Source organism: Mytilus edulis, chromosome 5 (assembly GCF_963676685.1).
Source record: "Mytilus edulis chromosome 5, xbMytEdul2.2, whole genome shotgun sequence".
Taxonomy (NCBI): Eukaryota; Metazoa; Mollusca; class Bivalvia; order Mytilida; family Mytilidae; genus Mytilus; species Mytilus edulis.
The window spans coordinates 36,875,761-36,946,004 of NC_092348.1; the positions used below are offsets into that span (position 1 = coordinate 36,875,761).

The following is a 70,244-nucleotide window of genomic DNA, read 5'->3' on the forward strand; positions in this document are numbered from 1 at the left end:
ACGAGAGTAGGTGCTTTGTTTAATTTCTAGACAATGTTGTTACAAGGAATTAAAAGAGATGTTGTACAAAATGTACATTACTCAGGCGACGACCCAAATTTGAATCACTGTAAAGATTTATGTTCATTGATGCTTACGCTTTTTCGCCATTTTCTAAAAAGTCCTCCCTAATAGAGGAAGCCTTGGATAACAAATACATATTTTTTTCAATCTATAATTAATTTACTTCGGTTTACATTAAAATTTCTTTTCCAAAACATGTTTAATCTAATTTTACCAAACATCAATTCAATAAATAAACACTCAACTTGCAATGGCGTGCAGCGTGCGTCATGTATTGTCGATATGTTTTTTCATTCTTTTTCGGGAACACAATTTTGTCAACCTCGATAAAAAGAATAATCTTACTTGCTCAACGGAAGACAGCAACGAGGGTAGGAATCCCCCCCCCTTTTTTCACATCATCATAAAAAACATTATCATTACAGAGGACCATCCTTATTTATTATAATCATTCTAACAAAGTATTTATTTAATCTGCTTACAAGATGTTTGTATTTTTCCAATTGTATATATAAAAAAGAAGATGTGGTATGATTGCCAATGAGACAACTCCCCACAAGAGACTAATGACACAGAAGTAAAACAACTATTATATGTCAACGTAAGGCTCTCAATAATGTTCAAAGCCTATACCGCATGGTCAACTATAAAAGGCCCCGTAATGACAAATGTAAAAGCAATTCAAAAGAGAAATTGCAGTTGTATCATTCTATGAATTCTAATTTGCTTCAAATAACAAATAAGAACAGGCCAATGATACACATGCAACAATTATGTATATAATGAATTACATATCACTACCAATTTAAAAAGAAAAGGAATTATTTGTGTTTATTTCCCATTAAGTCCTTTACTATATTATATAACTATTTCCCAAAATGGCGGTGTTTTGGAATCCCAATCGGCTCAAATTTATCGATAGCCGTGTTGAATATTCGATCGATACTTGAAGAAATTCTATTGAGATCATTCCCATGAACATTTCTGTTAAGTGTGAAAGGGTAAAATTTAATTTGATTTGGTTACATAGTTTTAGAAGAGTAGATTAAAAGAGCAAAACTGCACGGCTTCTGAGCAAAATATCAAATAATCACAATTTTATAATTTAGAAAGTCTATGATCACTTACGTGAAATATTAAAGTTTTATAAAATTCCGTTAATGTTCCAAACACAATTTTAATTTAAGTATACCCACTGAGGTCTCATACATTGATATATCATAATACCGGAAAAATGAAGTTCAACTTTGACATTCATATTATATATTCTTTATCTCATATATGACTGATTGAATGTTAACTGGTATCCCTAAGGTGCTTGTTTTTTTATCAGGAAGTTTTCTTGGGAAAAAATTCCCTCGGATTCATATAAATGTTTAATTTTAAAATCAACTTGTAATAATTTTATAGAACCTATTAAGCTACAATACATTGTTTCTTATTATGAAGAATATCCGTTAAATATTTAAACATATATACTATACTTACAGTTCAAAAGGAGAAAATTTTAGAAGTCCCGCATCACCAGCTTCTATAAAAAGGGTCCGCGTGTTATCGTATTATAAATGTATTTGTTTATCAGTCAAAACAACAACAAGCTTTGTTTCAACCGTAAGCATGATAAGATTTGATACGTACAAATACAGTATTGATATCGTCGGACTTTGACGTTAATAAAACTAGTGTATATTTGACCCCTGACGATTCAAACATGTTGACAGTTAACATAACTAGTTCCGATGTCATGTAGTTACTTGAAAGACTTCTAAATTTATGTAACATGTTCTTGGTCATAAAGTTGAACTCTACAGCATAGAAATAAAAAATCTTACTTAAATAAGGTGGTCTATACTAACATTTCGGTAGAATTATTGATGGAATGTACCAAAATTACCATAAAATTAGTCTCTTAACTATGTACGTCGTAGCTACCATCCCCTTCCCTTTCATGAATGTGACCTACCGAATTAGACAATTTACCGGATTTTTTTATTACATAAGGAACACGACGGGTGCCACATGTGGCGCAGGACCTGATTACCCTTCCGGAGGACCTGAGATCACCCCTAGTTTTGGTGGGATTCGTGTTGTTTATTCTTTAGTTTTCTATGTTGTGTCATGTGTACTACTGTTTGTCTGTTTGTCTTTGTCATTTTAGCCATGGCGTTGTCAGTTTATTTTCGATTTATGAGACTGTTCCTGTGGTATATTTCGTCCCTCTTTAACATTCATTTTTGAACTTGCACCAACAATTATCAGTTTAACTTACAGTTAAACTTTGCATTTTAAATACTTAAAGGGGGTTTTATCTGATTTTTCAGCGACATCAGTTTTATTCTACAATCAAAAACATCTGTCAGAAAACTTATCTGTACGTGTTTGATATAAATATAAACAATATTTTCGATTCAATTTTTTTTTAAATGCGTTGGACTAATAATTTGTAGTAAACTTATCACTTTATTATGATAAAAGGTTAGTTAGTTCAAACAATATTGTATATTTAAAAGTGCACAAAATACTATCATCCAATAGAAAAATAAGGATTCGGAAACAAGAAGAACTTTTATAAATCAGTATCCCTAAGAAAAACGAAGTTTAACTGAAATTAGTAGATAAGAAACTAACTATCTTAGATGTTAGCATATATTTATTCTCGTACAGCACTCAATAATGAACAAAAAACCAAGCTATAAAAATTCACCAAAGATACCATACCTAGTATAGTTTTGTACGCATATATAATCATTAATACATCGATTTTGATTTTACTGTAATTATTCAAACTGTGCGTAATTTTGTCTGTTTGTTTTTTCTACATTGGCTAGAGGTACATGTATAGGGGAGGGTTGAGATAATAAAAAAAGACATGTTTAACCCCGCTGCATTTTTGCGCCTGTCCCAAGTCAGGAGCCTCTGGACTTTGTTAGTCTTGTATGCTTTTTAATTGTAGTTTTTTGTGTATAATTCGGAGTTTAGTATGCCGTCCATTTTCACTGAACTAGTCTACGTATTTGTTCAGGGGCAAGTTGAAGGACTCCTCCGAGTGCGGTATTTTCTCGCTGCATTGAAGACCCATTGTTGGCCTTCGGCTGTTGTCTGCTCGATGGTCGGGTTGTTGCCTCTTTGACATATTCCCCATTTTCATTCTCAATTGTATAATATAGTTAAATCAGCTATAAAAGGACGTAGTGATTTGACACAAGATATTTTTTGTTTCATTGTTGAAAGCCGTACGGTAACATATAATTGCTTAAATTCACACGTTGTTTTTGACTCTGTTGGAATTTTTTCTTTGACAATTATACCACAACTCCTTATTTTAAATTAAAGAACAATATTTGAAGTTCCAGTGATTAGGAAAAGTTCGATCTTAAAAAATATCGTGGGTCAAAAGATTAAAATTTAGAGGACAAATTGTATGTCGTACATGCGTATGCATACCTTTACATGCAACATAATCAATTCTTTCATGTGGTAACTGAATGTTACTACTCTTTATAACATGCATTTTACATGTTATATGACATCACCTAGACATGTTTTACATGTACGCCCTACACGACAACATCATTCGAAAATATATTTATCAGATGAAATTATTTTTCTAGATTGATCTTAAGTTTACCAAATGTAAGAGCTGTTCATTAATATTTATACATACTAAAACACACCCGCGAAATCGCGGGGAAATAGAGCGTATGTAAACTGTAAAACAATTATAACTTGAGAATTCCAGGAGAGGTATCATAGTCAAAAGTACTTGGGGGCTGGGCACATTTTTTTTGTCCTCCCCCTTTTTTCCAAATACCGATTTTTATTCTTTTTGTCTTTCTGTATACTATGAACATACATATATATATATATATATATACTACTACTAGAACACACCCGTGATATCACGGGTCCGTGGCTGAATTAAAGTATATAACTATGCGCAAGCCTTATTTTAGTATTAGTATTGTCATCTGATAAAGTCATGCCGATTATAAGATATATACAGTTTTTCTCTGCTTTCAAGTCTTTCTGTTTGAACCCGTCGAACTGAAACAATATTATTAATTATTTGGAAAACAAAAGGTCCTGGAATGGAGTATTTTATTAATCAACAGCATTGTCCTATATAAGTTATAAATAAAGTTGAATTCTTTGCTTCGCTGTTTTACGTGTTCCTTCATATGCCTCTGAAGGTGTAGGCCAACTGTTTGCATCATCTTTACTTGGCCTTTTACTCATGATTAATCCTAAATACACAATCTGAAAAACACAATAAAAGCTAGTTATAACATATGCTAAATATATACATCATACTACTGGTATATTGCCTTAATATGTAAAGTTACCTTGCGGTGCCAGAGTTCTGACACCGTGGACATCTAAATTTTACCATAGTGTCCGCCAGCTCTGGTGTCAAATCTACACATGCTCCATGGTACCACTCATGACAAAAATCACACTGTATCATAAACAGTCCATTATCTGGTTTTCTGCACAAACAGTACAAATCTGGGTTAGTCGCCTTAGTCACATCTTCACCGTCCTGTAACCGGTGCTGGCACTGTTTTAACCAGGGTGGTACTTCTCTGTCCTTACAGGGCTTTAAACGGTCATGATTTATTGTCAGTACAGATTTTTGTAGTTTTATCTTGTAAACATACGAAGATAATTTTTCACATACAAGTCCTGGACCTTTCCAAGGTGGGTCCAATTTCTTCGCTCTACCTTTAATTTTTGCTGTGTCTAAAACATAAACTAAATCTCCTATTTTGTATTCTCTTTCTAGAATACGTACATCATAATCACGTTTCATGGTATTCTGAGTAGTTTTTAGCGTATTGCGCGCTATTTCGTGTGCAGATGTTATGGCATCTCGGAGTCTCATCACATACTCATCTTGTGACTCATCTGTTTTAGCACCAGGTACACTGTACAATAAATCAACAGGCTGGTTAACCTCTCTCCCAAGCATCAGCATGTTTGGCGTAAAACCAGTACTTCTGTTGACTGACGATCGAACAGATCCTGCCAACTGTGCCAAATGTTCATCCCAATTGTCTTGTTGTTTAGACACAAAACAACGGACTACGTCCATTAAGGTTCTGTTGCAACGTTCTGCTTCTCCGTTTGATGATGGTCTGTACGGAGTAGTTTTTGCTTTGTGCATTTGCAAGATTTCACAGATGGATTTGAAAAGCTTGCTTTCAAAATTGCGTCCTTGGTCTGTAAAAACCTGAAATGGGAATCCAAAACGAGAGAAAAACTTGTTCACTGCAGCTCTTGCCGTATGCTCTGCGGTTTGTGCTGGTAACGGAATGCATTCCATCCATTTGGAAAACTGGTCAACCATAACTAGTACATGAGCATTCCCAAATTTCGTCTCTGGCAGTGGTCCTAGAAAATCTAAGTGGACACGCTCCATTGGTGCACCTGCATGAAACTGGGTAAGCGGACATTTCGCCTTTCTGTTTGGCTTCTTGTGTAAATTGCATGTACTGCATGTCTTCACAAAGTCTCTTATTTTTTTGTGTCATACCATACCATTGATATTTTGCCTTAATTCTCAATGTGGTCCTATTCATACCTTGATGACCTGCAGCAGGAATATCATGACATAATGATATCACTTGTTCAACAAGATCTCTAGGTACCACAAGTCTTGGTGTTCTGTCTTTTTTGTCCAAATTTCTCAATATTTCATTATCGTCTAGGTAAAAACATATCTTTGTTAATCCAATATTTCTTAGCTATTGGACTGCATCTGAATATTGTAGCTTCTGATGGTTCTGTGTTGTCCCTGAACCATACCAGTATTAACTCCAAGTCTGGGTCTTTAGACTGATAATCTCGTAATTGTTCTGGTGAATAAGTACTAGCTTCTATACCAGTCTCAGTAATGGCATTTACATTTAGAAGGTCCAAATATGTCGCGTAAACTGACATACCAAGTGGTGTAGTGACTATTTCAACTGAACTGTGGCAAACATTTTGGTTCTGACTCACTGTATATTGATTTGTACTGTCAAATACTTGTTGCTGGACCCGAGATGTACCTAAATTCTCGTTCACGTGACTAGTCACGTTCTGGTCCTCATCTTGTGATATTGAACTGTCTGGTCTAGTAATGTCCTCTGTAATTACATGTATATGTTGGGTATTGTCCTGTTTCAGTAAATTGTCATCAGAAATCAAAGAACTCGGTAGTACTGTGTGTGGTCCTATAGGTTCAAAACTTTTACAGTCCTGATGTGAAGCTAAAGGAATAACATTATCTACGTCTTCTTGAAAACCAAGCCAACTTTTGTGAGCACGAGTACAGTATTCGCATGCTCCACAGGGTAGGTTGTGCTTTAGCACGTTCCCAGCGGCTAATCTATTCTGTGGACAGGCTAAATCTGGCAGACGTGATAATGCGTCCACGTTTTGGTGTCTTTTACCTGGCCTGTGTTTTACCGTCATGTGATACTGGCTTAGCTCCTCTAGCCATCGAGCTAGTTGTCCTTGTGGCTCTTTAAAGTTTCATGCTATGGTCTGTACGGACTATAAACTCTCGTCCTAAAAGGTAATGTCTGTAATGTCTGGTGAATTTCACTACAGCAAGCAATTCTTTTCTTGTATTGCAATACCGCTTTTGCTCATGGGTCAAAGAAAAACTTCCGTATGCAACGGGACGCTCTACTCCATCTTGGACTTGTATCAATTCTGCTCCAATTGCGAAATTGGAAGCATCTGTGTCCAAAATAAACGGGTCTTTATTGTTGGGTAATGCCAATAAAGGAGTAGTTGTCAATACCTCTACAAGTTTGTCAAAAGCCTCTTGCTCTGAGTCTCTCCATTTGTACGGTTTCTTACCGGTCAATTGATACAAAGGGTAAGACAGATCTGCAAAATTCTTTATGAAAGTTCTATGGTAATTGGCAAAGCCTAGAAATTGTTCAACCTCTCTGGTTGTCGTAGGTACTTTCCATTTCTTGACAACTTCAACATACTCACTGCCAATAGCCATACCATCTCTATTGATTGTTCTGCCTAAAAAGTCTATTTCCTTTTTAAAGAAATCACATTTCCTGGGTTTCAATTTCAGCCCATACTCTCTGAAACGTTCAAAAACTGATCTTAAATTCCGTAAGTGGTCTTCAAATGTCTTTCCCATTACTAGGATATCGTCTGGGAAGGCAAGTACAACATTCCATGTTAAGCCTCGGAGAACGAGATTCATTACTCTTGAATATGTCCCTGGGGCATTGCAAAGGCCAAAACTCATGCGGACAAAGTGGAATAATCCGTATTTAGTGATGAAGGCGGTCTTTTCTTTGTCTGAGTCCTTCACTTTTACCTGATAATACGCACTATTTGCGTCCAATTTTGAAAACCATTCATTTTCTGCCAAAGTGTCCAAACATTCGTCTATCAGAGGTAGCGGGTAGACATCTTTTTTCGTCACGGAATTCAATTTCCTGTAATCTATACACCAGCGCACGTTGCCATCGCGCTTGCGCACAAGTACTGGCGCAGATGCCCATTCTGATATAGATGGTTCTATTATACCTGCATCTAACATTTTCTTTAAATGGCTTTCTTCTTCGTGTGCAAAACACATGGGTGTTCGTCTTATTCGTTGTTTGATAGGGCGCGCATCACCTGTATCAATCTCATGTTCAATGTGGCTAAATGTTCCCAAGTCAAAATCATCTAGTGCGAAAACATCAACAAATTCATGAAGTAAATTCGCAACTTTGGACTGTTGGTCTTTAGTGAGTGTACTGGATTTATCCAATATGTTCTGTAACTGTTCCGGTAGTGGGTTGTTATCTCTGGCTATTCCCGTTGTTGCTACTGACGGGGCTGGCCCCGTTTCAACTACATCAGCTTCAATTGCTTCGCCTAAAAGAGTTCCCTTTTGCAAAACTATCTTGTTATTTGTTACATTCAGTAAACTGACACATGGCAAAACACTAGCATTGTAATAACCACGTGGGATTAACAAATCTATCTCTTTATTAGGTTCAATTATGAAATCTGTTAACTCTGCCGACAAATCTGACTCTAATTGTACAACTGAATTAGGAGGTATGACTGTTCTATGTGGAACGGTAATTTTGGCAACTCTTGCTATGGCGTTCACCGGTGGTACCAGTCCAACATCTCCATGAACCATAGGTAATGCTTCTCCATTGATGAAAAGTACCAATTTTCTGCAATCTAGAATCACTTTTGCTCTAACAAGAAAATCAAGTCCTAATAGCATGTCATTATCAATTGGCGCAACATAAATATCTGTCCTGTATGATCTTTCACCAATTTTCAATTCGACTGGTCCCACTACAAATGCATCCATGTGCATACCACGCCCTGCTGCCTGCATTGTCGTTTTTCTTTTGATGGGTGGTTTCTTAATGAAAAATTCGAAAACTTTGTCGGAAATTATTGTAACTTCCGCTGCGGTATCTACATGTTCTACCGAAATTACTGACTGTGCCTGTACTTTTAGAGTGAATCGAAGCATAGATGATGAACCTAACTGGCAAATAGTTCCTCCTAAATGTACAGGATCTTGCATCTGAAGGTCAATTACTTCCTGTAAATGGTTCTTAGGCTGCTTTTTGTGCAATGGTGAATTAGACAAAGTATCTGTAGATGTTGAATTGTCACTTGTTTTTAACGGGGTAATCCCCGAAACAGGTGTCTTGTTAATATCGTTTGAAATAGTGTTCAATGTTAGGCGGTTAGGTTTGGACTGAGTCAGGGTTCCGCCCTCTAGCCCGACTCTTTCTGGTTTAAAGAATCTGGATTACTATTTCCTGTCGGCGACTGTAATTCAGGACAGTCCCGTTGTATGTGTCCAAACTAATGACAGAAATAGCAAGCCATATTTGCTAATTTCTCAGGTGGTATGGGTCCCCAGCGCCTTCTAAATGGTGATTGACGCTGGTTATCTTGCCTATTATCCCTGTTACGCCATTGTTGGCGACTACCTTGCTTGTTGGTTTGCTGGCTAAATGGTTGGGCTGCTGGCTGGACTTCATTCTGTGCAGGGAACTGTTTTGCCTGCTGTTGTTTTTGAAACTGCTGTTTAAGGTCTCCTATTTCCTGTTTATGCAATGCTTCCATAGCAGTCATCTTTTCTAGCAATGTTTCCATTTGTTTAGACAATTCAGACTTTGTGTCCGTCTTATCAATAGCATGAACAGCTAAGTCGCTATCATAATCATAACTATGTTCATCCTGATTAGGTGTTGGGTCACGTCTACCTGTTGGTTTACCAAATATAGCTGTGTGGGTATGTTGGAACCATTTTATCTGATCGATTGCTGCTTCAACAGATGTTGGTCTGGCTGTGGCTCCATGTTGACCAGCTTCTTTATCTGAGCATCCCTGGCATATTTTCCAGATAGCTTGTGTGTACATATAATTGTCGGGAAGATCTCTAAATGCTTTACAGGCTAACGAGAGAACTCGATCTGCCCAATCTTCCAATTTTTCATTTGCATTTTGACGTGCACTCATGAACTGCACTTGCAACGTCTCAGGCAAGTCTTGAAAGTTAAACCTTTTCTCAAGTTTGTGAATAACATCAAAATAATCCACACCCTGGTCCCTGTCGAATAAATTTGCATAGTAATCACCTGCTTTGCCATGTAAACACCAACACAATCGGTCTTTTCGTTCCGTGGTAGTCCACGATAAACGATCAGCACACCTCTGAAACTTTGTGTAAAAAGTTTTCCAACTTGATGAACCATCATACTTTAGTCCTTTTGGTATTTCTTAGTTCTTTGATTTTGCTTTAGCTGGTAACATTAATTGTGGTGACTCATGATAACTTAAAAATGGTCTAGGTGTATACATATTTCTGTTCATTGTAGAGGAGTATGCTGGGTTTGGTGTTCTCAAGGAATATACTGGTTCCCTAAAAATTTCTGGTGAAGGTATTCTGCGTTGAATTTCAGGTAAAGGTATTCTGCGTCTGATTTCTGGTGAAGGTATACGTATTCTGTGTTGAATTTCAGGTGACGGTATCCTACGAGGAATTATAGTTGATGGTGTATGTGATTCTAACCGTTGATGACGTCTTGGGACTGGAACAGGCCTTTCTGTTCTAGGTTTGTGTTCATTGGGTCCTTGTTGCCTTCCCACCTGTGATGTCTGCTGATGTGGATTATGGTCTCGTGAATAATCACGTTTTTCAATGTTTTCATTGGGACCTTGCTGCCATCCCAACTGTGATGTCTCCTGATTTGGATTATGGTTACGTGAATAATCACGGTTTTCACTATTTTCATTGGGACCTTGCTGCCATCCCAACTGTGGGTTCTGATGCTGGGTAGCTTGGTGACGTGAATAATCACGACTGTCAATATTTTCCTCAACATTTAATCTGATACTTGGTTTCGTGTACCCTAATTTATCTGTTCTATGGATGTTTTCTGGCGCAAATTGTCGATCACTAGCAAAATCTTGAACTTTATCTTGATCGTCACACTCAGTTTGAAATAAGGACTTCTTTTCATCTGGTCTGGAGGTTTTTGATGAGTACCGATGGTCTCCATGCTGCATTGTATAATCTAAAATTTTGCTCATTGCTGAACTGGGACGTGATAAATCACGCTTGACTTCCTCATGCTCAGGTTTAAGCAAATATTCATCAGAAGGTGTGTCTGAATCTGAAAAGTCACGAGTTTCTGCATCTTGTTTAGCATGTCCTGAATGAAATGCAGTTGTTTTCACCTCACCCATGTCAACATAATCTTGTAACTCATAACTGAATTGTGGCTGGGAAGTGTATTCAGGTTGCTGGGTAACCGGTGAAAAATCTATCAAATCTATCAATGCTTCAGTAATTTTTAGTCTTGGTATTTCCACAAGATGCTCAGGCTGAATATTACCAAGTGTCTCTCTCATAGACAAAATCTTGTCAGCTATACCATTTCCCACACCAGGCAACAACCTTAATTCTTCATAAGAACAGCTGTTGATTTTAATGCATTGCTGCTGAAAAGCTAATGTTGCCATAATGTTATATTAACACAAATACAATTTAATTAAATCACTGGTTGCTGAACCAGAAAAAAAAAATTCAATGTGTATGTGCTATGTGGCTATCCACACAAAAAACGGCTATTTTTTCGGAAAATTGCTAAATTTATCTGTTGCCGGTTAATTTCGCCATTTTCCGGGCAAAGTTGACAATTTTATAAAACTTGTAAGAATTATGCAACAACAATTTGTAAACACTGTAATTAACGCAAGTTTTTATGCTTATTGTATATCCGTGTTCAAACACTTCATAAATATACTACATGTAGCAATACGAACTCCGCAATTACACGTGACTACTCACTTCTGTGTCTCGCTCCAAATTCTTCTTTTCCACAGGAAACCCTGCTCGCCAAGCGCCAGTGATGTGATTTCCGAGTATTATAACTTAATACTGATATAACTCACCGAATATCTTCTACTATAGCTCTGGTTAAGTCTTAGTACTTGTACTATACTCCCGCCAACACGCCAACTCTCGTTACCTGGTAACTATCCGAGATCTTATCCTGAGTTGGGTAGTTATCAATGGATCATCCCGGGAACCGGACTACGCGGTTTGTCTAACTACCGTACTGTCTACATAGTAATGTCACGTCAATCATACTATATTACACAACAGTGCTCTCGATTTTCTCTTTTCGATCGATACAATTGTTCGAATTTAACTGGGTTTCCGCCTGTACTTGGTGATCCTGAGTATCAATCATAATTATGATAAGTATTTAAATTTTGAACTTGACCATGATAAGTCATGTAATCTTGAATTAAAAGAGTTCATAAACATTTTATTTTGTAACCTTGATTGATACTAGTGCAAATAGATTACACATTGTTAAAGCAGTCGGAAACACGGTTGAAATAGAACAAAAGAATCGAAGCTCTTTGCTAGAGAAGGCGAGAAATGTTTACTGTAATGTTTACTATAGCGACACAAAATTTAAAAGTTAATAGATACAAACAAAATTACAATTTTCTTCTCAATTACGAAGTATTTTATTTTAAAAACGCCATTTGCATAAGTTTTCAATTTATTTAGTACATAGTTAAGCAGAACAATTAGATATCAAGTTGACGACATGGGTATCTTTCAAGTTGGATTTAGAAAATGCATAACCTCCGATTTGCAAAAAAATACCACGGACGGAAAACATATCAATCTATTAGTTCAGTAATTTTCGTGTCTGCCCTTCCATTTTGTGATTCAAGAAAAAATCCTAAAAATGGGTAACAATTGTATCGAAAAGAGAAAATAGAGCGCACCTTTTTATGTTAGGGCGTGTTTGAGTTGAATATTTTGTCTTGATATCGTACAAAGCAAGAATATTTCATACATCGTCTCGCTTCAGATTCTATCATTTTTATATATCAAAGCTACAGGTTGACTTTATTACATAAAAAAATCACAGTACTAAAAGATGAAATACATGGGTCAAGTGAAATACCTATCTAATGAATCACAAAAACAGAGTAGGTGTGTTCGAACAGCTATTTTGTTTACTGAAAGTACTTGACGACAGTCTTTCAAGTTGGATGATGAAAATGCATTTCTTCGAAAATTATAATTTGTTGTGTGTGATAACTAGGGTTTATAGTCATCAACCACTAAAAAAATCTAGTCTGCCCTTCCACGAAATATTTAATTAGATTTTTTTTTAAATGTTTATGAATTTTCGAAAATTCCACCTGACAACCGATCAGACAATAGTTCTAAGTTGAATCAATGCAGACAAGATCGTTAACTGATGCTCATTATATATAATTAGCTAGTTGATACATTTGTCTTTTAAAATACAACTGACATACAAGGATTGTGTGTGGATAAATTTATCGGCTTCCAAGAGCAAAATTGGTAGTGCGTCATCCCCACAATGGCTTCCATTTCTACGATTGTGAAAATGAACTGGAGTAATGGGGAGATAATTTTGACGAAGTAGAATCCTGACTGAAAGGCCGTACGGTGACCTATAGTTGTTAATTTGTGCCATTTGGTGTCTTGTGGAGAGTTGTCTCATTGGCAATCATACAACTTCTCCTTTTTTATATACTAGTATATAGTACCTATATTTTATTTTGTTGTAGACCATGAAGTTTGTGATCTTAAAAAAACTGTCAAAGCAAAAGGAGAAATACTTAGAAGAAAACCATTTAATGTTGGCTATATCTTATTTCTTTCAAACATGCTAAAAAAACTTTTGCGCTTGATCTGACTTTACATTTATAAAATATAGCAGCATTGTCACAGTTACAGCCGTAGTTACAATGTACACTTTTTCATCTTATTTTATCATCTGGTATGTAACCCACCAGCTGGAGAGGAAAGCTTTTGTTGTTTTAATTCACAAGTCTAGAGATAAAGAAGACAGGTATAACTATAGAGGTATTTCTATTTTAAACTGTCTAGCAAAATTATAAAGCTCTATTTTATATAAAAGACTAATGAAGAATTATGAAAACATGTTCTCCAATCATCCATTTTGACTTAGTCAAACCATAGAACATCTGATAGCATATTTATTTTAAAAACTCTTGTCACTAAATATTTAAAAAAATAAAATAAGACAAAGCTGTTTGCTTGTTTTGTAGATTTTCGTGGTGCTTTTGACTCTGTTTGGCATAATGGCCTGTTTTATAAACTGATAAGTGATGGTGTTGGTGTAAAATATACTACTTTGAAAAATATGTATAGCTAATGTCGGTCTGTACTGCAGATTGGTAATGAACACTCTTTGTTGTTCCCCATTATTAGAGGTGTAAGACAAGGAGACAGTTTGAGTCCTACTTTGTTTAATTATAATATATTAATGATTTACATTCAATTTTTGATGAAACTCGTTATCCTCCAGTTCTTGATACTTCAAGTATCCAAACTCCAGTTATGCAGATGATTTGCTGTTACTGTCTGACACACTCCAGGGGCTTCAACATGTAAGTAGTAATGGGTAGATAAACGCATTTGGTTTACATTTGATCCAAACATTTTTTTTTCATAAGCCAAATTATATATTAAAATAACAGGGTTCCAGTGTCTCCAGCGTTGTACTTGTAATAAAACTATTTTCAAAGGGCATAACTCTTTAATAAAAAGTGGATCCTCCACCATTTTAGAACTTGTACGAGATATTGCTTATATTAACCACCTTATAGTAAAAGTTTTTTTTAATCTATCAAGAACGAAAGCGCCAACGAGGCCAATTTCTGTAAATGTAATATTTCCAAAGGACTTAACTCTTTTAAAGAATGTGGATCCTCCCAAATTTAAGAACTTGTCCGAGATATTGCTGATATTATACAATTATGGCATTTGTGTGATGTCGATACAAGGATATACTACTTTGGGTCGATATATCCCGTATTGACCTCAAACAAAGGCTATAATAATTATGTCTTTCCACTTTTCTGTGGAAAGACCTATTGTAATTGTTCTGATTATTATTATTTTCTCCAGCCAAAGTTTCTTCTCGCGTAACATTTTTGTTTCGTAATATGTCCGTCGCTAAGACATTTCTTATATGGGATCATACAGTTTAATATGCGCTTTTTATTTTTGCTCATTCTAAGCGGAACAATTTTCTTTGTAGGAGTTATCTCCTCAAACACTGTTTTCCTTGTGACCGCATCTCCTCCGTAACCGTACAAGAAGCCACAAATTTGTTTTATACAATTGCTCGTTATAATTATCCTTCTCATGATTTGCTCTGTTTTGACCGAAGCGATATGAACACTCTATATGAGAGTTATTTCCCCTTATGCATTTGATATAAGTGATATGCATTTCTATCTTGTAAACCATAAGTGATAGAGACCTAAGATTTGAGATCTGAGGTCCTTGGTCCATGAAAATGAAAATTAGGTCAAGGTCAAAGGTCAAGGTCCTATTCTAAATTTTTATTTTTGGCTTATTTTCTCTTATTTCCAAAAACCGTATAATTTATCGACAATTTATTTTTACTAATTTGTTAGTTGCGACATGTCGTACAACACGTAAATTTTTATTCCAAGGGTACGTTGAACGTAAAAGGGAGTTTTCTCCCCTATTGTATCTAAAAATACGCGTATGGTGATATAACTCATTAACCAAATATAATTAAGACCTATGGTCTTTTGATTTGAGGTGCTTGGTTTTACTTTGAAATTGATCTCAAGGTCATAGCCTAATTTGACATTCTAAATTTTGACCTTTGCTTTTACCTCATATGTATACATGATAAAGCCATGAGACTTTTTGCAATAGGTTTCAAACCATTTAACCTTGAAAAAAACTGGAAGTTACTTTGTGAAAAACAGGAAGTAGCTATTTTTGTACTTTATTAATATAAAAGTATATAGAACCAGATATTTTTAGAATCAGTGTCAAGTTAATATTCAAACAGTATCGGAAGTAACATTTTTCAAACCGGAAGTAACAAATTATCTCTCTTATTTACGAAAAACAAAAACAATGTAAAAAATATTGTATAGAAACCATATATTTTTGGAATCGGCGTACACTAAGCTATCATTTGACGATTGAAATGACATTTTAAACCTAATTTTACTACTTTCATATTAAAATACATGGTTTTTGGTGGAAAGACCTTCAATTAGAACAATTTTTTTGTAATTGTTATATTATTAGTTTCCGACCATACATGTATTTGTATCAAAATTTTCAGTTTAATATAGTCGATTATTTGATATTGTTGGAATTTAAGAGATATCATATTGTCTCCTAGCCAATAACAACATATTAGTAGTTATTTCATTTATGTTTTCTGAGTTTTATTTGCACTATTTATATACTTTTTTCAAATGATCGAAAAGAACCATAATTTTGCTTAAAAATATTTAAAACAATATCATAAAATTCATTACATGACGTCATCAAATATATCGGTTTTTAGAAATTCTAAAAATAACCGTGCAACCTTTATGATAATCTGTTAAATAATTGGACCCACGAGAGCGATAGAGAGGCTATTTTAACTAAATCTAATCTTTTCAAGGGGCATAACTCTTTTAAAATAAGTCGATCGTCCCCCATTTTAGAACTTGTCCGAGAAATAGCTACTATTAACCTATAGTATATATTTTATCACAACTTGGCAGAAATTGTACTTGTGAGAGCGCAAGAGTGGACAGACGAATGGAAAGACGCCAGGTATTTCCATGTCCCACGCAATGCATTACGCGGGGACAAAAAAAGCACAAATTTACTTTACAATAATATTTGTGCTACTACATGTAGCAATACGATGCTATATAAAAGAAAAGGTCAAAATTCACATGCTATGGGAAAAAAGCCGGAGCTCCTTTTGTCAAAACACACTGTCTAATTAAACATCCAAACATACAATCCACACTGGTCTGTGTCCACACTTGTATACTAACAATATATATATTGATCCTAGAAATATAAAGGATGGAAATAAAACATGACAACTGTCACTGGGGTAAAGCTGATGACCGTAACTGCATTCACGGTCATCCCAAGATGTCGGATGAAAAATTAGGTCAGTTTCTGTATTGTCTGTTAAAGTGTTTCTATATCATTTTCTTTACAAGTCATACATTGAAACGATGTAAATTTATAAAAGAATCACTCGAAAATCACTAATTACTTCCGAGAAATGTGCACGAAACGGGAAATTCGATTTGAAAAAATCGGTAAGTAAGATGACCGTAAATCATAATCAAAATATTTTCAAGATGACCGTAACATAAAACAAGGATGACCGTGATTGGTAAAAAGATGACCGTAACTTGTAAAGGATGACCGTAATTTGTAAAGACTGACTGTAATTTGTATTGGACGATCGTAACTTTTATAGGATGACCATCAATTCTAAGAAATATCCGTATTGTATTCAAAGCTTTTTTGTTGAGTTAGTCGATCTCAATAGGGGCTCGGTTAGCGGATATAAATATGTTTCATAAATTTCTTTTTTTAAACTATAATATAATGGCCATATTTAGGATTTATAACAATGATAGTAAATTGCATATTTCTCGTAAACAATGAAATATTTATTGAAATCGACGTTAAAATTTTAACACAAATTGACAGCGATACGACGAAAATTTGAAGAAACATGAATGTGTCCCTAGTACACGGATGCCTCATCTACACTATCATTTTCTATGTTTAGTGGACTATGAAATGGGATAAAACTGTAATTTGGCATTAGAATTAAAAAGGTCCTACCATATATATATGGGGAAAATGTGTACTAAGTTTCAATTTTATTTAACTTGAAGCTGGACAAACGGACAAACAAACAGACGAACCAGAAAAACATAATGCCAATAAATGGAGCATTAAAACATTAATAATACATACGAATATTTGGTAATCGAGCCCATGTGTATGGTTCCAGAGGAAGCAGATTAAAATTTTAATTTGTCTTGATATATGCAGGCGGAAACACTTTTGAAATAGAACAAAGGAATCGAAGCTCTGTGTTTATCGAGAAAGCGATAAATATTAAATGTAATGTTTGAAATAGTAACAAAATTTTAAAAAGTTAATAGAAACAAATAAAACGACAATTTTCTTATTTTAAAAACACCATTTGCATAAGTTTTCAATATATCTATTAGATAGTAATGAAAAACAATAAGATATCAAGTCGACGAAATGGTTCTTATCGGGCCCTTATAAATAGCTGACTACGCGGTATGGGCTTTGCTCATTGTTGAAGGCCTTACGGTTACCTATAGTTGTTAATGTTTGTGTCATTTTGGTCTTTTCTGGATAGTTGTCTCATTGGCAATAATACCACATTTTCTTTTTTATATATAGTATCTATAAGTTTGATGTAGAAAATGCATAAGTTAACCTCCGATTTTGTTTTTATCACGGACGGAGAACATATCAATCTTTTAGTTCAGAAATTTTCGTGTCTGCCCTTCCATTATGTGAATCAAGAAAAAATTCCCCAAAACAGGTAACGATTGTATCGAAAAGAGAAAAATCGAGTGCACCTTTTTATGTTAGGGCATGTTTGGGGTGTATATTTTGTCTTTAAAACGTACAAAGCAAGAGTATTCTATATAGCATCTCGCTTCAGATTCTATCATTATTATATATCAAAGCTACAGGTTGACTTTATAACGTAAAAAAATGACAGTACGTAAAGATGAAATATATGGGTCAAGTGAGATACCTATCTAATGAATCACAAAAACAGAGTAGGTGTGTTCGAATAGTTTTTTTTTTCTAAAAGTACTTGACGACAGTCTTTTAATTTGGATGATGAAAATGGATATCTTCGAAAAAATATGATTTTCTTGTGTGTGATAACTAGGGTTTATAATCTTCAACCACTGAAAATGTTTAGTCTGCCCTTCCACGAAATATTTAATTAGAAATTTTTTTAAAATTCCATCTGACATCCGAACAGACAATATTTTTAAGTTGAATCAATGAAGACAAGATCATTAACTAATGCTCATTAGCTAGAAGATACATTTGTCTTTTAAAATATAACAGACATATATAACGATCGATCGTAATGGTCCTATGTGGATAAATTTATCAGTTTTCAAGAGAAAAATTGGCAGAGCGTCAGCCCTACAATGGCTTCCATTTCTACGATTGTGAGCATGAACTGGCGTAATGGGGAGATAATTTTGAAGAAGTAGAATCCTGACTGTATGAATAACATTTCTGTATATATACAAATTGACAACGTTCCGCCATGTGATACGCTTTTCGTACAATACTATTTTAAGGATCTACTTTGCTGGAGCTCACCTTCACTAGTTTATTCGAATGATATTTTCAAAATATTTCTGTTATTTTATTTGCACGACAAAATAAAAGACGATATAATATCAATGGGTGTACATGCAATTTTTTGGCATTTTTAAAAATGTGTATTTATTATATGTCATTAAAAGGAATCCCAGAAACAAAAACAAAATCTTTTGTCGAGCAGTTGAAGGCTGTGCACCGCATTTTTTTCATTATGCTTGTAAGGTGTCATTTTATCGCGCTTTTGTAGCATGTTTTCCCTTCCTGTTCATTTGCATGTCTTTTGGCAAATTCATTTTAAAAATTAAACCCTCGACTGTAAAAAAGATACATATGGTAATCTTTGCATTTGAAGCACGTCTTATTTTCTTCTACCTATAGGATAAAAGTCTCATATTAATATGTGTATACCAACACGATTAATCATTTGATACAAAAAGATAGTTATATAAATACGGATATTTCTTAGAATTGAGGGTCATCCTTTAAAAGTTACGGTCATCATTTACAAATTACGGTCATCTTAAAAGCAGTTACGGTCACCCTTGTTATGAATCGCTGATTCTGTTACGGTCATCTCGATTGTGATTTACGGTCATCTTGGCGATTTTTTCAAATCGAATTTCCCGTTTCATGCTTATTTCTCAGAAGTAATTAGTGATTTCCGAGTGATTCTTTTATAAATTTACATAGTTTCAATGTATGATTTGTAAAGAAAATGATATAGAAACACTTTAACAGACAATACAGAAACTGACCTAATTTTTCATCCGACATCTTGGGATGACCGTGAATGCAGTTACGGTCATCAGCTTTACCCCAGTGAACTGTTCCACTTAGCTGGGTAAAACGCTGGTTCGACTTTTTAAAATTAAAAAGACATATTTTGCACCTCATAATATTAACTCCCTCGATGGAAAGGTGGAAGATAACATTCCCGGGAGTAGAACCAGGCTGGAAATGAACACGTGTTGTTAATATAAAAGAAAAATAGACAAAATTAAAAACCAATTCTTCAGAGAACAATTGAAGGTCTTTCCACGTCGATAATAAGAATGAAATTTAAAACACGATGTTAGAAAATGTCACTCCGTGTTGATGTAATGTGGTAAATCAAACTGATATAAAAAAAAAAAAAGATTTAATAAGTTTATGCAGTAGACCTAATGTTAAATAATGAACTAGAAAGAATTTTTAGCAACGGTCAAAATTGACCTTTGACCTTGACCTCAAGTTTGAGGTCATAGGTCAGTGATCTCAAATCAAAAGACCCCAGGTCAATCACTTGTATGGTTGTGGAGAAATACTCATTTCAAATACATAAGGGGAGAAAACTCCTATAAGGGTTAACCAAAACTCTTCGACTTAAATAGGTTGAAGTTGCGCCTTGTTGTAAACAGTAGTTTGGCAAACACATCATATCATTAACTGTAACAGTTTCTTTTGAATAACGATAACAAGCAAATTCAAAATTTATAACATGACCTTCACTTTGACCTTGACCTCAAATTTCAAGGTCATAGGTCAGTGATCACTAATCGGAAGGCCCGAGGTCAATCACTTGTATGGTTGTGGAGAAAGACAGATTTCAAATACGAAAGGGGAGAAAACTCCTATAAGGGTTAACCAAAACTCTTCGACTTAAATAGGTTGAAGTTGCACCTTTTTGTAAACAGTTATTTGGCAAACACATCATATCATTTACTGTCACAGTTTCTTTGGAATAACGATAACAAAAAACATTCAAAATTTATTTCATGACCTTGACCTTTGACCTTGACCTCAATTTTCTTCAAATGAATCAAGGACTTCATATCAAAAGACTGTAGGCCTCTATGACTTATAACGTATGAATTTATCCAACAAATCGCCTATCTTAAATTTGCAAAGGGAAATAACTCCCATTAGATGTATTCCGATCAATCAAGTCAAAATTAACCAAATCATTCTTAAGAGTAGACAAACAATTTGGTGAAAATAGCTTGTAAAAATCTTTTACGGTTTTAGAGATATAGCGATAACAAGAAAAAGATAACTCCTATTAGAATAAGTGTTCGGTCACACAGGGTGAGTTTTGAAACCTCCATTACTGTACAATATCATTGTTCAAAAATCCATTCGATATGTTGTAAGACAAAAAAGCATCTCAGACGACAGAAGAAACAAAAATAATCAGAAGAAATACAAAAGGTCTTTCCACGAAAAGTGGAGTGGAAAGACCTAAATAGACAAAAACCATTGATGGCAATTGTAATAGTCAAAGGATAATTATGCATTATGCCACAAAAATACAAATATGAGAAAAACATGACTCCCAAATGTTTAACTACATACTAGATATTTTGTGAAAAAGAAAGCATCGGGAAATGATAAAAACATAGAAATGTATGAATACGCAAACATATGCAATAAAAGGAGTATGTATAAATACGCAAAAAATGGGGAGTATGAATTCAATATCTAATTAATTTATGTTTAAAAAAATCTGTTTAAAGGAGTAGCTAGGTCCGATAAGGTCCGATTTTGGCCTTAAATTTAAGGTTCATCTGACGAAAGATTTTGTCAACTTTTTAAACACTTAAGTGTCTATTTTATTTGAATTAATTAGTTTATGTGAAAGATTTTAACAGATTTAGTCATTAAAAACGATCCGATTCAAGCTCAAATATGAAAAATCTATCTAATATGCCGAAAAATGTCATTTTTTAGATGGTTTTTGGTAAAAATGAAAGTGGCCGCATCCGTGTTCATCCTCAACCTTTATATATGTTATGTATTATCATAAAATGAAACTTATATTTAAATATTAAGGATGAACACGAATGGCGCCACTTTCGTTTTACACGAAAACCATCTAAAATTTAACTAAAATGCTAGAATTATGAGGATTTCAGTAATTTAGCATGAATTAATGGTGCTAGTACCGGATATGTGTGCATTGTATTGTCAAAAACAGCCCATATTTATGTAGCAGAAGCATTCTTCTGTCCAATAAATAACTAAAGGTTTACATTTTAACAATTTTGTAAAACTGCTATATTTTGGGGCCAAAAAGGGGTCTTACTGAACCTACTCCTTTGAAGTTAATGTATGCATTCGTGAATGAGAACCGCTGCCAAATCCTGTAAATTAATATTGATTTAAAAAAATATGTATACGACCACTTTATGTTTCAATTATAAAATTATATATTTTTCGACAAACAGAAATCTGGTTTAAAAATTTACAACAATTAATTGACCTCATCAATTATAAACTTTAACGGTTTGAAACGTTTTTTTGAAATCTTACAAATTGCCTTATTATAAGGAACGTTGTGTAGACCACTAATATTGGGGAACCAATGCCAGCTGATTTATTTCGGTGTATTGTCACGAAGATTCCACACTATTATACCTATTTTAATAATAATAAAATGTACACTTGTCTCTGCAAGTGGCGTCTCCCATGTGAGAGTTTGGGATTATTTAACTTATAAATGTTTTATTTTCGTTTAGTTTACGAATAAGAATTTAATTATATAGTTATCATTTTGATACAATATGCGCATGCTCAATAATGACTAGGACATGTGACAATATCAAACTGTATTTATTTACCTTTTATATAGAGTCTCATATACAGTGTAAAATTACAATACAGTTTTGATCGTTTCAGGTTAAGAAATGTGTATATTAAGGTACAATGTATGTGACCTCTTAAGACTGGCGAATTGTTGACAGCCTCATTTACCAACAAACTATTTCTGGTACATATTGATTTAAGGTGGTATGAATGCTTTCGCAATCTTTGATTGTGAAAAACAGAGAATCTGAGGTCAATCATTCAAGTTAGTGAATTTGATGCAGAAATGTAGATAACTAATGTGAACTTGCATTTAAAAGAACAAATTTATTAGGTTTTAATTCATAAATACGAAAAGTGTAGATTTATTTTTTTCATTTTTAATGTTTTAAATTTAAATTGGTATTTTAAGTGGAGTTAACTCTGATAAAGTGCATTTTCTGAAGGAATCTGCATGGAACTTTGCTATTTGTATTTTAGTAAAAAAAAACGTACGGTGATCATATTTTTTTTTCTTGATATTCTCAAAGCATTTTCTAGATAAAATTGAGATTGGAAATGGGGATTGTGTCACAGAGACTAAAACCCGAGCAAAGAGCAGACAACAGCCGAAGGCCACCAATGGGTCTTCAATGCAGCAAGAAACTCCCGCACCTAGATGCGTGCTTCAGATGGTCACTAAACATAAATGTATACTAGTTCAATGATAATGGACGTCATACTAAACTCCGAAATATACACAAGAAACTAAAATTAAAATCAAACAAGACTATAAAAAAAAGGCCAGAGGCTCCTGACTTGGGACAGGCGACAAATTAGGGCAGGGTTAAACTTATTTGCGTTATAACCTTTTGCAAAAGGTTTGCGTTATAACGCAAACATAGGAAGAAGAAAAAATGTGTGGCGCTAATACGCTTCCGTACTCCATTAAGTTAATTTTATAGTTTTTATTTTATAAATATGTAATATTATATACCATAAAGGGTGTTCTCTAAATGTTCTCCATAAGGAACATAGAGAGCCCCCTTCGATCACCCCTATAATCTTCGACCAGGCCACTAATTTTCCCGCCAAACGTCTAAATCTGTGTAACTCTTTCTCAAGCGTAACCCATGCATAAATTCTCAAAAATTACAAAGTCATTGAAGAGAAGAAGAGATGGGACACTAAAATCTCCTTGTTAATGTTGTTCATATGTGTTTCTAGTTACTCGCTTTTTGTATAAATTAGACAGATAGTTTTCCTGTTTAAATGGTTTTACGCTTGAAATTTTGTATGCCCGTTATAGCATGCTGTTCAGTGTGAGCTAAGGCTCCGTGTTGAAGACCATACTTTGACCTATAATGGTTTACTTTTACAAATTGTGACGGCGAGTCGTCTCATTGGCACTCATACCACATCGTCTTATATCTATCATCGCGCTATAGGATTTTTTTCAACAGTCAAATTTTAATTAATTAAATCATAAAACGATCGTTTTACTAACTTTTAAAATTATATTTGAAAAACAAAACCAAAATTGATTTGAAATATGCTTTTATTGATAGACGTCAGGATAACGACAACATCTCTTTTTCTGGATCAAATTCTTTTTTGTTCAAACGATACAACAGCAGAAGTTGGGTCCACAGTTAGTTCGGAAACACCCTCTGACGCCATATTTCCACGAGACTACATATGGTTGGTATGATACGTTCTCCAGGCCACGTTTTGAGTAGATGTGAAAAGCATCAACACAACGAGCTATGCTGAAAAAGATACAAAAGAAACTTTTGCAGTTACTTATAATTCTAAGATTGCAAAAAGTAAATACTGAACTTCAAGGAAAATTAAAAACGGAAAGTTTCTAATCAAATTGCAAAATCAAAAGCTCTTACACATCAAACAAATGCATAACAACTGTCATATACTTGGTACAGGATTTAACTTATGTAACAAGTGGTGGAATAAACATGGTTTTATAGCTAGCTAAACCTCTCACTTGTACGACAGTTGTTTCAAATTCCGTTATATTATCAACGATGTGTGAACACATATATATAAAAAAGCACAAAATGGCATACAGACAAAACACAGTAGCAAAAATGAAAGACCAGAATACATATATTTATAATAGCATGATGACGGGATGTAAACATCGTACTGTAAAGATTATTAATATATGAAAATATCAGAAATTGTTTATATGTTATAAAATATATAAAAATACTCATCATAGATACCTCCCGTTACATTTTATACGCCAGACGCTCGTTTTTCGTGCTCAAAAGACTCATCAGTGACGCTCGATTGCAAAACAAAATCTAACTAAAGTACAAAGTAAATATCAGAAATGAAATAATTTACATACTCCGTATTACTTTACACTTTAAAATACCTTAAACACTCTTCAGTAATATGTTCTCTCAAATCAATGATAACACATTAAATAATGTAAAATACCTTAAGGGGCCTCCAGCAGATGAACCTTGATTCATAGTAGATGTGGCATCTGCACAAATACTTTCACAAGTCTTTCCACCATAACAAGAACGTGGTATTGCTGATGCATATGCACCTGCCTCGGCCAAGCCCATGCAGGCAGATTGTGCCATCTGATGGTCTGAGCCAACACTGACTTGTATGTTACCAAGAGCAACTATAAAAAAAACCATTTATAAATAATACAAATATTCGTCATGTATTCAACTGGATTTGATATTTCGGGTATATAAAACGACTCAAAGATAAAAGTGAATATTAATCGTTTTAAATAATCGCATTTGTGAAACCAAGATAAACCATTGATAAGAACGAACTAACAATACATATAAATGTTTAACTCCCTTTCATATTTCATATTTCAAGTTTTCAACTTTTTAAATTGGTGGCAATATAAAATATATTTATTTTACTCTTTTCATATTAATGCCAATCAAAAAAAAAGAATATGTTTTTATTTGTATTCATAGAGTCAAAGCGCAAGGTTTACAAATAAATAATGAATTTATATAAAAAAAAAAACTTACCAAAACAAAACAATAGACAATAAAGTGCTACGCTCCCCATTTTAGCTAGTTTCTATCTATAAAGTTCTGTATCTATAAAACACGTTCTCATCTAAAATTAGAAATTCTCATTAACGGTAATTTACCATAATTCGTACTCAAATAGTATCAGATTATTACATGGCACTTTTCATATCGCATGTATTATCAGCCCTAGGTTCAATATCAGCCCAAGAGCCGCATGGCTCGAGGGCTGAGATTGACCGAGGGCTGATAATACATGCGATATGGAAAAATGACATGTTATGATCTTTTTATCATATGCTTCAACATTTGGAGTAAAATAACAGATTCATATATTGATCTTTTACGTGGTTCCCAAATAGAAGTTCAAAGATTGAAAAGTTCACCGACGTCGGACCCAAATTTAGTATATTCGATATCAAATCTTTCTGCAATATGCCTCAACAGAGGAGAAAACATTTTTGATATGGACGACTCGACAAACCCAAAAAAAAAAAAAACACACACAACAATATACATAATGAACACTGTTTGGAAAAGTCAACCTTTTCAAAGTAACTTTCTAAGTTATGTTTGAAACTTATAAAGAATGCATTTGTTTAATAATTTGTTTGTTTGTTTGTTTTTTTATTTTGTTTGTTATTTTTTTTACACAGTATACTTTTCAGTATCTAAATAATTGTTTTGTACACGATTTCGTAATGTTTTTCACTGAAAACGTAGCATTGAGGTCTATTTTCCGGAATTTGCCGAGTATCACCGGAATGCCATGTGATAACGTTACGGAAAGGCATGTGATAACAATCGAAGCATGTGATAAACTTTTCATATCAGCCCGCTAAGCACCAATTCGAAAAATATGGAATTTACGTTAATTTAATGCTATTATCATACAGTAAAAATCATATGTTATTTAGTCTAAGTATATGATAAGTCGAATTATTGCTCATAAGACAAACTTATGCAAAAAAGAGAAAAAGAAAAGAAAAATGCATTTTTCTTTTATCAAGCACTTGGAAATCGTGAATCTGGCATATTTAACACCTGGTGTATGCTGAACTGAATTGTAATAAATTAAACTTGCATTTCTCAGGCCTGTATGCCAGCATACGAACCTGGTGTATGTTAATGTCTACATTTAATTTATACATTGCATTTCTCAGGTCTGTATGCTAGCATACGAACCTGGTGTATGCAGAACAGCAAATATTGAATCAAATGTTGTATTTCACAGGTCTGTATGCTAGCATACGAACCTGGGTGTTTAAAAAAATACTTTACGTCAGTATAGCTGCTGGTTAATACCGATTTCGAGTTTTTTTAAAACTAAAAGCCTACCATTGACCTCTTTATTTTCTCCCGATGGGTAAATAGAAAAGCGTTTATTTGCAAGGCAAACCGGTAAAGCGTTTACTGTTGTAAATCCATAAATGAAACCCAATTCTCAAGTTCCACGACTATGATCGCTTTATTGACATGACAGTTATCTGGGTTTATTTTGGCAAATTAAAATTACGGAAAAGTGATCATGCGATCATAACTTTTGTACAAGGTTCCAGTTGGAAAGCAAGTCCTTCGATACGGCCGTTGTCGTCAAGCTCTATCAGCAACAATAGCAGGGGGAATTAATTAGGTGGCGCTACAGTCGTCCGTAACGTCAAAAAGTCCGCCAAATCTATCGGCTAAAAGATTGACGTTTAAAGTATTTTTTGCAACTTGTCATGCTTTTATTATATTAAAATTTAAAATTTGTAGGTTTTGTGACCAATATAATTTATTTACGACATACAAACATTACAAAAAATAGCTTGTTATTGCTATTCCTTTTTCCTGTCCGTTCTAAAAAAAAATAGCCATCTTTTTTGTCCGCCAAAAAAAATCGATTTTTCCTAATTTGACGTTTGCGTATCCAAATACAGAAAAGAACGGTTATAATCTTAAATGAAACCGGGAAACCTATTTCAAATTTATACACTTTTTTGAAGCCATCATTTTTTACTTTTATACATCAATTTTAGTGACCACCAGCCATGTCAATTTGTATCTGGTTTTAGCTACGTTTCAACTTCAAAACAGTGACGTTTAGCTTCTTTTCATTGTACCTGTTTCAAAGTGCTCTAACATACTGATTTTATTAAAGACATGAATGAAATTTTGATTAAAAATTGTGGATTTTCACAATTCCATACGATACTTGTATTTTAAAGTAACTAAAATCCCTTTTGATCCCCTACACAAATTGACGGTGACATTGTTTTCTTTTTTCAACATACGTCATGTAACGTTTATAACAAAATATGTGTCCGGGTCATGTGCATAGTAAAAAAATTACACATTGGAAAAGTGAAACAACAAACAAAGATCTTCTTTATTGCGTTTATAGCTAAACGTCTGGGAAAATTCTGACAGATCTGACAAACTATTGATAGCCTACTGTATGGATGGACAAAAGCACAAACATAGCAATAGAAAATGCATTGCAAAGAAAATTCTGTAGGAAAAAAAACATATGAAAAAAGTAAATGAAGGTCAGTTAATAAAATCTTGCTTATATTATTATCTCTTTACTTAGTAAGCTATATTTCCATTCTCAATTTTATAGTAATAAGAGCAAAAACTAGCTTATCAGATCTTATCAAGCCAAGTCAGCCAAACAAGAAGTTTATTCAGAGATCTATGTGTTCTTACAAAATTGAATTTATTCAAATGGCAAATTCTTGTCAAATTTAAGCATCTTTGATCATTATTGAAGTAAAATGCACAAAATTAAATTTGTCCCACCAGTTTCATTTCATTTCCTATTACTAGTATTCAGATAAAGTATATATACAATACTTTGTTTATAAATATGTAATTATTTAAAGAAGCTGATACAGCAACCTGTTCAAGAGAAGAAGCCCCATTTTTTCCAAAAAGTTTACTTTCATAATCTATAAAATACCCTGAGAAATAAGACAAAGGGCTACTGTGCAAGCTAATCTAATAGTTTATTTTTACAATAATAATGATTCTGAAATTCAAAATTGTGTCACTTTCACTTATAATTTAAAGCATATATTTTTTTTACAAAGTTTCTGTCAATATTTTTGGTATAAAACTTATAAATCCCTTTTTTGTATTTTACTGTTCAACTAAGAAATAGGCTTGAGTTTAAAGACTCTCTTAATTTGAAGAAATTTGTTGAGACTCTTGGTCACACTTTATAGAATATAAAATATATATGATCAGTACTATTTATTTAATAATTATATCAATTTCAGAAAGATTATTGAAATTGTATAAACTATGTTTTATTGCATTAAATATAATCAGAAGTGTTTAAAATAATTCTGCATGTAGTATATTTCATCCGCCAGATCTAATTTCTTTCAATATAGCTAGGTTATTAATTTTACATGTAGGTGTCATTATCCACATTTCTGAATTGTTTTTTTTTTACTGCAGTAATATTTTGTCTTTTAATATTTACATTTAGTCCTTCTCTGAAAAATAGGGGGAAGTATCTCTTCTTTATATTATCATAACATAGTTATAAATCGAGTTTCGTTTATTTTCTTTCTAATTTTTGTAAGGTAAACTCCTTTTTTAATTTTTATATATGCATTTTGCTGGGTTTTTATTTTTTGACTGGTGATATTAAGGGGAGATAACCACTTGCACAAATCGGCATAAAACCCACCGCTTCGGTTTGAAATCAATTTGACGTTTGCGTATCCAACATTCTATTGCCGAGATATTCATATCGAGTGTTTGTCTTAATGAGATGCTTTATTAAATTTAAATTCAGCCCATCATTTTTAGTTTCCTCGTAAATATTTAGATTTTTCGTTCAGGAGACTTGACAATTTTCACCCAAACTCCAAGTTTGCAGATAAAATAAAGAATAAAGGACTTTGATTTGATGTGTGAGCCTTGACGAGAATAAACTATGGATACTCAAGATTAGTTAGGTCAATAAGTTTTTATTACGACAATAGTATTTAGTGAGTTAAAATAAGGTTTGTCTTATCCGTTTTTTTACTGAATTTTCACGGTCACGTGACTCTATTGTTGCTGATAAACTTGGGGTCAAACCGTGACCTGCTTTCCAACTGTTCCAAGTTGTTGACAAAATTTTAAATGACGTCAGGGACCTTCTGACGTAAGGCGGAGGGATATAGACTGATAGCGACTTACACATGTTACTTTTTACCAGTACACTTAATTAAAATAATAGTAATTGGTTACAAAACAAACTGTTTTGTTTATACTTGGTATTGGTAATTGATAAAAAGTCAAGGAATAAATGGACTACTTATCTGCGGAGTCACGCACTCCTAAATGACGTCATATATAAATGTAAACAAATTGAATGATGAACGAAGGAGTTCCCGTCACGGTGAAGAAAATGGACGATTCTTTGAAAAATACGCTCTATTATCTAAATTCTAATAATTTAAACCAGAAGCAAAGCAGAATGTCTGAATTTGTTATTTTACGGTAAGTAAACCTAGCTGTTTTGTAGTCCAAATAATTTTGACGTCTTGAAAGGCTATTATATTTTTTTTCTTTGACGCCTTACTTCGAATTATGACGTCTTGAAAGGCTATTATAATTTTTTTCTTTGACGCCTTACTTCGAAGTAAGGCGTCAAAGAAGTCTTGAAAGGCTATTATAATTTTTTTCTTTGACGCCTTACTTCGAAGGAAGCCTTACTTCGAAGTAAGGCGTCAAAGAAAAAAAATATAATAGCCTTTCAAGACGTCATAATTATTTGGACTAGCTGTTTTGTACATTTTCCACGATTTCATAGAACTGCAACGTAAATGGATTTTCGTGTGTAAACGTATTTTTCCTTCATAATCTGTCTCTAGTCCAAATAATTATGACGTCTGGCAAGGCTATTTTAATTTTTTTCTTGGACGCCTTCCTTTTTCTAATGTTTTTTCTTTTTCTTTTTTGAAGGCGTCCCAGAAAAAAATTAAAATAGCCTTGCCAGACGTCATAATTACTTGGACTAAATCTGTCTCATGACATTATACCCCGCTAGCTCAGCCGTTTACGTTACTGGTAGAGAGGGTTCGGCCTGTGCTTTCGCTCCAGGACTTCTGACAGCATACTGACAATACAACATGAAACAATGACAGGTATAAGAAACCTAAAAATGACCAGTGTTTACGATTTGCGAAGCAATGCATTTGCTCAAATAACAAATGACCAAAATTCATAAAACAGTTTCATATTTAATAGACAAAGACAACATATAAATACATAAATATCGCGGTATCTCCATGTGAAAATATCAATCCCTAGAATTTCAATACATGTTCGAACTTCCCCTTTTTTGATAAACGATGCGGTGAAAAATACCCATTACAAGTTAACCAATTCAAGGAAGCGTTTGGCCTTAGTGCTATCTATAAAATAATATGATACTAGAATTTTGAGGTGTCCGTCTACTTAAAATATTGAGAGCTGTACACTAGTCCTCTTTAACTAAAATATTATCCAATCAATCAAGTTGTGACGTCAACTTTCCGAGACAAAAAAAAAAAATATACCCACTGGTTCCCACCGACTTTGTTAGACTAGATCATGAACCTCATTATTCTATGACTAGGGAACAAAAATCGATCCAGTAAAAAAAACATCGCATTTCTCTATACCCGTTTAATTTTCAATCCAACCAGAGCAATGTCTGAAAACGTTTTTCAATATCATTGACCATTTCAAGATCCAAAACTAAAACATGCGATAATACAAAATTCTATTTCAGAGTAAGGCACGAACAATTCCGTAGATTGACGACCGTCACTCCAAAATATCCCTCGGATTAACCATCTGTCTAAATATCGCTATCAAAATGAACCCAATCTCTTTATAAACCCAAAAATCATAAAATATCTAGCTAGTGTACAATTCCCTCTATTTAATCTAGAACGGAAACGTAATTTAACATTTTAGAACTGTTCGACTACGAGACCGAAAAGAAATATATCAAATGTAAAGAAATAAATATTTAAGTCAAACATCGAAATACAAAATAAAATGAAATTTAAATACAACTTACCAGTACGAAAGTTTTCCCCAATCTAAAGAAATACTGCCCTGACGAGGTTTAAATATCCATGTCTGGACATTGAGTTCCAAGCACGAGATAAACGATCCCCGCGAAAAAGTGACCAGACAACTATAGTTATATATAGTATCTAAAAATAGAAAAAGGGGAATTTACAATGAGCCATAAACGTTACAGAACACCCTCTTTTTTTTTACAAGTCGGCTTGAACACATTTACACATGTAAGATTATTGATTACGTTTTTCTTCTTTTATCAAGATTTTTGTCCACTACAATCAATTTCATGCTAGACATCGTGTGGCGAAATTTACTGCTGCTTTACTATCAACTGTCAGCCCCCCTAACCCGTAGCCAGGGGGGACGAACCCCCCCCTCCCCCCTTGAAACCAAATAAAATAAGTACTGTTAAAGTCAACGTTCTGTTCCAATTGTAACTGTTAAAGTCGAGTTCATGAGACCAAATAACCCCCGCCTGGAAATTCCTGGCTACGAGCCTGCCCCTCCCCCCCCCAAAAAAAAATGGCCTTAATTCATAATTGCATACTTATAGTTACTGTTTTGTGATAGATCACATATTGTGATTCTTTATAAGACAGTGCACATACATTTATTTCACATATAATCCGTTAACCCTGGCAAATGGGATATGTAAAATAAAAGAAGCTAGTAACCCCTCTGTCAGTAATTTAATCCGTGATTACGAATTACCTAAAACTGTCATAACTAATTCCATAAATTCGTGACTGATAACAAATTTAATCTGTGATAACGAATTTTTCACTTCGTGATAACCATATTAATTTTCTGACAATTTTCTTGATTATATTTTGCGGAGGTCCTTAGTGGACATTTCGACAATCAATGTCTCTAGTGATGTCCGAGGACAAAATATTTGATAATCCAAAGCTTATTAAAAAGATGATGAGTTTTACACAACAAAAAAAATTATATAAACAATAACTATAATAGTGATTAACCACTCCGGTTATACACCATAAAACAAAATTAAAGAGTTATATTCGCATAGTATCGAAATATAATAAGCATGTTAACGAGGAAAGGTTTCTTTAAAAAACCAAATTAGCTTTTAGTCTTTGATATTCGAAACATAAGAAGGATTAGACAACCTGTGACCGAAATACTATATTATTAGTGTGAGTTCCATGTGGGAAAATAGTCATTAGATAAATAAATAAATAAACTGTTCAGACATAAACAATGAAACAATTTATATTGTAGACTAAGATACATGATTATTGGCTTTGATCTAGCTGTCAGTAATTGCGAGTACACTGAGATCTGTACTAAGTGTCTTTTATGTTTGAGGATGGTTAAGGGAGCTACCATTTGATTTTTATTGGGGGGGCTAGGATGAAAATTTTTGTCCTGCATTTTATTTTAGTTGTAATCTCTGTCCTGCCTTTTTATTTTTCACTCTATTCGGTCCTGCCTTTTTTTTTTATTAGTTTATCCTGACTTTTTTTACCTAAATTGTCATCCTGCCTTTTTTTTTTTTGCAAAGTGTCTCATCCTGCCTTTTTTTTTACTCAAAACTCCTGTCCTGTCTATTTTTTTCAAATTTCATCCTAGCCCCCCCCCCCCCCCCCCCCCATAAAAGTCAAATGGTAGCTCCCTAAGTATCCGTCCACGTCATAACTGTCAACCAAATTAAAAAAGACGATTAAATGCACCTCTATAGAGTTTTGAACACTCCAAAAATATTTAATACCATTATTTTCATAAGCTTTATTACAAAAATTAATAACAAGTTCTTTGATAGTAGTAAGGGAGGTAGTAAGAAGCACTAACATATTATTAGTAGTACATTTACAATGTACTAAATTCTAACCAGTACATATTAAAAAGAAGATGTGGTGTGATTGCCAATGAGACAACTCTTTACAAAAGACAAAAGGACACAGAAATTAACGAATATAGGTCACCGTACGGCCTTCAACATTGAGGAAAGCCCAAACCGCATAAGCAGCTAGTAAAGACCCCGAAATGACATAGTCGATACTTTCAAATGTTCTGAAGAGGCTTTAAACTAGTAGTGGAAGTGATATGTTTGAACAATTCGACTCTATGTGGTACGTTCGGACCTGAATATAAAAGAATGGATAATGTCGTTGACCACAATTACCGTGCACTTATCGGAAGCACGCTCACAAATAATAAAAACATTCCTCTAACATTGGACAGGGGTGTTACAGTACAGCATAAGAACATACTATGAAATTCAGTTGAAAAAGGCTTATCTAAACAGACGGATACACAACATTCATCTAACAACACGAATGTGTGCAAAGTGCCCGGATGCCCAACACGCACTATCATTTTCTATGTTCAGTGGACCGTGAAATTGGTGTCAAAACTCTGATGTTTGCATTAAGATTAAAAAGATCATATCATAGGGAACATGTGTACTAAGTTTCAAGTTGATTGAACTACAACTTCATCAAACACTACCATGACCAAAATATTTAACCAAAAACTTTAACATGAAGCGGGACAGACAGACGAACGGACGGATGAACGGACGAACGAACGGACGCACACACCGAAAAACAGAATGTTATGATTATTCGACTCTCCACAATACACTTCCATACAATTTTATCAAGAATTTTTTTTAATATTTAATAAAATAGTCTTTTACAAAATGTTTAAATAGATGATGTAGTACATGCATGAGTGCCAAATAGACAACTCTCCATCCAAGATATTATTTGTGAAAGTTAACCATTACAGATCAAAATACGGTCTTCAACTCGGAGCCTTGGCTCACACCAAACAGCACGCTATAAAATACTAGTTCAAACCATCCAAACGGGAAAACCAACGCTCTAATCTATAATATGAAAAATGAGAAACAAGAAACATTTATAAACCACATCAACAACCACAGAACATCCGTTTCCTGACATAGGAATGGTACAAGGAATGAAGCAGGTTTAAACGTTTTAATAGGTACATGTACCAACCTTCACCATGGAATAATAGTGTAACATCACAACATAGAAAACCTATTTCTGTTACGAATTTGAAGATATAATTGAAGCTTTAAATTTTCTCCTGGACAACATATAATTATGTACATTTGGTGATATCGATAGATAGAAAGCTTTCTTGAGAACATTAGTTGCGCCTCTGTGTTAGCAGATTTATTCATGTATTGCTATGAATCTCATTTAATGACCCAACTCTGTAAAGACACATCATTGTTACATGTGGTTGACGGCGATGTTTCTTCAGCTCTATCTTACGATGTTGATATAATTATCTCAACACGTTCGTTGTATCCATGTGCGTAGTGATGCCATAGATTTTAACGGACGTGGTCAATGCATCACTGGTAAATTATTATAAAGTTAAGGATTTTATTACCATAAATTACCCAAAACATTTACTAAATCCCTTCATAGATACAAAGATGTGAAGATAGCAGTTTTTTTTAATCTTATTTATGTGCATACTTCGATTAAGGCCTGCAACTTAAAAATATCAGAAAATTAGTTAACTTTTAAAATACTCAAATAGATACAATGTATCAAAATTATCTCCTCTTGATCACTGACCCTTTCCTCATGCATGAATTATTATTTGATGTTTCTTTAATCACTCTGTAATGTTTATGCCATGTTGTAATTAATGTTAATATGCTCTTAATGATCACTTTAATTTGGAAAAAAAAAATATTGTATTGTATGGTATGGTATGGTATTGTATTGTATTGTAATAGTAAATTTGATTGTAACTTGGACAACTTATTAAAAACGGTATTTCACTTCCTTAATTTTACGGTTATATTGTACACGTTGTACATACTAAAAGCGCAAAACGATCACGGTGATCAGTTTAAACTTACGAACCATAAAACAAACCTATTCATGCCAAGAAATTGCCTCCGTTGAAATTCTGCAAACACTCCATAGAGCAAATTACATGGATGATTAATATTGACCATTTGGTATATGGCTGTGTTCTAAGCGACACGTACATGAACAAGGTTATAAATTAATTTGTTGAATGAAATCAAATCTTTAACTACTAAATAAATGAATGCCGTAGGAGGTCGACCGGAATTTTTAGCGAGGATTTCTTGGCATGTAACAGATAGAAAACTCAGGGTTAGAATTCATAGAACAAAAAAGGGGCAGTGGCAAATATTTCATGTATATTTTGATCACAGAGAGAGTTACCCCGGCCCGCTTTGCCTAAAAAAAAAAACCCTTCTTTTTCTGATTTGTGCCTTCGAACTTTATGTTTGAATTGTAGTTTCACTTTCCATATTCGGTATTTATTCTTATGTAAGCTCCACGTGGTAATAATCACGTGATGCAGGAATATAGTATCTTGGAGTTGGGCTATTTCTTTCTTTTCGGGCGTATACTCCAAGCAAACAACATGCATGTGTATAACAGCACTGTAGATTTTCGTATTAAATAAAGAAGTTGCCGGTCCGGTACATGAACAGATTGGTTAGAAAGCAAAGTTTTAATTTTAATTAGATTGGAAAGCTTAATTCGAGGGTTGAAAATAGAGAGCACAAAAAAAAGGGGGGAGGGGTGTTCCACAGAGAATATTTTAATCTTATGAACTCTAAATTTGAAAGGTTTATTATTATTTTTATTTAATTAAAAGAGAAAAACGAATGTAAAACAAATTGTGAATGGTCTTTCTACCTTTCTCCCGTGTAAAGGTTATCTTATTAATTTTGTAAATGTATCAAGATCTTTGAATATTTTTTACATTGGCATACATATCGATTTTGTTATCAACAAAGTGAACATAAATAAATTTGTATAATTATATTTCGATTTTTTTATGCCCCATCTACGATAGTAGAGGGACATTATGTTTTCTGGTCTGTGGCTCCGTTCGTCCGTCTGTGCGTCCGTTCGTCCGTCTGTGCGTCCGTTCAGGTTAAAGTTTTTGGTCAAGGTAGTTTTTGATGAAGCTGAAGTCCAATCAACTTGAAACTTAGTAAACTTGTTGCTTATGATATAATCTTTTTAATTTTGAAGCCAAATTAGACTTTTGACCCCAATTATACAGTCCACTGAACATAGAAAATGAAAGTGGGAGTTTCAGGTTAAAGTTTTTGGACAAGGTAGTTTTTGGTGAAGATGAAGTCCAATCAACTTGAAACTTAGTAAACTTGTTGCTTATGATATAATCTTTTTAATTTTGAAGCCAAATTAGACTTTTGACCCCAATTTCACAGTCCACTAATCATAGAAAATGAAAGTGGGAGTTTCAGGTTAAAGTTTTTGGTTAAGGTAGTTTTTGATAAAATTGAAGTCCAATCAACTTGAAACTTAGTACATATGTTCCCTTAGTATAATCTTTCTAATTTTAATACCAAATTAGAGTATTACCCCATTTCACGGTCCATGGAACATGGAAAAGGATAGTGCGAGTGGGGCATCCGTGTACTTTGGAGACATTCTTGTTTTTGAAATGTATAAATACACATCCAAGTTTGTTTTCTATATAGAGATTGCTTTATCTATTATAATACATAACATTATATGCATATTTATTTTAAGGTTATGATCATTCTGTTTAGATTGACGTAAGCATCAGAAGCATGTTTATATATTAATAATTGTTTTGCCTTTTAACTAGATTTCAGTAACTGCAAGTATTGTCAAATCGTATTTTTGTGTAATTCGACCAGTTGACACATTTTGCAGTGCATCTTGTTTTATCCAATGTTTGCTTGTTTTTGTGTTATATCACGTCTCACTAATTTTTTTTTTATAAATGTACCATATTTAACAAGTGTTAAGTAAAACGATACATTTTCACTTCTGTTCTCGTACTATGAACAACAAAGTTATTTTGTAACAAATATTTCCGTCCTCTTAACAACTAAGTTATTTCATTTATAGTTAACTGTGTACAGTATTTTATGTATGGCCAATTTGTCTTAGGTTATTGTTACCTTTTTTGATATTGTTTTACATATAGTAATGTGTCATAGATCAAATTTGTTCTTTGTGTTTATGTTTACTTGTATTTAAAAAAAAAATTATTTTATAGTGTGTATTTCTATGTTGTAATGTTATACTACTGTTTCAGGTTAGGGCGAATGTTGGCGTTTGTTAAAACGTTTAAACCTGCTGCATTTTCTTTCACATGTCAAGAATAAAGGCAACAGAAGTATACCGCTGTTCAAAACTCATAAATCCATGGACAAAAAACAAAATCGGGGTAACAAACTAAAACTGAGGGAAACGCATTAAATATAAGAAGAGAACAACGACACAACATTAAAATGTAACACACACAGAAACGGACTAAGCATTAGACAAAATCCTATGAGAATAACAAATATAACATCAAAACCAAATACATGAATTTGGGATAGATAAGTACCGTGACACGTCTTATAGTAATGTGAATTCACACTAAAAAATAAGAGAAAACAAACGACACAACGGAAACACGTTAAAATGTAACACACACAGAAACGAACTATAATAATATAACAATGGCCATATTCCTGACTTGGTACAGGACATTTTTAAAGGAAAAAATGGTGGGTTGAACCTGGTTTTGTGGCATGCCAAACCTCCCTCTTTTATGGCCATGTGAAATATAACATTAAAATGACAACACAACATTACAGGACTACAATATAAATAAATAGGAGAACATAATTGACAAAGAAACACACGAATAATAGCTAAACAAAAGGCAACAAATTTAAAATTTTAATACGCCAGAAGTGCATTTTGTCCACACAAGACTTACTAGTGACGCCCAGATACAAAAGTTTGAATGCCGAAACAAGTACAAAGTTAAACAGCATCGAGGAGCAAAATTTCAAAAAAGTTGTGCCAAAAACGGTCAGGGTTTTCTGTTAGGTACCAGATCATTCCTATTATTTAGAATAATTTATACTTTTGCAAACAGTAAATTTTATAAAATGACTATACAAAAGATATATGATAAAACTGAAGTATTAACTAATTACAGGAAACAACCGAAATACACTACATAACCCGACGAAATGCAGCACATCCGAATAAGTTTAAACCTCAACGCCAAGTGACGTCATATTTGAAATTGTAAAAGATGACAAAAAAATTACGTCACATTTGAATTTGTAAAACAGATCATCAAAAAAATGAAAAATGACGTCACATTTGAATGAATAAGATAGAATAAGGATTGATTTAAGATTATATTTGAACTAAATACTGATATTACATTTAATAACAATGCACATTTCAATACTTATTAATAGCAAACTAAGGTAGCAATTAACTATATTATATGTCCGGTTTGTCTTCAAACGTAAACCATCGTATAGATTACGTTGAACAAAATGAAATCTAATTAATGAAGGCGGTGATTAATTTTCTTTATACCATAACACATGAATATAATAGAAAAGACGTGAACACATTTGACAAAATCCGATGAGAACCTGTTTTTCAGTGGTTGTCGATTGTTGATGTGCATGATGTGTTTCGTAAGTGTTCTCGTTTTTTATATCGATTATACAGTTGGTTTTCCCGTTTAAATGGTTTTATAATAGATATTTGTCTAGGCCCTTTATAGCTTGCTGTTAAGTTGTAAAACATTTCATAGCATTTGAAGTTAAGCTGATCCTGCTCAATAAATTTTGCTCAAGCGTTGGCATCCCATACATAAATGGAATCGATGTTGTTGAATTAAATTATAACAGTAAAAAGTTATCACAAAAAAAAACCTAAACTGCGAGGAAAATTCAAAACGAAAAGTCTCCAATCAATTGGCAAAATCTAAAGCAAAAACACATTAAACGAATGGATAACAACTGTCATATTTCTGACTTGGTACAGGCATTTTCGTATGTAGAAAATGGTGGATTGAATCTGGTAATCTAAAAAGTTACTAAAATTGACACTTTCTTGACTAATAAGTGTCCATTGTAGGTTTTATGTAGTTAAACTTCTGTATCGTCGATATATGATATATACTCTTTTTGTTCAAATCATATGTAGAAAAGTTCACTGGAAATTAATATTATCAAGTTTGGTATACAAAAATTTGATCGAACGTCTTACTGCAAAGTGATACCATCCAGATATTTATGAAACTTTGTTCGAAACGGAAGCAAGTCATTTCGTACCCTGACCATTTCGTACCTCTGTCATTTCGTACCCAAATCTGCCATTTCTTACCAACTTTTTACCATTTCGTACCCACGATGATATCTATTTCGTACCCAATCGGCCAAATGCATCTACCAATCCGTAACTCATGGAGTTAATACATGTAAGCTATTTCGTATCATATTTTTATGTATAATATATTAGATAAAATTATGCATCTAGACGTAACAATGTTATAGAGACCGATGATTGGTTTGATTAAGCATTGCTTGAACACTTCAATAGTTATAATTTCACTTTGTTTGTTTGCAGGATTTGATCTTAATTAACTGTTAAACTCTAAAAGTATTGCGTTAATTTACCAACAAAGAAATAATCATCTGCTTCTGTTTTTATAGTAATTAATAGTTGTATTAAACAGAAAATGCAATGAAAAGGGGCACAAGCTGACTTTTACTAAAAAAAGGAAGCCATGACTTACGAATGGCATAGATTACATATTAATATTCCATGAGGTACGAAATGGAATAACACACAAATCTTCCATAAGGTACGAAATGATATTACATATTAATCATCCATGAGGTACGAAATTGCATACATATTAATCTTCCATGAGGTACGAAATGGTATACATATAAACCTTCTATGAGGTACGAAATGGCATACGTATTAATCCTCCATGGGGTACGAAATGGCATACATATTAATCTTCCATGAGGTACGAAATGGTATTACATGTTAATATTCCATGAGGTACGAAATGGTCAGGGTACGAAATGGTTTTTTGCCAGGGTACGAAATGGGGGGTACGAAATGGTTAGGGTACGAAATGACTATAATTCGTTCGAAACATCCTGTTATGTCTCATACGGATTTCATTTTAAGGATTTACAACATGCTATATCGTATGAAGCAATATGCTTTTGTTTTAACACTCTTTGAATGAAATGACGGTCATTTTCTATATTGATCAGGATCTGATTTAACTGATTGATCTAACAAAATAATAGGAACTATAAGAAGTATGGTCGAGCATGTTTATGTTGGGTTTTTGTCTTTAATATTTTTCAATTTGTTGTTTTATGTTTCTTTTTCTTCTTCTAAAATGTCTTTCGTTAGTCATGGTTATTAATTGTGTCTATTGGTTTTAGGAAATATCTGTTTGGTTTCTTTAACGAAGGCGTTATCGATCTAAATACTGCATTCAAATGCTATTTCCTGATCGTCGTTGACAAAATAATTATCTTCCTAAAACACCTTTCATTTTTTCTCTCGTTCGAATGATTTTTACATTTATAACTTCAAATCATTAATGTTGCATTATTTAAACGGCAAATGTTAAGAAAGAGTATGACTTTGTGCGCTCTACATCGCTGCTTCAAATTTTGTCATGATTGATATGCATGTCTTTCATCCTTCATGAGTTCCGTTGTTAATATAAAAACATGCATTGATATCATTGTTCAAACATGTATTACATGTAATTAATAGTAAACAACTATCATACGCAATATAGTTTTTATCGAATTCATTTGTCGTAGACAATACAAAATTTGTCTACTAATCATCAGACGTGTTATCGTTATAGAATATGCATATGCAATTTAGAATATGCATATGCAATTGTATTATTGAGAATAAATAATTGAAGATATATTTGTGGAAAATAGTATAGCAAAATTGAAAGACTTTATACTTTTAGAGTATTTATTTGAATTTTTTTATTGGATTCATTTTTTAGAGTTAAATTTTTATCTTTACTCTCATGAAAGATCACAATTACGAATAGTCATAAATCTTTAATAATTTGCACAAGTTAAATTTTCTTACTGTTGTATAATATACGACTTTTTTTTAAAAAAGTCAACAAAACAAAAATACCAAACTCTTATGTAAATTCAAATTTGTACAATTTCCCTGCTGCTTCCCGGAACAGTGAAACAAAATTTGGTCTCTGTTTAAACGTTCAAAACAAAACTTTACGGCGAAAAGGATGATTCCCGATTCCAAACTGTCACAGTGAACTTTTCATTTCTATGTGGTAATATTTCTAGAATAACCTGCTCATTTGGTATATTTCTTACAATTGATTTGTATTTAAAGCCTGCGATTTCTATCATTACTTCCCGCATATAGAGTTTCTCATAACAAGCATTTCGGAAGTCATCACTTGATTGGCTGTAATGTAATATGTATGTCAAAGTGGCCTACAGATATATCCAGTGTTTGAGTTTTTGATGTAGCCATTTGATTAGGAATTTTTCGTTTTGAATTTTCCTTCGAGTTCAGTATTTTTATTATTTAATACAGATATATCCAAATTGTCGTAACCACAACCCCGTTCTCTTTTCATCGATTGTTACCTCATCAAATGAAACATCACAGTATATTTTTACTATCAAAAGAAAGACGGTTGTATATAAGGAGCAGGAACTTCTATAAATTATTGAGTACGTAAGTTCATCCTTATTTTTTGTTTGAGTTCGTGTTGTTTATCTCATAATTTTCTGTGTTGTGCTATGGTGATATTTTCGTTTATTAATCGGGGTTTAAGTCGCTGCGTTGTCAGTTTTTCTGCGACTTATAATTTTTTAATGTTCCCTTGCTAACTTCCTACTCTTTTGGATTTACTTTTAACAAACAAATTTGGGCTTAAAAAAAAACAATTATTCATTATGGATCAGCATTGCAAAGGAGCGAGAATTTCATAAGGAGACTTCATCGTGTCAAAATATGATTTAAAGGCTATAAAATCCAGGATTATTTAAAAAATGACAATTAAAATGCAATTCTTTTCATAATATTCCCCGAATCTACAGAAAATAATAACATATAAAATCATTTCTCTGGTTTCTTTTCCGAAATTTAAACATGAAGCACAACGCTTAAATGCATTTAGGCTATTTTTATTAGGAAATAGTTTCACACCATTGCATACCTATAAAATAACATTATAAAGAGCCAACATATGATTTGAGTCTACACTACCAACAATTTGATTAGCGTTTACATGTACATTAAATGCCGCTATATAAACAGTACTTTTAGGAAACATCACTAATCAGTACATTAAATGCCGCTATATAAACAGTACTTTTAGGAAACATCACTATTCAGTACATAAATGCCGCTATATAAACATTACATTTAGGAAACATCACTATTCAGTACACTTATTTTTTATATCATTTTTAGTAATGTTTGGAAAAATTTGTTTACAGTACTGAAAATTTCAGTCATTTTTCAGTATTGAAAATCTCAGTCATTAATTTTTCAGTACTGAAAATCTCAGTAATTTTTCAGTACTGAAAATTTCAGTAATTTTTCAGTTCTGTATATTTCAGTCATTTTTCAGTACTGAACATTTTAGTCATTTAACAGTACTGAAAATTCAATCATTTTTAAGTTCAGAAAGTTGTAGTCAAATTCAAGACCTAATAAGAAAAACTCGGTTATGCTATCACAAATATCATTAGCCGAAAGGGTGAGTTGGGAATAGAAATATGGTCACTTGGTCCTGTTCCGACCAGCAGTAAAAAGCTTGCCAAAGTGGGGCGTCCGTTTGGCTGTGCAAGATGTATCAAGTTTGCAGCTACGTCCTGTCAGAATGCATATGGCGAGGATAAATCCAATGCCTCGTGTAAAGAGAGTGACAAGATATCTGCACGTTAAGAAGCCTTGCAACAACTCTTCCTGTTGCATGGAAAATTTTCTGTCCCTATCTAATATACCTTTATTTTCCAGTGGAATTCGAAATTCCTCCCGATCATCATCCCGGTGGGCCTCTACTATTACAAAACCTTCTAGTACCTGTTGTATTTATTGTTAACTTGTTCTCGTCCTGAACCTTCGTGAAATATTTTCCACTGGACAAAAAGCAATCAACAATCAATCAATCATCAACAAATATCATAAGTTGGTTTGGGATAAAAACAAGTATTTAATTTATAACTCCATGGCTATATGTATTCTGTCATTTCAACACATTAATACATTGAAGAGGATTCTTTTGATGAACTTTATGACCACATTCTTTATGTGCCTGTTTCAAGCCACTACTTCTCACTTTTGATTGTCGTTATCTGTTGTATGTCATAATTGGTGTTATTCCATGCTTTTGGCGTAGATCAGTGCGGTTTTCCCCTTACGATTAGTTTCGCTAGTTATCAAGTGGACTTTTACAGATTTACAAGTACACAGACGCGATCTCACAAAACGTAACTAAAACAAAGTGACTACATTTCAAAAATTAAGAAATGTAGAAATGCATGTAACGAATGAAGAAAATACGTTTACAAATTAAGAAATTGTGTTTACACATGTATCAAGAAATTACATTTCACAAATCAAGAAATGTAGAAATTCGTGTAACGGATGGAAAAAATACAGGTTACAAATTAAGAAACATTTACAAATTAAGAAATTGCATATGTTGCGAATAAGAAATTACATATGTTACGAATAAGAAATTGCATGCCATGTCACAAATTAAGAATTGTATAATTTTGGTGGATGTTCCCTTCCATAGTTTTGCACCGAACTAAAATACCCCAAGTTTGAACACCTTATTTGATTTCAGGACCACCATACTCAAATATGAACTACTTAAGTTGATATATTTAGTAACTTTTTACCTTAAAGAATCCTGGTCCTGAGTAGATGTGGAAGTTGTCTTCAGCAAAATATTAAATCACCGTTCATTGCGGGCTTCCGTTGTCGTTGATTTCTATATTTTGTGCAATGTCAATTTCATCATGGACACTTTCTCTACAATCAGGGGTTCATTAAGGGATACAACTAAATTTGATATTTATGCTATTAATATACAGTAGTAACGATTTAAAAATCAATGTTTAACAATATTATGTCAATGTCATAAAGATGTAAACTTTTTGGTATTCTGAATAAAACGTGGGAAGGGAAGGGCGCAGTAAAATCTCGTCCTTCCCCAGTTTCTCAGTCTCAGTAATATTTTTTGTATGAGGCTGAAAAACTGGGGAAGGATGAGGTTCTACTGAGCCCTTCCCCACTTTTGCGCCGAGTACAAAAAAGATATTTTTCTGACATTGACCTAATATTGTTTTTAAACTGCAAATTAAATTAACAAATTAATAAATTGATAGCTATTCAAATCGTAACACAAATGTCAAACTTATTTTCATCCCTTAATGAACCCCTGATTGTGGAGAAAGTGTTCCATGATGAAATTGACATCGTACACAATATAGCTGTGTTATTTTATAAAATAAAAAACAACATTTTATATTTTTCTGACATTGATCTTATATTGTATGTGCTTGCATTTCCTATCATGATTTTCTTGATAGAGGGTTGCTGCTCACAAGGAAGCTATTAAACCAAGAGTTCCAAATGGCGAAGTTGAAATCATCCCTTCGTAAATTTTACGGACACCATCACGAGTTGGTTGACCGTTATGGAATAACCGTATCACAAATGATATCGGATATGTTCCTTACGTCGTAACTACAATCCCCTTCCCTTTCCTGAATGTGACCTACCGAATTAGACTATTTATCGGATTTGTTATCACATAAGCAACACGACGGGTGCCGCATGTGGAGCAGGATCTGCTTACCCTTCCGGAGCACCTGAGATCACCCCTAGTTTTTGGTGGGGTTCGTGTTGTTTATTCTTTAGTTTTCTATGTTGTGTCATGTGTACTATTGTTTTTCTGTTTTTCTGTTTGTCTTTTTCATTTTTAGCCATGGCGTTGTCAGTTTGTTTTAGATTTATGAGTTTGACTGTCCCTTTGGTATCCTTCGTCCCTCTTTTAGAAGTACTTAAAGATGACAAAAAGTTTAGTATTGAAAATGACTAAAATTTTCAGTACTGAAAAATGACTGAAATTTTCAGTACTGAAAAATGACTGAAATTTTCAGTACTGAAAAATGACTGAAATTTTCAGTACTGAAAAATGACTGAAATTTTCAGTACTGAAAAATGACTGAGATTTTCAGTACTGAAAAATGACTAAAATTTTCAGTACTGTAAGCAACTTTTTCCCAATATTACTAAACATGATATAAAATTAATGTACTGAATAGTGATGTTTCCTAAAAGTACTGTTTATATAGCGACATGTCATGTACTGATTAGTGATGTTTCCTAAAAGTACTGTTTATATAGCGACATTTAATGTACTGATTAGTGATGTTTCCTAAAAGTACTGTTTATATAGCGGCATTTCATGTACTGATTAGTGATGTTTCCTAAAAGTACTGTTTATATAGCGGCATTTAATGTACATGTAAATGCTAGTCAAATTGTTGGTAGTGTAGCAGTTTAAAATGTTAAATGGGAAACTCTACTTTCTGTTTTTGTTTAAAAAATTAGAAAGCGATATAAAACTGTTCAATAACATAGCCTTATATTCCAAAACTTGTGTTTGTTGTTGAAAAAGATTTGAAATTGTTTCCATCGACCGATTCAAGTGCCATGTAATTTGGACCTCATTATTTTTCAAACATTTAAAAATATCAATTAAGTTCAAGGAAAATAACTATACTTTTTGCACTTTTAAATCCACCAGGATAAATTCATAAAATGTGTTCATAGTGCCATTAGAAATATTTATTATAACACAACAATTCATTTGAAGTTCAACCCATCGGATGAAAAAAACTGACTTATTTTTTATCATTATTGAATTATTGTCACATTGACCTATTATGTATTTGGGGTTGCTCAATAATTTTGTCAATATAACAGAACTATAAACGACTATCATACAAGTGTTGGAAGCTTTTATGCAACGCCAAACCCAACATTTCTTTCAGACAATAAACATGTAACAAATCAGGAATCTGGCAGATTATTTTATACTCGTTCTGTTGATTGATAACGTCAGACCTGGTCAGTTTCTATCGACCTCTTCTTTTATATATTACCTTGGAGTTTAATGTTTATGTTAAGTGTTTTTTTATATGGAACATATTGACTGTTTATATCTATGTAAAGGTATAAACAGGTCGAGAACTCTAGATTTTCTGACGTCAGAATATATTTGCATAGTAATTTCCAAAACACAAGGCTAATATGGCATTGAAAAACTGACCAATCGACTCAATGAACTACATTGTGGGCTACTACGAGTAAACTACTACTTAAAACACGTGGAATTAGTGGGAAAACAGTCAATTGATATATTGTCTGGGACTCTCATTACCAAAGTTTTTATTTTGCAAATATATTTAATGTAAGATATATAACGTAATCTTCAATTTGCATGCTCAGATTAAAAAATAATTGTTTATTGGCTTCACGATTCGACTTTCTTTTTCGCCTCGCAAAAGTAGTTGAACCGGTTTTGTGCATTGTTATGAATTGAACCTGCATTAATTTCACGACATGACACAGTGAAATATCCAATGAAGTGACCACTGTCCAGTAAGAAAATCATTTGAGCTCTTTTAAACCTGTATAATGTCATTGCAAAATCATTTCTGCCTATAAAAACACGAAACTTTCATTGAAACACTTCTTTATGTACTGAAAAACAAAAACAAAACGTCCTAATTAAATATATAAAAGGACAAGAAATCTATCCCATCAAAAAAAATATAAATATTGCATAGGAGCCTGTATTTCAGTGGTTGTCGTTTGTTAATGTGTTACATATTTGTTATTGTTCATTTTTTTTTTATATAATTAAGGCCGTTAGTTTTCTCGTTTGAATTGTTTTACATTGTCATATCGGGGACTTTTATAGCTGACTATGCGGTATGGGCTTTGCTCATTGTTTAAGGCCGTACGGTGATCTATAAATGTTAATTTCTGTGTCATTTTGGTCTCTTGTGGAGAGCTGTCTCATTGGCAATCATACCACATCTTATTTTTATTAAAGATTCAACGCTGCAATTTTCACAAAACATATCAAATTGTCCACCTTGTCGCACATACATATGGATAAAATCATTACAGCTTATTTCCTAATGCATGTGGAGCAAAACTTTGGTTAGCTTGCTTGCTTTGTTTGTATATTGTACAAAATATAAAATATACAAGTTAAACTATACCTATATATATATATATTGTTTAAAGATGTCAATCTTATTTTCAAAGCTTGTATAAACAACTATACAAACAAAGCAAGCAAGCCAATCAAAGTTTTACTTTGCAGGTTTAAGAAATCAGCTGTAATGATTTTATTCAGTTTGGCAAATCTCCGAGCCCGTTAAAAAAAGAACAAACTGAAACTACAGTTGCTGACTTCACTACCTTCAACAAAAAGGAAACAGTTTGAAAGTCCCATATACTGAAATGTGACCAACAAAAATAGTTATAGATTTTGTTAACACTGCCATGTATGTAAATATTTCTTCGCCTTTTTTACGAACACAAAATTCAAGGATCCCACATTTGCCTTTAATTATCTAAACGAACATTGCTGTACTCTTGAATATCAGCACCGGCTGCATTTTATCGACGGCTTACTTTACACCAGTAAGTTTGTCTCATGGGTAATTGTGTTTTTGCTGTTATTTCGTTGCTTCTGGTGGACAAATACATGAAATCTCTGTGCCATCATCAAACATGTTAATGGCTATATATCGGGTAATTCAAACCCTTTTTTCTTCGCATAGAAACAACTCTTCGTTAATCTGAGCATGGAAGTAATACTTTATATCACATACTATAAATGAGGATACACAAAATGAAAAACTAAGCGAAATTGTGAATCCCGCATTGCAGGAAAAAATGTGTTGTATTTCAGTAAATAACACGTGTTCTTGGTTGATTGTAAACACGTAGTAGTCCATCATGCATTGTGACTCATTTAGTGGATTGGTCAAAAACCTAGTAGGTAAAAATAAATTGCGTCACATGTAAATAAACAATTACATGTGCGAGAACATAAGTATGCTAATTTATGCATTTCCATATAAGGTAGTGGTCCCGACCTGATAAAGGAAATGATAATCCCATTTCCTATTCACAAATCCTACCTACAGACTTATGACCTAGCTTGAAGTAACACGTGCAGCACGATGTGTGTCACATGTAGAGCAGGTTCTGCTAACTCTTCCATAGAACCTTAGAGCTTGAATGTCCCTCTGGTATCTTTCACCCCTCTTTCAAGATTACCCCTAATGGGGTTCATGTTGCTCAGTCTTATCTTATCTTTGATTTGATATGTTGTGTTTTCAATTGGATTTCGCTCTTGTGTCTTTCGCCTTTGTTTCACAATAAATCAAAGAGAAGAGTCTATTCCGTATAGGTAACGTGCTTTATTTAACTTTGCACTGGTGTAAAAGGATGACCCTGAAGCAATGGAAACATTACGAATATTTTCATTGTCATTTATATTAAATTCAATAGCTAATCTCAGCATTCAATTTTTAAAAAATATCATGACAACAATTATAATCTCCGCATTTTTTATCTACTGTTTTTTGTGTGTTTAGATAAATAATAGACAGACCTTGGAATTGAATTTTAAAGGAATTATAAACTGTTCATTGTCTTGTTTTGACTTCTTTTCTTTGATTACAGAAGAGCAACTGGTTTTTGCCGAGAACAGGAGTATTGTGATTAGCTATATATCAAAACTGTTCCAAAACAAGATATGCAAGCTACATATAAAATAACAATGCACTTGTGGTCTGTTTGTAAATGTCAATCTTTTACGATTTCCCTACTTTTTGAAATCGAAACTTAATAAAGATAAATTTAAATAACTACCATACACGTATTTTGTATAACTTATTGTTTGATACGTTCTTTTCTTATTTACCTGGAAATCATGTAACGTGCATATCAATTTGAATAATTAACATGTATGTCAAAAATCAAGAGAATAACATGTAGACAGTATCATGAGTATGATAGATAGATATTATAATTTCATCTGTTAATCATTGGACAGAGCCTATTGCTTACAAATTTAAGCTTGGTGCGTACAGAAAATTAAAAGGGTATATATAAATTACAATTAGTGGTGTTGATAGATTTTGTTGTAGTTTCTACATATCTGCTTAAAAACAAAACACATGAAACCGTTGCATGAGTGGAAAATATATTACCAGCAATGAACAAACAGCAAAAATAAACAAAAGTTACTTTTTTTAAAATCAATTTATTACTTTAAAGAAATGGTACATAAACGCTGAACATATATCATAATTTTGTTTAGAATTCAATCAATCAATTTTAAAAAGTTTGAACGTACATTTTAACAGAGTTTGTACCTTACTGAGGTCTTAACTATGGGGTTGCATCAAGAAAAATCTGATTTCCTTTAATCGTAGTTTTAAATCAGGAAATCTGATAGTATTTCGATTATATGAATGTTTGTTAAACAAATCAACGAATGTTTTGGTTAATTCTTTTACTCACAATTATAGGTACCATTTTCCAACATGAGTAATACGATAGGTATCACTAATGACGAAGGGACTGTTTAACTCATCTGGGGTTGGGCTGAATGAACTCTTGTTTTTTCTTTTTTTTTTTAAAAGGGTTGCTGACATTTACGTTCGTCTGTGATGTTGTGTGAATTATTTTTGTTTTTCATTTCAGCAAAGTTCTGCTTGTCTCTTGTCATTAATGTCTTCGATTTTAACTTTAATAACAATTTAAAACAGACTTGGATGTCAAAAAATATTGGGAAAATGCTTTGATACATTATTTCCTAACTATTATTCTATCCTGTTCAAAAGAAAAGAAAACCCATTAAAACTATTTTATAGATATGTTTTAAAATGGCTTTTAACGAAAAGACTTAAAATAAATCCAAAAATCATATTAAAAAAACATTTTTGAAAAAAAGGATTAAACAAGAAGGCCAGTGTATAAAGAAGTTTCGATAATCCAAAACACTTTGAAGACAGGATGTTATGATCTTCAAAATCCGGTACGAAGCTGAAATGAACATGGATTGATATTGAGGTAGAGTAAAAGTCTTTTAACATAAAAATATGATTAATCTAATAAAAGCTTGTGCGGATGTCCTCTATATAACAAGTAACATATTATACGGGAACATAAGTAAGCAGGAATTTCAAATGACTTTGTATAACTAAGGCAAATGAAATGGAATTGTCTTCAAGTAATTTATGACACATAAAAATCATCAGATAGGATCGTCTTAATCATTTGACTGTGTCTGGTTGATTTTTTTCTTTTTTAAACAAATGATTTCGTTTTCGAAGTGAAAACGCTAGCACAAGACGTCCAGACATTTAAAGAGTAAGTGATATTGAAAGCTTCTGAAAAATATACAGAAATTACAAATATTGGCGAAAAGAAACATTTGAAAAAATTAAAATATGCTGGAAACAGTTAATAATTTTATCAACTTTGAGAAATGAACTTTTTACACTAAGACTTACTGAACACTTGTGTTCATACTGTTTTAAAGACCCGTTTTGTATTAAAAAGTAAAACATTAGAATTACCCAACCAAAAGGAAAATTCAACCCGGAAAGTCAAAATAAAACGCTAAAGTACATCAAACGAATGGAGGTCAACTGAAGACCGTGCACTATTTATATAACAAAAAAACTAAAATCACAAAAATACTGAAATTCAAGTCCCTATCAAATGGCAAAATCAAAAGATAAACCACATCAAACGAATTGACAGCAACTGTAATATTCTGACTTGGTACAGTCATTTTCTAATGTAGAAAATGGTTGAGTGATCCTGATTATTTAGCTAGATAAACCTCTCACTTGTATGACATAGATATTGATCTAGTTGAAAATATCGTGTTAGTTTGTTAAAGTCATGTACTGAATTCTAGTAACCTCTGGCCAAGTTCGGATGGAACTAGAGTTCTGACTAGAGTTCCATATGAACGGTAAATAATTTTGAAGAGTAAGATCTCTAGATTACCGGAAGTACAAGGCCCCTACTCTGAATATGTTTACATTCAAATTTGATTGGATTGACGTCATAACATCCGGGATATCGAGTCGATCTCTACGATCCCTGCCACAACCAGGGTTCCTCGAGTGTTAATGGCGGAAAAGCTTTATCCAATCGTAACAGGTGTTATATATGACCATGTTAATTCAATCTACTCTAGATATCCATCCGAACTTGGCCTCTAATGACATTGACAGCGCACGAGGAATTCAAACACATTAAAAGAACAAGATTAAGAATCATACATCGTGTTATCATTTAATATTTCCGCCAAAGACGATAGTTATAAGCTTTAATCGATTTGTTATATATTGGGATTGCACAATTATCTTTATAAACAATGGTGTATCTACTGAGTCTCAATAAAACATCTGCACATCAATTCTAAAGGTAAACATGACATTCTAAGTACTTGCTATGTGAATACACTACACATGCTAGAGTTAAATACATTAGATTTAGATTATCAAAACATTAAATCTTTTATGAAATATCTAGTGCAATTCAGTTGCCAATATTAATTTTCTGCACAGCAAACTAAAAAATAAACCTGATAATTTGGAAATTAGGTGTTCTAACTGTGAAAATCGGTAAAAAACAAACAGTTTCAAATAAAGATTCTATTTTATCAATATTGATACAAATATTTTAAACGAATAACTTTATTTTTAATTTGATGATCCAAATTAAATAAATACTTTCAAGTTACAAAACAAGCTTTTAAAAGGTACTAGTTATGCTCAATAATTGAGGCCACACTTGTAAAGGAGTAGGTTCAGTAAGACCCCTTTTTGGCCCCAAAATATAGCAGTTTTACAAAATTGTGAAAATGTAATCTTTTAGCAATTTACTGGAAAGAAGAATGCTTCTGCTACATAAATATGGACTGTTTTTGACAATACAATGCACATGTAACGGAAACTAACATCATAAAGTCATGCTAAATTACTGAAATCTTCACAATTTTAGCATTTTAGTTAAATTTTAGACGGTTTCCGTCTTAAATGAAAGTGGCCGTATTCGTGTTCATTCTTAATATTGAAATGTAAGTTGTATTTGATGATAATAAATAACATATATAAAGGTTGAGGATGAACACGGATGCGGCCACTTTCATTTTTGACAAAAACATCCGAAAAGCGACGTTTTTTGGCATATTTGATAGATTTTTCATATTTAAGCTTGAATCGGGGTGTTTTTTATGACTAAATCAGTTAAAATCTTTCACTTAAACTAATTGAATCAATTGAAATATACACTTAAGTGTTTAAAAAGTGTGCACAATCTTTCGTTAGATGAACCTGAAATTTGAGGCCGAAATCGGCCCTTACCGGACCTACTCCTTTTGCTAATCTCCAAATGAGTAAGAAACCACAAGCATAGAATTGAAGAACGGAGATTGCTTCATTCCGAGATTTCAACTAGTAAAATTACTCGAGATATAGAAACAATGTGAAACAAGACGACAAAAGATATGTTTGTTTCCCGTTATTTATTTCTAATTTGCAATCAATGCATCAAAACATCCATGTTCCATAAGCACGGCATATACAACCACGTCTGTTTCCCTTCTCAATGACATGTCTATGTTATTTTCCGTTTATAATATTCCTAGGAGTTCGATTTTTTTGTTATTTTATTTTTTACACAGGGCACAGTCAATGTTGTATAGACTTCTTAATCTGTAGTATATATGTATTGACAATAAAGAATCGTTTTCCATTCCTTCATAGTCTTGTTAATTTTGCCATAAATGAAAATCATAATTACTATACAACAACTCGGGAGATGTGATATGATTACCAATTTGAATTTAGTCATGACATCCTCCATACGTAATATGGTATATATGCATGTCCCCAACGTAAAAAGATTGAAAACGACAGATACAAGAAAACTTTATAACAAAATGAATTACGAAAAACAAATATGACGGAAAAGGAGAAATGACAACATTTCACTACAAGCTCCTAACGTGGGACAGGCGCATTCATAATGGTGCGGGGTTAAACATGTTTGTGGGGTCTAATCTCCGTATACGGAATAGTGATATGACAGCAAAACATGAATAAAAAACAACAATAAAAAATCGTTGCAACTGGATTTACTGATATCATCTGTCCAAGACACAAAAACAACTAGCAATAAGATATAAACCCACAGTTTATAAAAGCTAGTTCAAAGCACTGCATGGTAATTGCAACTTATACATATATATTGTTATCGCATACTAAGGTATCAATCAAGCACATTAAATCGACTTAGTGAAGATATGTTATAAACATGAGCAGAATCCATGAGACGTAGCGCCATGATTACGCCCATTACTATTATATAAATGGTTAATATGTTTTAATTTTTCAAAAACAAAATCAGTTTAAGTACCAGTAAAACAATATTTTCATATTTCTCTACTGTGTTAAATCGACAGCCTTTAAGAGGACGTTTTATTTCAAAGTATCAGCCACTAGTGCATGTAGTAGTTTGTTTCATTAGTTTAATGAACACAGATCACAATTTGTCAATCTGATTCCATTCAAATGAGTTGTTGTAAAGTAAAATATTTTGTTCCAGTTTATGGACCGACGAAATGACGTCAAACGAACCTAGAGCCTAGGTAAAAAGATTCCTCATGTTCAGTTGTTAGATATTAAATAGTTATTTAAACTTAATTATTATTATCTTACCATGCCAGTCCAGTAAAGAGCTGGATTATTATGATTATAGGCCTTGATAGATTCATGACATAACAATAAAAGCATTATATCGATGAATGAGTGCAAAACAAAATTAATTTCTCTGAAAATTTACATTCTTATTGGAATATTGTGGTACATCAAAATTGTTTCAGAAGAATAAAATTGAAAACAGTTTCTATCCTGATAATTTTTCACAGTCGTGACGATTAATACCAAGATCAAAAGGAAAATTTTAATTTTGTCATGCTTAATATACTCTTTATTACTATGGAACTTGAATTAATTAAATATTTTCAAGTCGTCAGTTTTACTTTCACTTTGAGTTTATTGTTTCCATTTGCACAAGAATCATAGCTTTGTTTGAAATGTTCCACGAGGTTGCCATTAGACTTCGATCGTTCTTTTCCTACGCTAGTAAAACATAATAAAAATCAAGAATTTTATCAAACGAAATTTCATCATGATCTAAATAGTATCGTTCAATAAACGATACCTCTAAACTTGACAATGGAATGTCCTCATCTGGTACTTCTTGGTTACCTGGGCCATTGCTGTCGGAGGTCACAACCATGAACCCAGTATTTCGAAAACTCGTTGTAAATTTCTTATCCTGCAATTTTAAAAAAGAATCATTGTAATTTCTCTCCGAGATATATTCCTCGTTTCTTTAAAACACCTTGTTAATTGAACATCCTGGCAGCCCATCTTATATAAACAATTAAATTTTGATTGCATATCGATCAAGACTATGATCATGATGGATTAATTGAAACAAACAATTTTAACAGGTAATGATTAATGTGGTTAACAGTAATATACATCATACTTAGACAAGATTTCGGAATACACAGGATGCGGTTTACATTGATTGATGGATGCTTAACGTCCAGTGGCAAATATTTCATGCATATTCAGGACGAGAACAAGTTCACAATAAATACAATAGGTAGGTTGATACAATAGAGGCCATCTGGGATGATGGTCGGGGAAATTTGGACTGCCACTGGAAAATGAGGGTATATTGGATAGGGACAGAAATTTTGCCTTGCAACAGGCCACCTACGGTCCCCTCAAAGAGTTGTTGCAAGGGTTCTTAACGTGCAAAGAGCGTGGCACTCTCTTTACACGAGGCATCGGATTTAACGTCCCCCTTCTGACCGGACGTGACTGCGAACTTGATACATACCGCACAGCCAAACGGACGCCCCACTTCGGCAAGCGTTTTACTGCCGGTCGGGAGAAGACCAAATGACCATATTTCTATACCCCAGTCACCCTTGGGGTGGATGCGGTTTACAGAGTGTATCTTTACTACATGTAAGATTTTGAAGAAAAAAAAAAGAGACATCAATTTTCAGCAAGAATTGACATCGTTTAAATTTCTTTATATTATGTTAAAACTTTACTTTAAATGACTTCATTTCTGAGATTTCAAAATACCCATTGATGTATTGATAAGTTAATAGAACCAATTGCCTCTCCTATCAATATGATGATCTTTTGATCATGGAACTTCTATGTTCTGATCAAGCAACATCTGCCACATTAGCTAGAAATACTATTTAGAATTGCTATCAAAGTGTTAAGACCAGAGAGATTCAGACTAAATGACATAACATTAGAATAACTAATGATTATCAAATGCAACACTTAAACTATGCTTACATGAATATTTTACACATGCATGTTATATACATGTATGATATATGTATTGTTTAAAAATATCATGATGAAATGTAATGTGTAATTTAATTAATTACTTTAGTTATGTAATTGTAGTTTAATTAATTACATTTCCAAAACTGTGTAATGTGTAATTAGTGTAATTGATCATTTTTGCATTGTAATGTGAAATTTAATTAAATACATTCCAATGTAATTGACCCTGGTAAATTGCATACCTAGATGACTACTTGTCAATATCCCAACATATACATATACATTGCAAAGCACAATATTTATACAATTTAAGTTACGTTATTGCTTTCTTCATAATAATAAAATACTCCATCTGGACAATAGAATATTTCAATGTTCAGTCTGCTTGCTATTTCGTTTCTTGTTTAAATCTTGAACATGTAAATTTTGGATACAAAAGAACATAAAGTCTAGACAACTTTATAAAGTATATTGTTTTAAGAGTAAGAGTAATGTACTATGTGACACCAACAGTTAACTTTTTTTATTGTTTGTACTATTCCTAGTGTTAGATTTAAGTATTCCCGCGCTGTATTTGGCAAAACATTTAGGAATTTTGGTTCTCAATGCTCTTCAACTTCGTACTTTATTTGGCCTTTTTAACTTTTTTGAATTCGAGCGTCACTGATGAGTCTTTTGTAGACGAAACGCGCGTCTGGCGTATATACTAAATTTAGTCATGGTATCTATGATGAGTTTATCATATCGTTTATCTGTATACATTGACAATTATTACTTGAATTTTATTTATATTATCTTTGTGTTTATTTTTTCAATTTTGATGTTCCATTTCATTCAGTATACGTAGGTTAAAATAAAAATTCGATGAAATTACCGAATAACATGTATCGTTCAAATGCTACTTAATACCTGACTTACATTTAACTCCACTGTATATCTGTAGTTTTTTTTTTCTGTTGTCCGTTGACTGTTGTTCCACTTTTAGTTTTTTGTTATCATTTGGCCATAGGTATCCCTTCATTCTTGATTCTTCGGTTGGTTGTCGGATATTGAACAATTTCAAAAAGTTATCTCCCGGATCAAATACACATTTTTATTTATTTATTTTTTAATACTTATACTTTATTCCAAAAGGCAATATAGCTTAAAGGATATGATTAATTTCTTTCTTGTATAATTTTAGATTTCTGCATTCATTTCATGGGTAATTTGTATTGGTGAATACGTTTTTGGCACAACTTTTTTTTTTATCTTTGGTCCTCGATGCTGTTCGACTTTGTGCTTGTTTCGGCTTTCAAACTTTTGTATCTGGGCGTCACTAGTAGATCTTGTGTGGACAAAATGCACTTCTGGCGTATTAAAATTTTGAACTTGTTGCCTTTTGTTGGCTGTTGTTCGTGTGTTTCTTTGTTTATTGTGTTCTCCAATTTATTTATATTGTAGTCCTGTGGTGTTGAGTTGTCATTTTAATGTTATATTTCACATGGCTATAAAAGAGGGAGTTTGGCATGCCACAAAACCAGGTTCATCCCACCATTTTTTCCTTAAAAAATGTCCTGTACCAAGTCATGGTCATTGTTATATTATAGTTCGTTTCTGTGTGTGTTACATTTTGACGTTTGTTATTCTCGTGGGATTTTGTCTGATGCTTGGTCCGTTTCTGTGTGTGTTACATTGTAGTGTTGTGTCGTTGTTCTTCTCTTATATTTAAGGCGTTTCCCTCAGTTTTAGTTTGTTACCCCGATTTTGTTTTTTGCCCATGGATTTATGAGTTTGAACAGCGGCATACTACTGTTGCCTTTATTGGAACAAGGATATTCCAGGGATATCCAGAGACCATCACGACCATAAATATCCTAGTAGAAAATCCTGTGATAGTCCTATGCAAGTGGTAGTTTCCAGAATGTCATTGGGGATGTTTTTGGATTAAGCCAACCAAGTATATCCCAGATAGCAAACATGTGTTGGGCCAATATTGGCATTCTGTTGGCAACATTGTTGGGCCAATGTTAGAAAACTATGTTGGGCCAACGTCATTTTGCTCATCGACCCTCAGTTGGCCCAACATATTGGGTCTTTGTTGGCCCACCATCAGTATGCCAACAAGGTTAACTATTTGTCAACAATCTGCCAACAATGTCAACTATTTGCCAACAGTCTACCAACGTCGTCTAGTTTTAAAATTATGTTGGACCAATGTTCGTCGAACAGCAGTATGCCAACGATGGCTTCAGTCTGTCACACATGTTTTTCATGCACTTCATGTTATGTATTAAGAAATATATATCTCTTGTATATAATGTATATTATATTAGCAGGTCAATCTCGGCTGTCATGTGGAGAGTGTGATATAACACTCGTGTCAAATGAGCAGCTGAGTTCAGTTGATTAGTTTAACAACTTGCAGAAACTATATTCAAATTTTATTTGTTTTTTTGGGCTGGTTTTAAGTATTTTTTGTTTGTGCATAAAATTATTCAATCATTAAGATAAATACATTTAAATGACTACACAGATTTGAAAATATTAGATAAAGAGAATGAATAGCACATTTTGAGTTTCCCTCAGTTTGAGTTTGTTACCCCGATTTAGTTTTTTGTCCATGGATTTATGGGTTTGAACAGCGGTATACTACTGTTGTCTTTATTTACTTCCCGTTTATAATATTCCTAGGAGCTTTATTTTTTGTTATTTTATTTTTTACACAGGGCACAGTCAATGTTGTATAGACCTTCTGAATCTGTAGTATTCATGCATTGACAATAAAGAATATTTTTCCATTCCTTCATAGTTTTCTTAATTTTGCAATCAATGAAAATAATAATTACTATACAACAACTCGGGAGATGTGGTATGATTGCCAATAAGAATTTAGTCAAGACATCTTTATATTGGTATTTACATGTCCCGAACGTAAAAAAAATGAAAACGATAGATACAAGAAAACTTACAGCTTAATTTATAACAAAATGATTTACGAAAAATAAATATGGCTGAAAAGGAGCAAGAACAACATTAACTACAAGTTTCTGACTAGGGACAGGAGCATTCCTAATGGTGCGGGGTTAAACATATCTGTGGGGCATAATCGTGTTTATTGAACAGTGATATAACAGCAGAACATTAATAAAAAACGACAACAAAAATTCGTTGCAACTGGATTTTCTGATATAATCTGTACAAGACACAAAAACAACAAACAATATGATATACACTTCCAGTTTATCAAGGCTAGTTCAAAGCACTGCATGGGAATTGCAACTAATACATAGATATTGTTATCGCATACTAAGGTATCAATCAAACACATCAAATAGACTTAGTTAAGAGATGTTATAAACATGAGCAGAATCCATGAGACGTAGGGCCATGATTACTATTATATAAATGGTTGATATGTTTTTATTTTTCAAAAACAAAATCAGTATAAGTACTAGTAAAACAATATTTTTTATATTTCTCTATTGTGTTAAATCGACAGCCTTGAAGACGGCGTTCAATTTAAAAGTATCAACTAGGTTGTTTCATTGGTTAAATAAACACACATCCAATTAAAAATAATGTAAGGAATGTGTGTCAATCTGATTCCATTCAAATGAGTTGTTGTTCAGTAAAATATTGTGTTTAAGTTTATGGACCCACGACATGACGGCAAACGAACATAGAGCCTAGGTAAAAAGATTCTTCGTGTTCAGTTGGAAAATATTGAATAGTTATTTAATAAGTTAGTTATTTTGTTACTATGACAGTCTAGTGAAGCGCAGGATTATTATGAGAATAGGCCTTGATAAATTCATGACACAACAGTAACAGCAATATATCGACGAATGAGTGCAAAAACAAAAATAAATATTACTTTGAAAATTTACATTATTTTTGGATTATTGTGTTACATCGAAACTGTTCCAGAAGAATAAAATTGAAAACAGTTTCTATCCTGATTATGTTCCACGTTCGTGATGATTAATACCAAGATCAAAAGGAAAATTTTAGTTTTGTCATGCTAAAAATACTCTTTATTGCTTTGGCACTTGGATTAATTAAATTTGTTCGTGTCGTCAGTTTTACTTTTACTTTGAGTTTTTTTTTTTCATTTGCATCAGAATCTTAGCTTTTTTTAATTGTTCCACGAGATTGCCGTTAGACTTCCATCGTTAATTACCTATGCTAGTAAAACCTATTAAAAATCAAGAATTTTATCTAACGAAATTTAATCATGTTGAAATATTGTCATTCAATGAACGATACCTCTAAACTCTACAATGGAATGTCCTCATCTGGGACTTATAGGTTATCTGGGCCATTGGTGTCGTCGGGGGTCACAATTACGAATCCAGTATTTCGAAAACTTGTTGTAAATTTATTATCCTGCAATTTGAAAAAAAAATCATAATAAGTTCTATCCGAGTTATATTCCTCGTGAATACACAGGATGCGGTTTACAGATGGTATCTTTACTAAAATGTTGTAGACAAAAAGGAGACGTCAATTTTCAGCAAGAATTGACATCGTTTAAATTTTAAATCCTCTTCTCATTTCGTTTTAAAAACAATGTTAATTTAAAATACACTGAGGTGTACGGCTCAACTCTAACATGGTCATATTAGCATTACAATAAGAGTAAAGGACGAACTGATTTGTCAAGTTTATCAGTACTTGCATTTGTTAATTCAATAAACGAATTTAGTTTTCATTTAATTCAATTCTTTAATATTTTGATTACACAAAAATACTGATTTCAAATATATAGGTTAAAAGTTACAGTCAAGTGATTTCTGTTGTCTGAACATGATGGACAAAGGTTACAGTAAACTTGATTTTTATTGATTGAACATGAAGGAGAAATCCCTGAAACATTTCAATCACAAATTTTTTTTTTTATTCAATTCTATTCTATTATTCTAATTTAACTACAGTTCAGATTGAGAATCTATAGAATAAAACATAAAATAAACCAACATACTATAGTTTGAAGTTGAAAGGGGAAAGCCTTGAAATAGTATATTTTTTATCTTAAAAGTAGATATTCGGATATTATTCAATAAATATCTTAATTTAATTAAGTTTTTATCTGGTGATTTTTGTCTTGTGGTGTTTTCGCATACAATTGTTACTCAGTATAGTATCAGCTGAAATTAGTGAAGAAAATCTATTTTTACTTGAATTCAAATGTTGTCACTTGTCATATGATTCAATCATTTTCTATTGTAATTCAAAAAGTGCTACAACAACTGCAAATATCACACACTGTACGATAGATGAAGGAATACAATTGTATTGTTAATTTTATTGATAATTTTGATAATAAGACAAATGTTTTTAAAAATTACCTTTGATTTACTTAATATCATTTTTCATATCCCGTTTTGTTAATTTTACCTATCCAAAGTTTATAAGTAAAATAAACGTAAATACGTCATAGCAGGAACATGTACGAAAAATATTAATAAAAATTTTCAATCTATGGCAGTAATTGCATACCTAGATGACTACTTGTCAATATCCCAACATATACCAATATTTAACTACCAAACAAAAAACATGTTTATTACCCCGACAAATGTCCGACTTCAAAAGTCAGACAAATTAGATGTTGATCACTTATCAGACTGTGTCCTATCTTGTACTGTTTCACACAATATAATTGTACTTTTAAAAACCTCTTCCGATCTACGTATTCAACTATTCCTATTCTAAGACAGTTGTTAAACAAATTGAATGATATCAGAAGGTGTATAATCTGTACGGAAAGAAACAAGCTTTATAACACAGCGTTGAATTGAATCATGTGGTGAGAAATGTAGTTGTATTACATCAGTCACTTCACTGGATATTGATCATTGTTGAAACTTAATTTCAATGAAAGAAGTGAATATTATATAATAACGACAATACATTGCAAAGTACAATATTTATACAATTTACAAAACGTCATTGTTTTCTTTAAAAAATACTCCATTTGAACAACATAGTGTCGTTCAATGAACGATACCTCTAAACTCTACGATAGAATTTTATGATCCGGGACCTCTTCGTTATCAGGTGTCGGGGGTCACAACCAAGAACCAAATATTTCGAAACACGTTGTAAATATTCTCATTCTGCAATTTGAAAAAAATTATCAAAGTCAGTTCTATATATTCCTCGTTTCTAGTAGTTTCTTTTAATTCAAGAATAAATCTCACTACTGTAAGTTCACGGTTTAACACATTAGTAATTAAATATCTAGAAAAAACATCTTGTATAAACAATTATGTTTTGATTGCATATCGAATATCCAATTAATTTAAAAAAAAAAAAAAAAAAAAAAAAAAAAAACTATTTTAAAAGGTAATAATTAATGTGCTGAAAAGTAATATACATCATACTAAGACCGTATTTCGGAATACAAAGGATGCGGTTTACAGAGGTAGAGAGAAAATTGTAATAAGAGTGAAGGACGATTCGATTTGTCAAGTCTGTTAGTACATGCATTTGTTAATTCAATAAACAAATTTAATTTTCTTTCAATTCAATTTTATTATTTTAATTACACTACAGTATTGATTTCAAATATAAAGGTCAAAAGTTACAGTCAACTAATTTCTATTGTCTGAACTTGATGTACAAAAGATAAAGTAAACTTATTTTTTTATTGTTTGAACACGAAGGAGAAATTCTTGAAATAATTCAATGACATAATTTATCTTTTATTTAATTAAATCATATCATTCTAATTTAAATTCAGTCCAGATTGAGAATCTATAGAATAAAAAATAAAATACACTAAAATACTAACGTTTGAACTTGAAAGGGAAAATCCTTGAAATAATATTTATTAAAGGAATAACTATACAATTTGAATCATACATTTATTACATAGGCAACAATAAGCAATTAATTTAACAAAACACGTAGACATCCTCTGTCGTAACAATACTATTGTCATTACTATTTTTTACATAATACCTTTTGGTTGCTCAGTTTGTATAAATTTTAAAATTCAAATAAAATACCAAATCAATTTGGTACAGACATTTTAGTTTATCAAAGAAATAGTATATCCAAGCTGTGTTGTGAGTTTTTGTCCGGTGATTTTCGTCTTGTGATGTTTTGTCATACAATTGATAAACAGTAGTGTATAAGCTGAAATTAGGAAATAAAAACCTATTTTTACTTGACTTTAAATGGCTTTAAATGCTGTCACTTGTCATATGATTCAATAATTTTCTATTGTAATTCTATTGTAATTCAAAAAGGACTACAACAACTGCCAAAATCACACACTGTACGATAGATGAACGAATACAATTGTTCATATCCTATATTGTTAATTTAACCTATCCAAAGTTTATTATTAAAACAAGGGTACATAAACCATAGCAGGTACAAATAATATTAATCAAAATTGTCAAAATATGCCAGTAAATTACACACCTAGACGACTACTTGTCAATTGAACCAACAAATGTCAATATGTAACTACCCTAGAAGACCAGTGTTATTATCCCGAACAAATGCCCGACTTCAAAAGTCAGAAAAAGATGAGTATCAGATTATTTCCTACTGTGTAGTGTATCACACAATATAATTGTGATTTGTATTAAAATCTCTTATATTCTAAGAGTTCAACCATTCTAATTCTAAGAGAGTTATTAAGCAAATGGAATGAAAGTTATAAGGTGTCTGTGTATAATCTGTATAGAAAGAATTAAACTTTATAACACAGTGTTGAATTGAATCATGTGGTGAGAAATGTAGTTGTATAACATCCGTCACTTCACTGGAAATTGATCATTGTTGAAACTTTATTCCAATCAAAGAAGTAAAGATTATGTCTTAACGACGATACATTGCAAAGCACATTATTTATACAATTTAAATAACGTTATTGCTTTCTTTATAAAAAAAATAACTCCATCTGGACAATAGAATATTTCAATGTTCAGTCTTCTTGATATTCCGTTTCTTGTTTAAATCTTGAAAATGTTAAACTTTGATGCAAAAGAACATAAAGTCTAGACAACTTTATAAAGTACACTGTTTTAAGAGTAAGAGTAATGTACTATGTGACTCCAACAGTTAACTTTTTTTATTGTTTGTACTATTCCTAGTGTTAGATTCAAGTATTCCCACTCATATCGTTTATCTCTATACATTGACAATTATTACTTGAATTTTATTTATATTATCTTTGTGTTTATTTTTCAATTTTGATGATCCATTTCATTCAGTATACGTAGGTTCTAAAAAAAATCGATAAAATTACCGGATAACATGTATCGTTCAAATGCTACCTAATACCTGACTTACCTTTATCTCTACTGTACACCTGTAGTTTTGTCTGTTGTCTGTTGAGTGTTGTACCACTTTCAGTGTTTTGTTATCATTTGGTCATGGGTATCCCTTCAACCTTGATTCTTCGGTTGGTTGTCTGTTGTATACATCTAGAGTACGAGAACGAAATCTAATGTGTACCCCTCGAACACGTGCACGACCCGTTACGCGTACCTTTTAAGTACATTTAGCAAAATGAGTTATGACCCGAACGGCCCTTCATAACAAAAGACCCTCAATTGACAAATGTGAAACAATGCAAACAAGTAAACTCAAGGCCTGATTTATATACAAAACGAAAATCGATGTAAAGCGACAAATGACGTTTATTTAATTTCAGGCTCCTGACCTTGGACAGACACGAGCAATATCTGGCTAGGCTATACATGTTGGCTGTCATCAAACCATCCGACGTAACATGTGATAGTAAATAAACAGTATAACATCGGAAAATACTCAATTAATCAGTTAGAATGGACTCATAACTCATGAGATCGATATAAAGTATACAAAAACACACAAAAAAATCACAAATAAAAGCACAAAAGATATAAAGTCTGCAGACATTCGCAGTTACTGTTAGCTAGTTCAAACCAATAACAACTAACAAAATAATCGTGTATTTAGAATGTCTGCTCATATAATTGTGTTACTAATATATCATAAATTAGTAAATATTACCATGAAATATTTAAACGGGACGGTCACCATTACAATAAAAATGGAAAAATGAGTTGAGCAACATACGACATAGAGTAAACGACGAAAGTTATCGGCATCAAATTATGTTATCCCCAAAACAAATGTTCAACATATGCAACTGACACATTGTCATTTCAAGTTTACGGAGCTGTGGTTTGATTACCAATATTACAGTAATCCACAAGACTCCGAATTCAACAGACATATCAGCCACATGTATATATTTACTACGACCTATTAATACTATATACGTAAATACATACATGCAGTATTTTGCTAATTGATTCTATTCTCTGTAAGATTTTTGGACAAGTGTGTCGATATGGTATTCAAAACATTGCGTTTTCATCTGTATGGAAATAAAGTCAGTAACACTTACTGGGTTACAAATTTTTCGATTTGGTGTACCTTGTTGCTATTTCAAAATCTAGTTTTGGATTCATATAAGTTTTGTGTGAAACCACAAAGATACAGATATGTTTTATTATATGCCTTTCTATAAGCACATGCAAAAGAATTGATAAGAATTTATAAAAAAAGTAATGATTGTCGTTATCCTGTTGTTCTCTGCATGGAATATCTAATTACGTAATACTTTATCTGACTAGTTTGTCAAGTCTATTTGTTAGTTTATAAAACGATGGAATACATCCATGATTTAATTCCTCTGGTTCGACTTGTGTTAGCGTGTCTTCATAAACAATATCAGGAGCGGTTTTCAATAGATTTGTTTTCACGCTTCGGAATGTTTCCAAAATACGACACAAGTTCTACATGTTCTATTGCAAGCCTGGAATAATGCATCAAAACAGGAAATTGTAAAAACTTTTTTTGTATTCCTTTTTCTACGTTTATGTAGGTTTGAAGTTAACAAATTTTTAAAACTTTGAATCATTAGTATTGGGCTTTTTGTACTTCAGATTTGATATCAAACGAACGGCCACAGTAAGACATAATTGAATTTAATCTATTTGATATTGAAAAGACGTTACACTCAAACTAGATTGAGTGGTTACGACTGTGCTACAAAGATTATGCCATGGATATAAGGATTAATTCATGACACATATGAAAAGTTATACCACTGTGAATGAGCACAACGATTTTTCAATTACAATAAGAATTAACAATATTATTGGATTATAAAATTACATCATATTGTTCCAAAAGAACAAATTCACATACTGTGTGAATCCTGGAAAGTTTCCACTTTGGTGATGATAATCACAAAGATCAAAAGCAAAATGTACAAATTTTGTCATGCTGAATATAATCTCAATAACTATGGCATTTTGATTCATTAAACTTATCTATTGCACATTTTTTTTTCTGTCTGCCAATATTTCAATGTCATAATACTGTTCCAATGACTTAATAACTGTGGGTTGAAAATTCTAGGGTAAAGTTTGCAAACAGCACGTTTTAACATGATCTTATTTGGTAAAACAATTATTTAAAACACAATGCTTTGCAAGTGGACGGGCGAAATAAATAAAAAAATACTTCTATTATTTTTTATGCTTTCTGAATAGCATAATCTACGACTAACTTTAAAAATTAAGTGATATTCTAAAAAACACAAAATCACTGCCTCAACTGTAAGACAATGAACAGATTTGAATTCAGTTTCGTTTAAAACAATTTTTTTTTGAAATCTACGATAATCGATACTGCGTTCAAAACGGGGTTAAATATCAATACGAAAATTTTTTAATGTATTTTTCTTCAATTTATTTTATTTGAATGATTTTTCAGTCATGTACAATATACACCCTTTTACTTGTATAATTGTCATTCATTGATCTGCTGAGATTACCCATAGTTTTTGGTGTGGTTCGAGTATTTAGTTTTTCCATGGTGCCAATGAGACAACTCTCCACAAGAGACCGAAATGACACAGGCATAAATAATTATAGGTCCCCGTACGGCCGACAACAATGAGCAAAGCCCATATCGCATAATCAGCTATAAAAGGCCCCGAAATGACAATGCAAAACAATTCAAACGAAAAATCTAACGACCTTATTTTTTTTTTTTTTACGAGAAACAAATATGTAACACATAAACAAACGACAACCACTGAATTACTGGCATCTGATAGTGTTCATTGCAAATAAACATATAAGATTGATTTAAAGGAAAAAAATATCCATAATACATGTATCAATATCCAGTCAAAACACAAATTCAACAAATGCTAAAAATAAGAAAAAATAAAAATGGTTAAGATTTATGTTGCCTTTATCGCTTTGATATGCAACTTTTTTCTTGGAGTTACTTAGTAACATGACTAATCATATAATTACGTAATATCAAGCAATTTTTTTAATCATTAACGATTATTTATGGTGGAATATATTTAAATACTATGAACCAGGGTTTCCCTGGGTCAATTATTTTTTTCGTCACCTCTTTCGCCAAAACAATATATATTTCGCCACATTATTATTTTTTTTCGTCAAGTAACAAAACTATATATTTTTTTTTAATTTACCTTTTTTTCTACCTCCCTCCCTTTAATAAGATGATTGTGCACCATTGTGTCTATGATTATGCTCTCAAACTTATTTTAGAGTCTACATTTTAATGAATAAACACCAAAAATTTACTTTAAAACAACAATTTTTTTTATCTTAAAAAATATTCATTGTATTTTGAACAACTTTTCTAAAGAAGGGGCCTCTACACTTTTAATAATAAAGAAGATAGAACTCCTGGAATATAAAAAAATTAATGGATATGTTTTGATTATATATAATACCAGTATAGTTCGTAGGAAAAGTTTCTTTAAAAAAATACTGATGTGACCTTTTGTACTAAGAAGTGGTTTGTACAATAAGACAAAAGCTTTTACCACATGAAATTGATCCCTTATTTCATGTGTAGTCATTACATTGAAGGGTTTATACTCTTATTCGAGGGGTTGTTCCCAACCTTTTGGTAAATTTCTTCTAAAAGACAGTTTTCTTTTCTTGACCATCGTAAATGAAAAGGTTGAGACGTAAACCTATGCTTGAAACACGTGTGTCACTCAAACGACATTAAAGTAGTCTTCCTACTCAATTGCCTTTATTAAAGTCGAAGGATAATTAAAGCTTTAAATCGGAGTTTTTTTTTTGCGTTTGGACATTTTTCGTCACAATAACAGCTTCTTTTCTAACTTTTGTTAAAAGGAGTGGAGACGTCAAAAGTATACTCCAAACACGTGCGTCGCAAAGTGGATAAAAAATTCTGTATGTGACATTTAGTGGAAGCCATTTAACCATATCATTTTGTCAACAATTCAATCAACACCTTTATTAATTAGTCCTTGTTGTCGATAGCTATAAAATGCAATCAGCTGATTATTGATTTTCTGTCCAAGTCTCAATGAGGTCAAGGTGAATTCCGAGTATTGTCTGATCGGGTAAAGTCCGAGAAACTCGAAAAAAAAGTAAATAAAGAAGATTGAGGAAAATAAATCGTTTTATATATTTCTTTCGCCAAATTCTTTCGCAAATGACAAATTTTTATCGCCACAATTATTATTTTTTCGCAAATTGCGAAAATTGCGACCTCAAGCGGAAACCCTGCTATGAACGCAGAAATGTTTGCAAGGTTTTTATTACGGTCGGTGAGTGTAGCAATAAGATAATATCTGATACATGTTCCTGTATCAATCGTTTCCGTAATTCACAATTATTTATCTGGCAAATGTGTCTATTCTTTTACAAAATCGCAATAATAAATACACAGAATAGTTTCTGAAATTCTAGGTTGAAAACAAAACTTTACGACAAAAGAGATGATTTCAGCTTTCCAATTGTGAACTTTCCATTTCTAAGTAGCAACATTCCAGCAGCACCTGCATACGGGGTATATATCTCCCAATTGATAGAGGGTTGCTTCTCACAAGGAAGCTATTAAACCAAGAGTTCCAAATGGTAAAGTTGAAATCATCCCTTCGTAAATTTTACGGACGCCATCACGAGTCGGTTGACCGTTATGGAATAACCGTTTCACAAATGATATCGGATATGTTCCTTACGTCGTAACTACAATCCTCTTCCCTTTCATGAATGTGACCTACCGAATTAGACTATTTACCGGATTTGTAATCACATAGGCAACACGACGGGTGCCACATGTGGAACAGGATCTGTTTACTCTTCCGAAGCACCTGAGATCACCCCTATTTTTTGGTGGGGTTCGTGTTGTTTATTCTTTTTGTCTTTTTCATTTTTAGCCATGGCGTTGTCAGTTTGTTTTAGATTTATGAGTTTGACTGTCTCTTTTGTATCTTTCGTCCCTCTTTTCTGAATTTAATCTGAATTCTGAAGTAATGTAAAAGATCATGTAGAGTCTCAATTTCAAATAAAAACAAGATTGTCAATGGATATTTAGACAATATATATTTATAATATATAAGTGTGTGTAAACAATCAATATTTCTTCTTAATATGAAAACCTGGATTTCAATTTAATCTAATGATGATAATGACAGTTAACCTTTTGATACCTGAATGTTAAAACTCTAAAGATGATCTCCATACCAAAATTGATTACTGTAAAAGTACTTTAATTCGTTGGTGTTAATTTTCGTGGTTTGAACAATATTTACATGTTCGTGGGTTTTTAAATTCTTGATTTGAGTTTTCTAAAAAACAATTGAGAAAATTAAAGACTTTGAAAACAAAGGTTACAAATAGTTTGGATTGAAGGGAATAACGAAGTAAACATTGACCCGTATAAATCGTAGTGATTAACCCATGATAAAGTGATCAACAGATAAAAGACCATCAAAGGTGTTAATTAGGCCATACACATGTCACCTAAAGAAAACAGTAACATAAACAAATGCTATAAACGTATCTCGAATTGTCAAATAATTCTTATTAAAATCAAGCCTAGTATGAAATTATTATTTCCCATATGTACGAGAACTATGAGAATATAAAATGAACACTTTATCATAATAGCATATAAAACCGGATATCTGACTTTCATCGTTAAAAATATTTTTATGAGAATTAAAAGATCAAATGTTGTACAGATTAAGTTATAAATGATTAAATGGGTATAATCCTGCATGCGGTTGTAGTTCTGTGACTGTAACGTATTCTCAGATTTGGCGTTATTCAATACATTCTCTAGATCATATCAGTAGTCAAACCTACCGATGGGGATCTTTCCATGTCTAGATTTCGACAATGTTGGATTTATTTCGTTGGACACTTAAATTGGCGGACAAACGTATCCACGAAAACCACGAAAATTGGTACCACACGAATAAATGTACTTTCACAGTATGAGACGATGTAACCTTTTCTTTCTTTAATTTACCAGAATGAAATTACCTAGAAGTTTCTGTTGTTTTTTTGAATTTTTTTCCGCTATTTTAGTTAATATGTTTCCCTCA

General features: G+C 32.6%; 2 protein-coding genes across 3 annotated transcripts in view; both read right to left on the reverse strand.

Annotated features, from left to right (window-relative positions):
• Positions 1-11,695, reverse strand: part of LOC139523581 (ileal sodium/bile acid cotransporter-like) — a 16,157-nt gene extending 4,462 nt beyond the window's left edge. Inside the window, exon 1 of one of the 2 annotated variants that reach the window (XM_071317708.1) lies at positions 11,506-11,695. The gene's annotated coding sequence lies outside the window, so the exon portion shown is untranslated. Of the gene's footprint in view, positions 1-1,551; positions 2,593-11,505 lie in introns of those variants that run through there. The other variant, XM_071317707.1, reaches the window with a different exon arrangement.
• A 12,220-nt stretch (positions 11,696-23,915) lies between these two features.
• On the reverse strand, positions 23,916-31,575 carry LOC139523582 (uncharacterized). The gene is made up of 4 exons (XM_071317710.1): positions 31,457-31,575; positions 25,405-25,495; positions 24,839-25,034; positions 23,916-24,144 (listed from the first exon to the last, which is right to left on the reverse strand). Exons 2-4 carry the CDS (start codon positions 25,442-25,444, stop codon positions 23,994-23,996), a joined length of 387 nt encoding a protein of 128 aa, XP_071173811.1. The 5' UTR covers positions 25,445-25,495; positions 31,457-31,575; the 3' UTR covers positions 23,916-23,993.
• Positions 31,576-70,244: the final 38,669 nt, after the last annotated feature.

Coding starts and splice junctions, on each gene's coding strand:
- LOC139523582 (XM_071317710.1), bottom strand. CDS start 25,444: ATGGGGAGCGTAGCACTTTATTGTCTATTGTTTTGTTTTG. Junction 25,035..25,404: donor TTGTCTATTGTTTTGTTTTG/GTAAGTTTTTTT, acceptor TTTTTTTTATAG/TTGCTCTTGGTAACATACAA. Junction 24,145..24,838: donor TCTGCTGGAGGCCCCTTAAG/GTATTTTACATT, acceptor TATCTTTTTCAG/CATAGCTCGTTGTGTTGATG.